Source organism: Meriones unguiculatus, chromosome 18, assembly GCF_030254825.1.
Source record: "Meriones unguiculatus strain TT.TT164.6M chromosome 18, Bangor_MerUng_6.1, whole genome shotgun sequence".
In the NCBI taxonomy this organism is placed as follows: Eukaryota; Metazoa; Chordata; class Mammalia; order Rodentia; family Muridae; genus Meriones; species Meriones unguiculatus.
This window is the reverse complement of record NC_083365.1, coordinates 12,247,640-12,319,496: the sequence shown is the minus strand read 5'-3', so window position 1 is coordinate 12,319,496 and position 71,857 is coordinate 12,247,640. Positions and strand designations below refer to the sequence as shown.

The 71,857-nt window shown below is 45.5% G+C and overlaps 1 protein-coding gene across 1 annotated transcript; it reads left to right on the top strand.

Annotated features, from left to right (window-relative positions):
• Positions 1-25,347: 25,347 nt before the first annotated feature.
• On the top strand, positions 25,348-63,871 carry Tgm3 (transglutaminase 3). The gene is made up of 13 exons (XM_060371396.1): positions 25,348-25,426; positions 37,453-37,626; positions 37,851-38,090; positions 38,699-38,817; positions 40,093-40,221; positions 43,782-43,959; positions 44,061-44,196; positions 51,564-51,667; positions 53,179-53,424; positions 56,990-57,298; positions 59,659-59,816; positions 62,707-62,840; positions 63,265-63,871. Exons 1-13 carry the CDS (start codon positions 25,420-25,422, stop codon positions 63,410-63,412), a joined length of 2,082 nt encoding a protein of 693 aa, XP_060227379.1. The 5' UTR covers positions 25,348-25,419; the 3' UTR covers positions 63,413-63,871.
• Positions 63,872-71,857: the final 7,986 nt, after the last annotated feature.

Here is a 71,857-nt window from a genome sequence, read left to right as displayed (position 1 = left end):
ATTTATAATCTTTTTTAATTTTTGCCTGTAATTCCATGTAAGTTCTTTTTTGTGGACCATTACCATGGGAACGGTTAATTTTGGAGGGTATATTTTGTGTTTGTCTTTCGTGCTATGTGCATTTGTGATGGGGCTCACACACCTGTAGTTAAGCCTTTGGTTGAAATTTTTATTCAAGTCACATTTCTTCTTTCTGTGGAAGTTAGAAAATAATAGGTTGAGGTGTAGTCTCCGGGCTGTTGGGCTGCTGTTGCTAGCAGCAGGCTCTCTCCCCAGGACTTCCCAGAGAGTAGGGGCCACAAAAGTCACCCACTTCTCAGCAGCAGTTCTTCTATGAAAATTGCATAGTTGTCAAATAAAAAAAAAAAAAAACAATAATCACTCGAGTGCCGATCATTTTGGGGAGTAAGGAGACACTGGTCGCACTTTGTGTACTAATACATTTGTTATTGTGGCAGAGGAAGACTAGTGATTTGTCTTGTGTTGAAAGAAGATAAAGAGCGTAAACGGAAAGGAACTGTAGCGGCTAATAAGGGGAGGGGAGGAAGATGAGGGGTTTTGCCTGCAGGAGACTGTCCCAAGAATGTGTTCACAGAGGGTCTCTACCTGCTAAGCTACCGATACAGCAGGGATCTTCGGGAAATGATGGCTTGCTTCTGCTTTGCCGTTTGTCCAGCGCTGGGCACCCAGCCCTGAGAAGAGAGGGTTTTTCTTAACACCTCCCTCTGCTAATTCTGTTGCTGCCCTGGGGATGGCTTTTTCCCATGCACTTAAACTGTTCATCGCTCTTGTGATAGCTTTTTATTTTTCAGACCTCCTTGGATTCTTCCCAGGAGACTAAGGCAGGATGTGCCGGGTGCCACCCATCATCTTGAAAAAGAAAACAGAATCTCTTCTGAGACCCAAGTAAGTGTCTTAACTGCGAGACCCTACCAAATCAAAAGACAGGTTACACGCTTGCAATATTCTATGGCATAAACATACCCATTCCCCAAGGATAGAATGTGGGCAAAGGAAGACAAGCAAACACAACCAAAATCCAGCAGAGCAAATTCTTCAGCTCCATGTTCCATATCTGGGACATGATGGAATTTTCCAGGCCCCAAAGGGCTTGGAGAGTCTCCAGTTCTGCTGCCTGCAGAACAGCCTCTTGAGCCAGCTCCTCTATATACATGCGGTTTTCATTGATAGACATCCCATTGCCCTGGCGTCTCCAACATCCTGGGGTCTCTATTGACTCTTGGGTTTTACCTTCCCAGATTCATGTAATAGCTCTTCGGGGCCTCACTGCAAGGATTTCAACCTACCACACACTGCCCAGCTGTGGCAGCTCTCGGGAGCCTTGGTGCCAAAATTCATGACCCCTCAATATTTTGTCTTTTATTCTTTTCTTCCTTGCTCTTTGTTTATTTATTTATCAGATTCTTCTCTCTCCCGAGTCCTCCCAGATCCTTCCCACCTCCTAATCCACCCAACTTCATGTTTCTTTTCTCTCTCAACCCCCACAAAGACAAAGAGGCAAAAACACCAAAACAAACAAACAAACAAAAGACAAGAAAGCACACAAGAAGCCATTTTGTGTTGGTTAGCTACTCCTGAGCATGAGGCCTGCACTGGAGTGTGATTGATCTATCCAATATGACTCCATTGCAGAAAACTGATTTTCACTCTCCTAGCAGGTAGCAAAACAAATACCTTCTTGGCTAAGAGACTTTGGGTCCCGTCTTAGTTAGGATTTTTATTGCTGTGATGAAACACCATGACCAAAAAGCAAATTGGGTAGGAAGTGTTTATTGGACTTCAACTTCCACACTACAGAAAAGAAAAGAAAAAAAGAAAGAAAAGAAAAAGAAATTGCTCTGTAGGCTTGCCTGTAGTCCAATCATATGGAGGGCATCTCTCAATAAAGGTTTCTTTCCCTCAGATGACTATAGTTTGTGTATAAGTGACGTAAATCTAGCCAGCACAATCTCACACCTCCTCCATGCTGGGATTTTGTTTGGCTTAAAGTTATGCAAATCTTATGCATAGTGCCATAGTCTCTGTGAGTTCATGTGTGCATCAGCATGCTGTGTCTGGAAGACGCTGTTTCCTTGGCAAGATCTATTGCCTCTTGCTCTTATGATCTTTCTGCCTCCTTTCCCACATAGGTCCTTGAGCCTTGAGGGGAGGGGTTTGAGAAAGTCCTCCCATTTAAGGTCTCTCACTGTCTGTGTATTGTCCAGTTGTAGGTCTCTGTTAATTTCTATCAAAGAAGCATCTTCAATGAGGATTGAACGATGCGCTAATCTATGAGTATATCAATGTCATTAAGAGTCTTTTTATTGCTATGTTCATTTCAAAAGAATAATAGTAGGTTTTCCCCTGGGCCTGTGGCCTATCTAGTCTCAGGTTCTTGGTCTCATTAACAGTGTCAGGTATGGATTCCATCTTATGAAGTGGGCCTTAAATCCAAATTTTAAAAAATGTTTGGTTATTTCCATAACATTTATTCCACCAATGTATTAGTATATCTTGCAGGCAGGTCACTGCTATACAGGGTTCATAGCTAGGTGAGACTGATGATAATTTTTCTCCTCTGGCAACATGTATAGCAATTTTCAGTACTATTAATGCTACTCAGGAGAGGTAAAGGTTCTCGTTGGGCACCAGCTCGATTTTCCACGTTTGATGACATAAGTGGTATCTTCAGCAACAAGCTCTTAGTCTCAGGTTGTGAAGGGTAACAGTCTTGGCGATAGTTTGTAATGTCTGAGGGAAACTACGGGACAACTTTGTCCAGTGATTTAACAAAATGTAAGCCATTTCTGGTACTGAGAGTTTTACTTGGTAGCATATAGTGTCAGGTTGGTCCATTACTCCCCACATACATGGTAACATGTCTAGAGTTCTAGGTTTATATTTCTAGAGTACGTACTTCTAGAGAAATAGGTCTTTGCCTTTTCAAGTGGTTCTTAGTGTTAGCTTCAAATAGGCCCACATCCATGCTTTCTCCAGCCATCCCGCTGATCATTTAATCTTTCTATTCTAGATTTCCCTTTATTCATCTATAACACTGTATTCTATTTCCCCTTCTTGGATGATCACTCCTTTTCCCATGTCTGTTAAGATCTATCTGATATCTGTGGATATTCTAAATGAAATAAACATTTTCTAAAGCTTATAAGAAAAAACATGCAACAATTATCTTTCTGGGTCTGGGTTATTTCACTTAAGATGACTTTGTCTAGATCCACCCATTTACCTGCAAATTTCATAGTTTTAGTTTTCTTAACAGCTGAATAATACTCCATTGTGTAAATGTACCACATTGTCATTATCCATTCACCTGCTGAAGAACACCTAGGCTGTTTCCAATTTCTGTCGATTATGACTAGGGTAGAATGAACACAGATGAACAAATATCTCTTGTAGTAAGATATGCCCAAGAGTGATTCTTGTGGTAAGATCTATTTTCAGTTTGTTGAGATAGTTCCACACTGATTTCCCTGGGGGCTCTCCCATTTTCACTCCCACCAGCACTGTTCCCTTTTCCCTGCATCCCCTCAAGCATTTGCTGTCATTTGTTTTACTAATCTTGGCTTCTGACTGGAGTAAGATGAAATAGCAAATCAGTTTTATTTTGTTGAGTGTGGCAGCTGTGAGGCCCTCGGTAGATACTCTGCTGCATCTTTTAGTCCTGAAGAACTTATATGCACAACATAGCCAAGCTCTGCTGCCAACTCAAGATGTAGCATGACCCATCACCAAAGCTTTCATAGCCTCTGTGTGACCAGGCAATTGTTTTTGAGCAGGGAAGACCTTCAGCAGCGTCCTAAGTTTATGCTTCTATTTTCCACATAGTGTATTTTGACATGACATGACCATTGTCCTCAGAGCAGAAGCAGTTACCTACACAAAATGGGGCCTGCCCATATCCTGTCGTTTTTACCATCCCTCCTCCAACAAACTTCAGGATTCTCTCTCACCTCTCTACCCCACTATATGTCCTTTATATCTATCTATCTATCTATCTATCTATCTATCTATCTATCTATCTATCTATTTTTGACTCATCAACTCTAATTTGCTGCTTGGGACCATATCACACCCATAAAAAAAACCGACTTTCACTCTTCTGGTAGCTCTCAGTTGCTAATAGCCCTTCAGCTAAGGGTAGGACTGAATTCACTGGCCCTCTAGTCCATTCGAATAATCCGTATGCCCATTTCTATGCTGATGCAATGTTTGTATTTGAGTTCCTTGAAACCTGTAGATTTCTTTTGGTTTCATAGCCGTTTTTGCAGTATTGATTCTTCAACTCCATGGGCGTGAGCATGTGCACATGCATGCTTCTCCATGTATGTGAGTGTGCAGCTATAGAAATGCCACCGTGTGCACACAGAGGTCACACTGTGGGACATCCACTGTATCCTCCAACTTTGTTGGAACAGTCTCTTCTCCGCTGCATTGTGTATTCCAGCTGAGCTGAGCTTTGTACTTCCCGGCGAGTCTCACATCTGCCTCTAATCTTTCCTTAGATGCTCTGGCATTGCAGACATGTGCCAGCACATCTGGGCCTTTTACATGGGTTCACAGGGGTTACCCAGATCCTCTGGCTTTCACTGCAAATGCTTTACCCCTTGAAAAAGTGAGCTAACAGCAATTAATTTTAATGATGTTATTAATCTAGTTTAGAAAAACTATTTCCATTTTGTTGTGCAATCATTATAAAGATTATTGAGATAGTTCCCCCCCCCCTTTTTTTTTTAAGTGTTCAGATTTTCAGATTAAAGGCTAGCCATAGCAACTCATACATGTTAGGACAGAAGGATTACAAGTGTGAGGACAGCCTGGGTCACAACAAGAGAACCTATTAAAAATCTATTGAGACTGACTTACGGCTCCCACCAATGTGGATCAACCACATTTCAAGTGTTTTGTTACTATGTAAGGCTCTTATCTATCACAGTGGCCAGAGAAGTCACTTCACATCAAGAGAGTAGAATCCATGTTAGGAATCTACTTTCCTGTAGGGCATGATAAGGACAAGAATAGTATATTTGAATTCATTCACTAAATATTTGTCGAGCACCTCCTTTGTGCCAAATGCTGTGGTCTATGCCCTGCAGCCAAATCACTTAGTAATTTGGAGCAAGCTACTTGCATTTTCAAGGCCTCAGACTTCCTGTTTTGCTTTTGAGAAAATGCAGGTATCCAGGAAGAAATGTGCACCAGCCAGAGGAAAGATTAAGGTATCCAGGAAGAAATGTGCACCAGCCAGAGGAAAAAGTACCTCAGGAAATGATTTGCCTAATGGAGAAGTCTTCAGAGGTCATTGAAACTAATCACGTCCATTGGCTTGGTAGGTGGAGCGCTCACAATCTCTTTATTATTAATGTCCAAACCACCCAACCTCATCCATGGAAGCAATGAGTTGTCCCGCTCACGGTGTCACTGAGACCTCGATTTCATCATAGTGTCACTGGCCATCCTGTTGGGAGGTTCGAAGGAAGAGCTAATAAAACAAGTCATACATTCCAAGGACTGCAAACACGCTCTGCAGCCATCACCCTTTATTAGTATATTTAACTGTGGGAAGATGTGTAGGCGTTGCAGGGGCGTTGTTGGGACTTCATACTGCCATTGGGCTTGGAAATACAGTCACCTTTGTTAGTTTATAGGAATCTGTGACTTAGGTATGACGGCAGCGTAAGGAGAAAAAAACGAAATAGATCTTTCTCCCCTAGAAGCCACGTGGCATTCACTTCTCCAGACAGGTAGGCTATCAGAGGAAATCAGCTCGCCAACTCTCTGCTGGGAAAATTATTCTACACAGATATTTAAGAGGGAGAAGGAATCAGAAAGTAGAGGTGTCAGAAACTTATTAACTAGATAATGATCAGAAAATCCACTTGGGTTGCTGGACAAACTGGTGTGGTAATTGTCACGCAGACAGACGACAAAGCAAGGCAATTGCTAATACAAGTTCAAGTGATGAGCACTGAAAAATAGCCCCTGACATTCCTCCATGGCCTTTATCTTAGCAAAGTGCTTTCACAGCATTGGCACTGCTTAACAGCTTGGCACGAGTGGTGGGCTGCTCGATTTACAGAAAATGTGTGGTAGGCTCCTCAATTTACAGAAAATGAGATGGTGAAAGTCCAGAACTGGGAAACTGCAAAGTCATTTCTAAACACCGTGATTTTTTTGCTTTTGTTCCTTTCCATATATTAATCTGTTGTTCAGATTAAAAACATAGTCCTGGATGCCTTTTCCAACTTAGGGAACCGGTGGAGCTTTGTGGAAGAGTGTGTGCAGAGAGGGCCTTGTCTGTCGAGCAGTATTCTAGATAATTCAAGAACAAAGAAAGCTGAGCCTTTATCCTTTTATATACTATTTTTTCTTATAGGCAAGATGAAAGAAAAGGACAAGGGGTGTTATTTTTTTTCTGTGGAGACAGTCATGTTTGCAGTAGGTTAGCTAGCAATAGTGCCAAAATGAAACGATGGCTGCACTTTTGAATTCGATCTGTTCCCAGAGCACAGTTCTCTTTCAACGCTGGGCATTAGCTGCAAAACAAAGAATCTCATGACTTGAGCCTTGAAACCATGTGGGAAAACAACTGGCGCCTATAACGCCAGCTGTTGATAAGCTTTGCCGTTCAGTAGATCAGGCATAGTCAACGCCTTTGTTGTGGATTTTCTTTTTATAATTAAAAATGCACTCGTTTCATTTTCATGTGTCTGAGCATCTCATCTGCACACATGTCTGTGCCTGGGTCCAAACCTGGGTCCTCCACAAGAGCAACAAGTGTTCTTAACTGTTGAGCCATCTCTCCAGCCCCTTTATTTATCTATTTTTATTCCACTGGTTTAATTGAGACATAATCTCATCATAAATTGAGGGTCATATGTTTTTCCAGTACTACTGGCCACAAAATGTCATCACTAAGAGACATTTTCCTGGGAGTGGACATAATGAATTTAATTTAAAAGGAAAAAGTATTCTAGATCACATCTACATGAAACACACCTTTGTTTTCATAGCACACTTAATAGTTTACCAAACCTTCCCACATATTGGCACAAAACAGATGCGCAGAACAATGGAGTTAGAACAGTGGACCCAGAACTAAACCCACACAGCTACAGTCACCTGTTTTTGACAAGCGTTAAAAAAAATACACTAGAAAAAAAAAAAAAAAAAAAAACAGCCTCATCAAAAAATGGTACTGGAAATACTCCATATCCATGTGTAGAAGAGTGAAGCTAGTCTCCTATCTCTCAGCTTGAACAAATATTCAAAATTAATCAAAGGTGCAAGGCTTGGGGGCTAGAGAGATGGCTCCACGGTTAAGGGCACTTGCTGCTTTTGCAGGAAACTCAGGTTTGATTCCCAGCGCCCAGTGGTGGTTCACAAATGTCTGTAATTGCAGTCCCGGGAGATCTGACGCCCTCCTCTGACCTCTGCAGGCACACAAGTGGAGCATAGACACACACACAAACAAAACTCTCACACACGTCAAAAGAAGAAAAAAAAGCGGGGGGGGGGAATGTATGTGGCCTGAAACTTTGAAACTTCTAGAGGAAAACACTTCAAGGTATAGGCATACGTGAGAGGTTTTTCAAAAGAACCCCAGTTCTTTTTCCGGTGGCACAGGAAACAACTCAAAAAAATTGACGAATGAGAACCCATGAAATTAATAAATGTCTGTACAATGAATGAAATAATCATCAGAGTGATGTAGAAGCTTACAGAATGGGAGAAAAATCTTTGCCAACTGAATATCAGGTAAGGGTTGATATCTTGAATATATAAAAGACTAAAAAAATGGACATTATTTTTTCCCCAGTCAACGATGGGCTAATGAACTGAATAAACAGTTCTCAAAAGAAAACACACAGATGGCCAGTAAATGTTCGGAAAGAGTTCAGCAACTCTTAACCATCAGGGAAATGCAAGTTGAAATTGCTTTGGTAGGTAGAGGAAGCTCAGTGGTTAAGAGTTATATCTAATGGTTCTGTCATCCCAGAAGACTGGAATTCCATTCCCAGCACCCATGTCAGCAGCTCACAATTTCCTAACTCTAATCCTAGAGGAAATCTAGCACGTTTGGCCTCTGCATACCACCATACACAGAAACACACACATATATATATAACTAAATATAAAATGAATCCACTGATACTCCAATCAAGGACCATGCATGGAGATAACCTAGAACCACTGCACAGATGTAGCCCATGGCATCTCAGTGTCCAAGTAGGTTCCCTAGTAATGGGAACAGGGACTGTCTCTGACATGAACTCAGTGGCTTGCTCCCTGAGTGGGGAGCAGTCTTACCAGGCCACAGAGGAAGACAATGCAGCCAGTCCTGATGAGACCTGATAGGCTAGGGTCAGAGGGAAGGGGGGAAGACCTCCTCTATCAGTGGACTTAGGGAGGGGCATGGGAGGAGAAGAGGGAGGGAGAATGGGATTGGGAGGGGACAAGGGAAGATGCTACAGCTGGGATACAAAGTGAATAAACTGTAATTAATAAAAATAAATAAATAAAATTTAAAAACTGTTTTGAGATTCTATTTTACCCTAGTCAGAATGGCTAGCATCAAGAAAACAATTGCTGCTGGCAGTTTGGAGAAAGTAAAACCCTGCTGTGGATGTAAATTCGTGTAGCCACCATTGAAATCAATACTGAAAACATTTCTCCCAAAATAGAAATAAAACAGCCACATAAATCACTGATACCATTTCTGAGTATATACCCAAAGGGCTAAGCCTAGCATTCCAGAAAGATCCTTTGTTTATTGTTGCATCATTCACAATAGCTAAGATATAGAACCAGCCTAGATGAATGGATAAATAAAATGTCCATAAACACAAATTTTATTCAGCTGTAAGAAAAAGGAAACAGCAGCCTTTGCAAGAAAATGGCTGGAATTAAATATCCTGTGCTAAGCAAAAGAAGCCAGACTCTGGACATATGCAGAACCTGTATAACCTCTCTCTCTCTCTCACTGTGTCTGTGTGTCTGTGTGATGAAAGCAGTAGTGGACAATGAGAAGAGAAGAAGCAGTCTTAAAGGAGGTGAGGGTAATGCAATCTATGTGACATGGAAGCAGAGAAGTGCTGTGGGAGGGAGGGACCAGCAAAGGAGTGATAGGTGGTTAGAGAAGGGAAGGAGGGAAGCAGGGAGGGATGGAGAAAACAGCATGAATATGTCACATGAGCCCATTGCTTGCTATACTAACTTAAAACATTCTTTAAAAAAAAAAAAAGCCTTTCCACAGATGTACAAATACAGATCTTGCACACAGTACTTTGTGCGTCGGCAGCAATCAAATATCTGTTGAGTGAGTAAACAAATCAATCTCCATTTACAGATAATAAAACCAAGGCCCAAAGTGGATTCATGGTTTGTGAGAGAACCAGGACTGAGATTTGTATCTTCTGAATTCAAGCCTTATCATTATTCTATTTAATCTTTCCTTTGAGAAATAAATACACTCTATGGAACGTAACAAGGGAAACAGTCACACTTTTCCTGTATAGTTTTTCATGGAATAGAGACTTGAGAGTTATCTAAGGTCTCTCGAGCCATTCCTAATCACTGCCATGGCTACAAGTTAAATAATTATTCACTCACCCTGGAAAAGCCATAAAAATATCAAATTAGCATCGGCTTCCACAGTAGCCCAAGGCAGAGCGAAAATTGTTCAGGAACAGTAGCCAACTTTCCAATTATCTCATCAAGAAATCAAAGCACAGGAGCTAATCCATGAGCCACCAATCACAAACGTAAAATAATAAGCCTTGGTGAAGAGAGTAGAAAAATAAACATGCGGGAAATCCCCCAAGCAGCACCTGGTTGGTATTAATGTCTTTCCCAGATGGAAGAGCCAGATGGCTCCACAGAGAGAGTTTATTTATTCTCCAGGAGTTTCAGTATTGAAGACAGAAATAAGAAGTGGCTTCATTTTGTATGCTAATTTGATTTTTTTAGATCATAATATGCTTACATCATTTCCCTTTTCCCTTTCTTCCTTCCAAACCCTCCCATGTACCCCTCCTGGCTCTCTTTCAATGCATGGCTTCAAAAGTGTTTATTATCAAACCCCACGGGAGGGATGGATGGATGGTGGAGTTAATAGTAAGGGAAAGGATGTGACCACCATAAATGCAGAAGTATTTGGAGAGGTGTTCCATTGTTTTCTTTCGGGAAGGATTTGGGTACTAATGGGTGGTCTCTACCAGAAGGCCAAGGAAATGTTATCAGGAATTTCCCAGGACTCAACTCTCCAGATTGAAGAAGAGCTTAAGATGACAGCGCTGTCCAACATCTCTAAAATACTGCTCTCCTGCTGCCGCCGCATCATTCATCCTGCATCCGTCTTCAGGGCTAGCAAGCCCACCATCCTGTGACACATCATTTCCTTTCTCAGAGTTCCGCAAAGTGTTGCTTTATGCTAAGCCTGGACCTTAGACCTCATTCCAGCCAAGGCTAAATCTTCTTCAGTACAACAGGCCATCAATGACTAATCAGAATGCTTCTGTTCAGGGAGAAGATAGTTACAGCTTTGGAAAACCACCTGTGTTTCCAGACCTTTCCTGGCCACACGAGAGGCTTGAAGGATGGTCTGCGGGGATGCTCTTATCTGAAGTGCCACTTCCTCTGGAACCACTCCTTTAAAGGTTACTGTCAGGGAGCAGGGCAGAATGGAAGGACTGCCAAGGCCTGTGCTAGATTGTCAAGCTCACTGGTGGCACCATTTCAATACCATATTGTCACTTACCGTTACAGGCCTAGTTCTATCCTGTAACCTTAGGACCAGCAACGGAAGAAATTCCCCCACCCCTGAGAAGCCTTCAGAGGTTTCTCCCCTTCTTCCTCTCAGGCTAAATAGCAGACCCACCAAGCCACCCCTCCCTTTTAAATTTTTTTTTAAGTTAGGCAAACTCAAAGTTTATTCAAAGCAAACAATCTTACCAGAGTTTAAAAGAAAAATCCTAGGGAAGGCAAGCTGAAAATCCCAACATTGTCTAGAGGAGGAGAATGAAGAAGAAGAAAAGGGCAGAAAAGTGTGCTTGTTTAAGTGAGCATGGAGATCAGCTACATGGCAAACACACAGCCATCTGGTAGGGAGTCAAGCTTTAGAGAAAGATTGAAAGAAGCTCAAAGTACCAGAAAAAGCATACCTACGCTCTCTCCAGCATCTGAAAGAAAGAGACAAAAAGACAAAAGAGTTAATACCTTTCTGAGTCAACACTCAGACATGCAAAGAGACATTGCAGAACATTATGGCGGCTAATGGAACTATCCCATCAAGCCACTCTTGTCCCAACATGTTAGCTGTACTGTGTGCTTTCAGAGCAGCAAGTCCCACCCATCTGAGACCTCGAATATTGAACATAATTTCAGAAAACATATGGCCAGACTGTGGACATGACGAGAGGGGGTGGGGTGAGAAGCATCTGTAGATTGACAGTGGTTTGACCTTTGATTAGATGGTCTCTCCCATGGAACACCCAAAGAAATTTAGAGGCAAAAGAAAGCTCAAATTCAATTTCTTCCTTCTTAGAGCAAGTAAACAGATGTGTAACACAGAAGAGACCGACCCAAGGGCTCACAGTTACATATATGTGGAAGGATTCTGACTTTCCACTTTGAGGGACTTTGGCGTCACACTGAACATCAGCTGTGGGCTAGCAAGTATAGCAGGCACACCAACCAGGCTGGATCTCTAAGACCAGGAGACCACAGCAACCCTGTTCCTCCAGTGTTGCTTGCTCATTTACAGCCCGGGTTTGGATTGCTGACTCACCAAGATCTCTTCCTGCTGACATTCTGTGACAGTTCTGGGGTTAGACACTCCAGGAATCACCCTCTCCCTCCCCCTCCTGTTGCAGAAGGGTTTCATTCAGTATCAGCAGAAGTCAAAGGAATGTACACGTGTGCCAATTGCTTCTTTTACCATCGTAAGAGAAAGAACTTTGAGGATGGGATTGGAACCAGACAATGGCTTGCTATTTGTGATGGGTGAATTAGTAACACAGGTATCTCAGATTCCCAAAAGGCATGCTGGCATATTGCAAAGGCTGGAAAACTTCTACCCACTCATCCTCACAGAGGGCTTCCCTAACCTCAGGCCATGGCTTTGTCAATCCCAGCTTCACGGTGCTGTGAGGTGGTTATCATGTCTCATTCACCCCAGGGCCTGGCATGTGGTATTCACCTTCTTCTTGCTCCTTAATGATCAACAAACAGCATTGTTTATGGAAACAGGCAGAACAGAAATGAGACTACGATGTGCTCAAACAGCTTTGGATCACCTCGTTAGTTGATATGCCTCTGCTTCCTTTTTATAGTTAAAGGGATGTGAAGGATGAGTGTTTTCCAAACTGTTCTCTCTCTCTCTCTATCTCTCTCTCTCTCTCTGTGTGTGTGTTGTTTCACATATAAACAATCTCCTTAGGTGATGTGAATCATGAGACATCCCACAGCTCCCTTTAGAGACTTACATGGACTTTATAATTCTAAAGACTCAGGATTCCTGCAGTGGACAGACACATCTGGTTTCATTTCGCCAACTTCCTCCAACAGTATTTGGCCTTCTCCTCTTCAGATGTAGAAAACTGGTGTTCTAGAGTGTACATTTTTTAAAAAAACTAAATTAGATAATCCTGAAATGCTTTTATAAACCATTTTCTCTCACCCAGGGGTAATGAAGACTGTGGTGGGGAACAGTGTAGACTTAGAGTTAGATGGACCTGGGTTCAAATCTTCACTCTTCTTTAATAGCTGGGTGGCTTTGCACAAGTCCCTTAAAATGCCTTTCCAGGATTTCCTTATTTGTAAGGTGGGCCTGGTGATGCCTACCTGCTGGGATTTCAAGCCATTGACTGGTGTTAAATAACATAACAGGCTTCTTTAACTGTACCCATAACAGTGGTTGACACACTCCAGGCCCACAGTAAACCTCATTTACTCTGCTCGTTACTCATATACTCTTCTCCACCCTTCCCTACCTCTGATGCTTTAGACCCAGCTGCCATCAGGGGAGAGTATAGCAGAGAGGTGAGCCAAGGTCAGGTCCTCACATGAGCCTTTGATGTTCTCTTGGTTTCATGGACCAGGTGCTTGGGAGAGAGGTGAAGGGGCCAGAGGGCAGGAGGCAGAGAATCCTGTTTCTGTTTATCACTCAAGTGAATCATCTGTGCTAGGCAACTAGGCGCTGTTGGGGCTTAAGAGAAGTTGCAAGAATGCTTTCCATTTGTTCCAGAATGAATGCCCACAACCTGTTACTGTGATAGCAAACTGATTCTCAAGGCCCCACGTAAGGCAGAGCCTTGTGTTTGCCCAGGCGCTAAGCAAACATCCAGGAGGGGCTGGATTAGAGCTCTGAACGTGGGATTAAGGCTTCTAAAGCAACTGTGGCCGGGTCACAGCCTAGTGGGAGATCTCTGGAAACAAAGCCACTCCTTGACAAGCACACATCAGAGCACCAGTGTGGCCAGTGTGGTGGTAGGCATGGCTCTGTCGTGAGGAGGGAAGTGAGGAAGTCTGCAAGGGAGGGAGGGACGGGTGTTGGAACTCAGCTCTTTGTGAGTACTGAACATGGCTTTTCAGCCTGATCTATCTTTTGTATGCCTCCTCTCCTACTTCCTCCCCACTGTAGGGCAAACTGAAATAAAAGAGCACAGGTAGGAGGACATAGTGGTTTTGAGTATTCCTGTCTTTACTGCCTTTGTATTCCTGGGAAATTATTTAATCTCTCCTAGAAACTCCGTTTCTTCCTGTGTGAGATGACAATAAAAATCCCTACCTTGGAGAATAGTTGCAAGGATTGAGAGAAATCAGTGCCGATGGGTCCGAGGTTGTGACACACTGAACTCTTACATGGGAATGCATACTTTTCCATCCCAAACTTGTTTATTTTCACAGGCCTTAGCGAGTACCTGACACAGCAAACTCTCTTATGTCATTAATTGGCACATGTTTAAAGTGGATGTGCAATTTGAAAAAAATTAAAAGTGTATTAAAGGAAAAATACTTAATAAATAAGAGCACAGCAGGAGTGTGCATTAGGGGGTGCTCAGGAATCCACAGGAAGGCAGGTGGGGGCTGGCACATGGCAGAAGGTCATATCCTGTGCTGTGCTTTCTTCCCTACCCAGAAAAGGGGGAGAAGCTGGAGAGAAAACAGAAGTGCTTACATTTTTCACTGTGCAGGTCCTTGTCCTTCTGGCTAAAGCTCTTAGAAGCATAGATACTCTCCCTTGGCCTCCACTTCCTGTGGCTGGGAAGCCGTAGGTCCTGGCTCCCTGTTAGGATGTTCTTGCGCTGAGCCCTTCTGCTTTCATGGGAGTGTTATAGGCACTAACAGCTCCAACTAAATGCTATCCTCCATGGCCAACATGTCTTCTGGAGAGTTTCGGGTGGTAAATGCTCCTCACAGGAAAAACAAGGGAGGCAAAGGGAGAGCTAGACAGAACAAGAGAAGGGGAGAGAAAAAGAGTAAAAGAACAGTAGAGAGAGGTGGGTCTAGGGACAGCAGGGTCAGATTAGAGCTCAGCCCAGTGTGAACTATTGCATTTGCTAAGACTCCCCCCCCCTTCTCTCTCTCTTTCCTGTCCACCCCTACCCTACCCCACGGAGGAATGGCTATCCAGTGACTTTCCCAAGATGTCTGTCATTGGTCCCATTCTTTGTTTTCTGTTGAAGGGCTTCCCAGCCCTAGAAGGACCACGTAGGTCACCTTTAAAATGAATTTACCTGTGAGAGCAAAACTACATGAACAGCCACGGGCTAAAGAACTCTAAAATGCCAGGCCCTGTTAGGTGAAGGCCTAGCCCTCGAGTGACACAGAGCAATGAACAATGGAGGAGAGCCTGCAGCCTGGAGTGCAAAGGGAGAACAGGACAGGACATGACTGAAAAGCACAGCTCTTGCTCTTCCCACCACGGTTAGCAGATGTCCTTAGATCCTCAGATAAATGTGTTTTGTTCTCATTTGCTTTATGACCTTAGAAGACATTTCAGGCTATTTCATGGTAGTTGCGCTGGGAACCTGGTGAGTTTTCCACTTTCTCGTTGCCATGGTCACTCCTCAGGCTGTGTTTTTCATTCTCGGGGCTTTCTTCTCCTGGTGTTATCGTTTGAAAAGACAATGCATGTATGATAGACACACTCTGACCGCCAGGTCTACACCCCATCGTAGACCCATTCAAACTAGGACCCTAATTTTGCGATGGTCATGCATGGTTTTCATAGAAGAAACCCAGCAAGACAACTCTCTTTCCCAGCCCCTCACATCTGGGGGGGGGGGGGGGAGCGGCAGCACTCAGCTGCAGCAGAGCTGTCATTTCACCAGAAGTGGCTGAGGCATCCTTCAAGGATAGTTCGTTACATAACCAGCTGCCGTTGCTCTTTGCCCTTCTGCCTTCCTGCCAGAAACACAGGTGTCACCCAGAGGTACACTATCAATGAGCTCGAGGCCAGGTAAAGCCAGATGGAACTGGAAGCAATCCTTAAAACCATGGACCAGCCCTGGATGGCCTGTCTAAACTTCTCATTTAGATAGAAGAAAGATAAAACCACTTGTGTGATTAAGTCCCATTTGGGGCACTCTGTGACATGCAGCCAAATAAAATTCCCTAAGTACTCTGGGCACGGTAGCACATACCTACCTCTTGGGAAGCTGACGCAGGCAGATCAAAAGTCCCACTCCAGCTTGGTCCACATAGTGAGACTGCCTCAAGTAGCTGAGAATCAGCAGTCTATCTCGGGTAGAGAATTTGCCTAGCATGTGCAGAGTCCCGGGCTCAAAATGAGTACCACAAACACAAACAACGAAATCAGCGGCTATAGTTTCCTTCATCATCAGGTTCCTAGTCCTCTCCCCAGAGAAAACCACAGCTAACATCTTTTAAGTCATTCCAGGCATCATCAATCTGTATACAAGGATAACTACATAAATGTCTATTTTTCTCAAGGCTCTAATTTAAATGTAGAATCTGAAAGCTTAGGAGTGGGCTGGGAATACGGAATACATCAGGATCATCTTGATCAGAGACACTCACAGAATCAGGCATGGGGAGAGGTAGCCGTGTTTATTGACGATCACTGTGTCTAATGAGAGATGTTGCTGATGGGTTTCTAGAAGATGAGGTAACGTAATGGCTGAGGGAAAGGTTGACACCTCCCCATGTGAACCAAACCCTGCATCTCCCAAGGTCTCCAAGTGTGTTAGAGACAAGTCTTGACTAGACCCCAAATCCTTAGATAGCTAATGCAAGGCTTCTGTTTTACCCAAATGTTGAGGACACAGAATCTGAGCCAGGGAACATACCGGGAAAGTCAAGAGAAAACGAGTTCTGGGGACTTGCTGTAAGAAGAGAGGAGATTATTTATTACAAGTTGTAACTGACTTAAATTAATATTCTGTTTCCTCTCTTGGTCCCTCAGCAAAGGCCTCACAAATATTTCGAGCAGCAAGCCTTATTTGTATTTTCTAGACATTTTTATGTCAGAGAGGTGAACAAAGCTATCTCTTCAAGTATCTCCCGACTTCCTGTTATCCAGGCTGTCTTCCGGTAGACAGGTTGCAGCCTCCCCGACATATCACTTCTCTGGTTTAAAGTTATCGGCATCCTGCTCTGAGGATCCGTGTTGTGGCTGATAAGCCTCGGCCCTTTAAATTTTATGAGCCTCTTATTTTATGGCTCTCTTTACTGATGTACAAAACTAGGATCTGTATGTGGTGCCTGGGAATCCCCAGGTCGCTCCTGAGAAGTAAGGGACTTTTAGTACTGGATTAACCTGATGAAGACCAACACTCCCAGTTCGGAGCAGCCAGCAGACAGTGGATTTCCCAACCATATATTAAGTACTGTCTGGGGAATCGGCTCAGCACAAGAGAACTTGTCTAGCAAGGCAAGTACAGTTCCTAGCACCGAATTCACTCCTGAAACTCCTTTAATCCTTTAAAGAAATTAATAACAAGTACTGTGGAAGATAATAGGTCCCACCATGACATTTGCATACACACACAATGTGCTTTAGTCATATTTCTTTTTGCCCTCTCGGTCTCCCTTCCAGCCCTCTGCCCTTCCTCCCAAGTAGCTCCCCTTCTACTCGCATGTTGCTTTTTCTTTAAATCCACATTCTGAGTATGAGAAAAATTATGCTGTGTTTGTCTTTTGGACTCTGGCTTATTTCACTTAGCATGTCTTTTTCATTCATTCTCTTGCAAATAACATACTCTCGTTCTTAATTATGGCTAACTAAAACTCATACATATGACATTCGTGGCTTTACCCATTCATCTAGAAACGGGCCAGTAGGCTGCTTCTGCGACTTGGCTGCTCTGAACAGCCAAGTGACACAGTGGGCAGGTGGCTCTACTTTGGACCAACTTCGATTTCTTCAGGTGTGCACCCCTAAGGGTGGCACAGCTGAGGAATCGGCTTTTAGTTACGTCATCCTGCACGTGGTGAGATCAAATGAGAACAGACACCGTGCCCTATGCACTATGGTGCCTTGTTTCAGAAGCTGCCAAAAATTCAATATTGCGGAGAGTTGGTCGGGACAGTGGCTGATAGAAGAGCTGATCGCGTGCCGCAGACCCCGTTCATATGTCCTTTCGTGGATGCCCTCGGGCTTCTTCCTACCCTTCAGCCAATGAGACTGCTCTTCCTTCCACTTTCTCTTATCTTATATCTTTGTCATAGTGGAATGTCCTCTTCCTCGTGAATCTTTACAACATTTAGTAAGCAAATTATACTGATCCCTTTTGCATATTTGTGTTTTATGCGTTCTGCTTCCCTCTCCCTTATCATATCATCATTTTAAAAGGCAGGACCCTACTTCATTAACTCTTCCTCAGAAAAATGATACTCTTCTCCTGTGTACATAATTTATGCATTCTTATTGCAGACACTACAAAACAACCAGGAATGTAAAATATTTGTATTTTGTTACACAAAGTCTACTCTCTATTTGCTAAAGATATATCAAAATTGGATCACTCCAAATCCATGGTCACACAGACTGTCTTAGTTAAACTCAGTGGGTTACAGAACAAGGCAAGGAGACACAATGCAGGGAAGTGGATTGGAGGAAGGAGAGGTGGGAAGGTTGGGGTTGGAGCAATCAGACTGCTTTATATACATGGATGAAGTTGCAAAGAATAATTGTTTTAAATGTGTCTTATACCATACTCTGCATAAGAAGGTGTTGAGGGAGTTTCTGAAAATCAGGAAGTGACTAAAATGGCATGGCAGAGTTCTCACAGTTGGAAGCCCCAGGTGCTCTGGCCTTAGTGTTTGTGACTGACGTGAAAGGAGATCATCAAAGGAAACAGCCCCTGCTTTCTCTTTGGCTCTGCACTTCAGGTCACCATTCTCTGATCTTAGGTGGATCGTTTATCTGTAGGCTTTGGTCCTTTATCAAAAAAAACAAAAAAAAGAAAAGAGTAGCTTGATGGCCTCTGATCTGTTTTCCTCCTGAACATAATTGGGCGAGCTGTCCTTTGCCATTATCATTTCAGGTGTTCTCTTTAGCTACAGCACGCCCTCCAGGTGTGATAGCAGGAACCACACGGGGGAGGGGGGTTCAGTTTCTTTTCTGTGTTTGGTTTACCTACCCGTGCTCAAAAATGGCCAAGACAATTTGGCAAGGAAGCTGATCTTTCCAGCTATCAGCACGTTGAGACCCATACACTTTTAGCTCTAAGAACTTAGGGTGACCACTGGGGCTAAAAGTGGTGCCAAGCCTTTCAGCCTTCCCTACTGATTCCAGGCACCGTGTGTTCCACATAAAGCCACATGCAGCCAGCAGAGTGCAGACTCATGCCTTCTGGCATGGCTGCCTCTCCTTGATCGTCTCCTTCGTGGCTTGTCTGAAATGCATCCTTGTTAATGAGCTGATCTCACTTATCTCCATGATCAGCATCTCTCTCACTCTTTCTGCAAATTCCCTACAGGTGACACACACACCTTTTGACTATTACTTTATCAGCTTCAAAATTTTCTGTTGCTTCTTGTCTGACTTCTCAAGTACGGACATCACTCAGAATTCACTGTGCCACCTGCAGCAGACGAAGACATGTGCACAGACACGAGTTAGAAGGGATTAGCAGATACCCACTCTTCCTACAAGGCTTTCTTTAATTGTGTTTTGGCAGAAGTGAAAATTGGGACACAAACATTGACGTTGATGTTTTTGGCATCAGATCCCAAGATCTGATCAGCCCTGCATTGTTAACACTGTCATCGAGATCAGTAACATTAGCTCCCGGGATGGAAGACCCGGGGGTGGGGGGGGAGCCTTTCTAAGATTGAGGCTTTAATGAACAGAAGGACTGGGGTCAGGCGGATCCTGGTGGGTCCACATTACCTTATGAAGGCAGTTAGCTTCTGTAAGCGAAGTTTCTTAGATGTGAAATGGGATTAGTCATTCCCAGGAACCTTGGAAGTTAATAAATATGGAACTCTTAGTACAGAACCTGACATCAGGAATAGTGATGTGTGTGTGTATGTATGTGTGTGTGTGTGTGTGTGTGTGTGTGTGTGTATGTATGTATGTATGTGTGTGTATGTATGTATGTATGTGTGTGTATGTATGTATGTATGTGTGTGTATGTATGTATGTGTGTATGTATGTATGTGCGTGTGTGTATGTATGTATGTATGTGTGTGTATGTATGTATGTATGTGTGTGTATGTATGTATGTATGTGTGTGTGTATGTATGTGTGTATGTGTATGTATGTATGTGTGTATGTATGTATGTATGTATGTGTGTGTGTATGTATGTATGTGTGTATGTATGTATGTATGTGCGTGTGTGTGTATGTATGTATGTGTGTGTACGTGTGTGTGTGTGTGTATGTATGTGTGTGTGTGTATGTATGTATAGCACTCTCCTCCTGAAATGTCTTGTTACCACGAATTCCCCCACAAATGGCACTAACAGATTTAAAGCACGTATTCTTGGGTACCTGACGCGACACAGGGCGTCTCTGAAGGAGGAGAGCAAGGCCGTGAACCTTGACGTTTACAAGGGCTGTGGTGTAAGTCATCTGGTCCCACAGCACAGTTTGAAGGTGGGGAGAATAGCAGAAAGAGGCAGAATTAGTGTGGACATATTCTAGAAGGCCTAGATGCCAAACTACGAGATTCAGACACTAGGCCACAGAGGCTCAGAAGGGTCATAGTGCGATTTACATGGATCGCGTGTAAGGGAATGTGGTTGTTACTGGATAAAGGAGAAAAGCATCCTCCTTTGAGGTCTTCGTGAGCAGCTGAGGAGTGGCGGGGAGCACGCAGGCCTGAGGTGGAAGCTCTAAGGAGACAGAGCTCAGTACATCCGCGGGTGGGCTTTCCGCCCCTTTCAGTGCCCGTTGACTCTGATTTGTCAGTAGCAGCAGCATATCCTACACTCTGGGAGAACAAGACAGAGTGGACAGCAGCCCTCAGGGAGCTAGCTCCTAATGGATGTCCAGCCAGCCCTGGAGCCACTCCGGGAACTGCCCACATAAGCTGCTCTGAAAGATGTGAGACCCAGAATTAGAGTTGTCAAGAGATTTACTGCAGGGCGGGGCAGGGTGCTGGGGGACCATCGGGGTGGGACAGTTTCTCTTGGTTTTGTTCGTCAATGGTCAATCTTAAAAGGACACAGTGAGAATCCACACACTCCACGTGTTTTAAGGAAGAAAGGTTTATGCTGTGTGTGATGACCTGAGCTCTCAGCCTTCCTATAAATCTCATCTCAGTTGAGTAGGGTAGACGGCTAAAAGAAAGGTTAAATCCACTGGCTTCGTGTGATATCCATAGTTCAGATATGTGCTATGTGATAACATAACTTTGACTGTCAAGTGTCACCAGGAAAACTTTAATCTGTGTCTGTCTCAGCTGCTGATGTTATAGGATTCCCATCAATGAGTGGGGACACCGAAGTTTCTTCAGGAAAACCGCTTTTAATTGCAGATTCAGCCAGACTTCGTTTGACAGACCAAGCCCCAAATACAGTCAGACAGCCTTATAGATTACTGCTTCCTTGCCTCCCGTACATGGTAATATATGATTTCACCGGCTATTTTAAACTCTAGGGTGGGATTCTAATTTGAGGAGGAGGAAGGAGGAGGCTGCAGGAGAGATGGGGTGGGGTGTCACACTCACTTGAGATCACAGATCTTTTTGTGCTTCCGTTTCGCTGATTTTCTTTTCCTTGGTTTTCAGGACCCCCCCGCCATGCTGACACGGTGGCCAAACAAGTGCAGATCCTGGTGGCAGCCACAGAGGCTGTCACGAGAGTCACTCTTCTACATGTTCCTCTGTTCTTTCTCATCCTGGGGAGAGAAGCACGTCAGAGAAGCACGTCACCCCATCTTATCCCCAAGACTGGCAGATAGCCACTCTTTATGCACTGAGCGTTCACACATGTGCATCTGGGACCAGCAACCTGCACATGCAAAGGGGCTACAGGTGACAATGGCACCCTCCATCCCAGGAGCAACCCCCAGCAGAGAAGCAGCCAGACTCTGTGTCAAAGGGACTTGAAAGCACAGGTGGCGACTAGTAATAATCTACTCCTGAATTTTTTCTTTTAAATAAATTATTTTTTATTTTCTTAATTTCCTTTTTAAATTTTTTATAAATGTATACTATATTTACATCATTCTACCCCTTTCCTCTCCTCCCATGTCCTCATCCCATGCTCCCTCTCAAATTCAAGTATTTACGTACAGACACACACAGAGCACTAAATAAACTCAGCAAATTAAATTTATATGTTTATTTAGTGTGTGTTTGTGTGTGTGTGTGTGTGTGTGTGTGTGTAGGTTTGACCACCTGGTGTTTGGTAATCAATTAGGGGACACAACGCCTGGGAAAAACTAATTCTCCTTCCCATCAGTCATACATTGCCGATAGCTCTTCTTCTGGGGGTGAGGCCCTCCAAATGTGTCAGCACATTAACTGGTGTCTGTTGTTCAGTAATATGCAGCCATATTACTGAAATGCCACTGGTCCAGCTCCTCTGCCATTTATAAAGATACACAGCATATGTCTAGGTCTGCTGGCTGTTTAAGACTTTCTGTCCACTGTGATACTCCCTGAGCCTTAGGTGTGGGGCTGATGTTGAAGACGAATCTGGGCTGAACAACTTCTCAGAGTCTGTGCTTTTGGGGTTGTGAAATCTTCAGCACCCTAAATCCCTTAATTAGAGGGAGAAAAAAGGCAAATGATCAATGGGCTTCTCTCTTTAAAAGCCTCCATTTGCGTGTTCCGTCTTACCTAGTGTCTGAGCTTCGGAGTGTGGCCAAGCAGGAATTTCATCCTGTGTATAGCTGGCTGACTCAACTAGGAATTGAAAATCATTTAGCTGAAATTGTGACACAGCTAGCAATTATAGTTTGCCTGCAGGTTGGGGCTGTGGCAGTGGCCATGATGCAATCCTCCAACAGCTAGCATTAGGTTCAGGCAGACTCCCTATTGTACCTGGCTACTGGTGAGTTAACAGGCTGCAGGCTAGCCTGGCTGGACAGCAGTGAAGGGGACAAGAGAAACTGGCCCAAACAATGTCTCAAGGAATAATCCTAGTGACTAAAGAGTGGTTCTGGGTTTTCCTGAAGCTTGGCAACATTTGTGGTCAGACCACAGAGATCGTTGTGAAAGCACTCAGCCAAGGCCACACAGCAGGCAAGCTCTACAGCCTGGATTTGCATCTTGGTCTTCTGAGTCCAATGTCTTTATTCATCTACCACACTGGGGTAAAGGCTGGTCCGTGGGAAGACCACATGACCAGGCATCAGACTAGACACTTATGGGTCCCCTTGCAAAACTTGTGACATTCAGAACCGTGCAATTCTCTAAGGATAATAATAATTCCAATAAGCTCAGCACTGACTTCGTGCACTGGGCTGTGCCAGAGGACGTGCTAATTAAGCTCTTTATGACTCCTTTAATTCTCACAACAGTTGTGCCTCGGTTTTACAGACAAGGAAATGGAAGCTCTGAGTGGGGAAGTGACTTGACAAAACCAGAATGTGGACCCAGGTCTGCATGGCCTTAGGCTCTTCCCCAAGGGCAATGCCACCTGCTTGTCATCTCTGCAGGTTACTTTGTCATATTATTCAAAGGAATGCCCAGGGTCCAATTCCCCTTGGCTCCCAAGCCAACAAAAATACTAGTACTAATGAGTAAATTCTTCCTTCTCTAGTACCACACTCACGAGTATGTGAGGTGCTCCACATTCGTTCATCACATTGGGTCACACAGCAACTTGCAGGGCTCCTGGCAGGATGGATCCTACATAACTAAGGCCTTCCTCAGTGTCACAGCTGGTGGTACAGCAGGGGCCAAAACCACCCTCAAATCCCCACATGGGATTCAGGGCTCTGTGCCAGAGACCTCTGAAGCCTCTGCTGTCTTCTTGGCTAACTACTTGGAGTACGTGCCGAGCTACTTCTCCAAAAGCCATCAGAGCCTGAAAAAGGCCAGGCTCCCTTGTCATGTAGGCTCAGAGACTGAGCAAAGCAGATATGGAGTCGCTTAAATGTGGGTCGCAGTCCTACAGTTGCACAGCCTTGAACTCCTCTGCTTGTCCCCCCTGTACTATAGCAACAACAATAGAACGTTTGTAGGATATGTATGTGAAGGCAGAAAAGGGTAATTTCACCACGTGAAGGCTTTGGCCAGTGTGTGGCCACAGGAACCACTACAAGGATGGTACTAGTTATCACTCTTTTAGTGATTGCTTGATTCATTCACTCATTCACGTATTCAAACAGGGGCCAGTGAGATTGCTCAGTAGACAAGAGTGCTTGGCATGCCACCCTGGCATCCAGACTTAGATCCCTGGAACTCACATGAAAGTCTGGGCATCCTAGGGAGGATGGGAGAGAGAGACAAGAGAATTGCCCAGAACCTTGACAGCCAGCTACCCTAGAGTAGCAGCGTGGCAGAAACAAGAAAGGCCCTGCCTCAACAAGGCAGAAGGAGAGAACAGACTCCCAAAGTTGTTTTTTTTTCCATCTCCACATATGCACTGTAACATAATGAATCCACACGTGCGTTGCATCTCTCTTTCTCTGTCTCTCTTTCTCACACACTAATAAAGATATTTTCAAATTCTTATTCAAACAGCTATGTGCTTTCACCATGTGGCAAGCATCATCTAGGTTTTGAGGAGAAAATTAGTGACATACAGCCTCTGCCTCCAAGGAGCTCAGTCTAGGGGTGGAGACATATTAAGCAGATGGATAGTTGCAGTGCAGTGTATCTTAAACCCTCAATGCTTAATTAATTAATGAATTTATTTATTTATTTATTTATTTATTTATTTGCATTGCTAGAAATTAAATCAGATCCCTCCCCTATCACTGTGCTTCATCCCCACCCCTTTTCCAAGCTAACCTATAACTTGTAATCCTCCCGCCTCAGCTTCTCAAGAACTGTGATTACAGCTGTGCCCCCTCACAGCTACATCTGGAGGTGACTGTGAGCCACTTGATGTGGGTGATGAGAACAAAACTCTGGTCCTCTGGAGGAGTAGCAAAGGCTCTTAACAACCAAGCCACCTCACCAGCACTTAGTCTCCTTTTAAAAACTGACATATGAGCTGGGGCCAAAAAACAGGCCAATGACTCCTCCTACAGTCCTGGAGAGAGCTGGTGGCTGAACTGGAAAGGCGGTGGCTATTTCTGGTGCTTCATGAAAAAAAGACAGTGGTCCCCCTAACCTGCATTCTAACACCATCTGATTTCAAAAGACTTTTGTTTTAGCCCATGGTCAGACACTGGAATAGTCATGTTGAATTAATCCTCCGTCCTTGTGAGGTGGGAGTGTAGACACCATTATCCTCAAATCTAAGCCAAGCTTCCAAGCATCAAATTTTGAGGGATGACCCAGGACCTAACCCAGCACCGGAACTGAGGGCTTTCAGCCCCCAAAAGTACTTTCTGTTACACCCAACCTTGAGCACATGAGCTGTGGCGTGTGGAGGCAGTCAGCCCTAATAATACATGTGCACAGCGAGAAAGGATGCTGCTACGTTGTAGACATTTTCTTATCCCAGAAGCCTTTCTGGCATCAGCCCGGGACAAGTTTCCTAAGCACTGGGGTCCGGAAGTCACTTACCTTTGTAAATAAAATAAGAAATCCTAAGAGCAAAGCATTCAACTTTCTTTCATCTCCTTTCTTCTCTCCGAGCCAGTCTTGCATAAGCGTGATGACCTTCCATTGGGTGACGGGTATGTTGTAAGTGAAACGTTTACAGGCACTGCAGGAATGACCTGGTGCCTCGCCCACCTCATTAGAATTCTAATTGGGGTGTGTAGGAGAGGCTTCTATAAATGGTAAGGCGATCCTTGGCGCCTGTCTCCCCGCACCGTCTCTGTCATTCCCAGAGGAGCCCCAGGAAAGGCAGAAGAAGGCGAACATGAGTGGTGAGTGTGGTGTCTCTCCAGCAGGTCCTTGTGGGAAACCCATACTTCCCTCCGGGTCTGGCAGAGCAGCCAGTTGAGAGAGCTGTCTGTCTTGGGGACTCTGAAAGCTAGGCGCCAGCATTTTAGGGTTATGTTCAGAGGTGACTTTATTCTAGAGTGCCTGCTGGGTTCATCTAACATATTTCAGTGGCGGAACATGGCCAGAATGGATGGAGTGTTGGGAAGGACGTTCAACACAGCTGAAAGTAGCAATCCCTTCGAGGACAGGCTTTGGCTTATTGGTACTGCTTTCACACGTTTGTTGCTACCTATGAAGCCAATCCAGCTAGCACTCTGCATTTCTCAGTACACGCCTGCCAGCTGTCAGTAGCAGAGAGAGGAAAGCAAATTTCACAGTGATACAGGGGCAGGAGAGACACACACACGTGGAAGCTGAGTGTTGAGAAACCATCACCTAGCACGCTCCTAAATAAACGACAGGGCCTGTCACGCTGGCAGGCTCCCCAGCTTGACTTGCTGTGCGGAAGCCCAGGAGCAGACATGGCAAATGTACCTCAAGATCCTGGCTATCCCTACCAACAGCACCGGGGAAGGCAGGCGACTGAAAAGGAACAAGAAGTGCAGGTTTTTTGACTCTCGAGGATTTGGGCCCTGTTAATTACTGCCTATCGTGGTGCTCGGCCCTGGACCTTGACAGCAGCAATGCCAAACCCAAACAAGGCATGAGTCAAATCTGTAAAATAGGGTGAATGGTGGTTAGGAGCACAGAGTACCAACCCAGAGGTGGATATGGCCATGTGAGAAAATCTCAAGATGAGGACTGGACAGAGAATGTTTTTTTTTTTTGGTTTTTTTTTTAACCACCCATCATTCCCTCTCATGAATACAGGCATGGCTGAGATGCTAGTAAATGTCACCAAAAGGGAATGGTGATGTCATCTAGTACACTGACCTTCTGCCAGAAAGAGAGTGAGCCCTGGGAACAGGTAGAGCCTCGTTAAGGTCAAAAAGCAAGTTGGTAGCAAAAATAAAAATAAAAATAAAATAAAAAAAGAACCAAACCGCCAGCACCATGGTGCTTTTCCACTCCGCTGTGTCCAGACCTGAGCTTGTATGGGTTCCCAGCAGGCGAGCGGCCAGAACTTTTTCTGGAACCAGGACTTCAGTTGCTTTCTTGCAGGGAACTGTCAGGAATTCCTCCTGGGTTCCTGACTTCTTTGTCTACATCTACAATCTCCCAAGGGTCTTTCCACATCCTTATTTCAGTTACTTGGACCAGAGAAATATCTATGCTCTCTGAAAAGCAGGTCATCTCTCTGGGCTCCATATCTTGAGACCCCAGCCCCCGCACAAAAAAAGTTTTTGCATTAAAGACCAGCTACCTCCCCCCTGCCCTAGCTCAATGGCCCCCTCACCTTGCTCAGCACCTGCTACCCACTCCTCAGAGGCCGAGCCCGCTTGCCGTTTGGGCTGCTCTAACTGTACTTAGGATCGTATTCAGGAGCAGGGCTGGTGAATGGATTGGCTTTCAGCCCTGTGCCTTCTAGTGGCCTTAGACTCCTTACCCTGTCAGTCTGTTTCCTTACCTCTATAGCGGATTGTACTTGCCTAGGGGAGTGTTTAACACAACTTATTCACACTTGGGATTTTGTTTAGTGAGCCTGTTTCCTACTTCCCGTGGGATCTTAAGAAAACCTTTTGAGAAGGTGCCAAAGGAGAGCAGAAGGAGGAGAATTGGTACGATCAAGATACATTGTTTCCATGTATGGAAGGGCCAAAGAATAAATAGAGGATACTCTGATTTTAAAAAGACAAAATCCCATCTACGGCCATATCACCCTGAACGCACCTGATCTCGTCTGATCTCAGAAGCTAAAAAGACAAAACCCCTGAGATGAAATCCATCCTCTACACCCAGGTGATTTCCAGAGCAGCCCTTCTGTTAAGTTCCTCCCTAGCACACGTCACTCCTCATCTCCCTTTCACCTGTTTCAAGGTATCCTTGAGTCCATGCACGCTTCATGTTCACCTCCAATGGTTTCCCTACGTGACCTCTACCCTGCAGGGCTGTGATGTGACCATGGGGCAGCCAGTCTCCTCCCCGGGGCCAGCGTGCCAGGCTGGGGTGTGTGCTGGAGTTTGGAAAGTCTTTCTGGATCAGTCAGGGGGAAAGGGAACTGGGCTGTGTCTCCTGGCTGAGAGATGGCTTCCGAAGGAAACGGCACTACCTCTGCTGAGCCTTCCTCCCTTGGGAGAAGTTGGTAGCAGCTTCTCCCCTGCCTCCCCCGGGGAGCAGCTGCACAACTCATTAGTGTGAAGGAGCTTTGACAAGTATGAAATGATGCATAGGCCTAAGGTAACTATTCTCAGCCCTGGCTATACATTTAGAATCCTCAGGAAAGCTGCTTTTTAAATGCCAGAGATGCTCCGAATCTGGGGATCCTGGTTTGATTGGTTTGGGAAACTCTTGGATCGGGACATCACTCTCCTGTGTGTAGAAGCTTGAAGCCCCTGTCAGGAGAAGTTTCGTGTAATCTCTTTGGAAAGGAAGCATGGGGAGTCTTTCGCCTCTTACCTGTCAGCATGATGCCTGGGCATGGAGTTGGCTGCGGTTAGTGCCTTCTCTCTGCCAGCCTCCGCGGCACCAGGGTGGTTGGCTGCAGCTAGCAGATTGGAGTCAGATTTTTGTCAAGTAAAATTGGATTCCAGCTTAGGCCTAGGTTCTGTCTGAGCTTGTGATGTTGGAGAAATGAGTCCGCCCAGCTGAACTTATAAGTCCTCCATCTGTAAACTGCCAGGCAAGTGCAGTGCTCAGTGCCTGGCAGAGAGTGAGAGCACGCCAGCCTTCCCAACCCTGTGTTGTTTTGCTGTGACAGGTGAAGTACTCAGACACATGTGTTCTCCAACCTTTAGGGGTAACCTGAGAAGAGGTGGGTGTTGAGGTCTCACTGCTCCCTTTGGACTGTTGAGGCACCCACAATTCAGATATTGAGGTCCTTACCCAAGGCCTCTCAGCCTGTCTAGGGTTTCTTTTCACCCCAGGAAACTTTACCAGATCCTTCCTCTGCCTACTGACAGATCCTGGCCTTGGGTGCCAGGAAATGTGGCTACGCGCGCTGTACCTGGCTTGGGGGGGGGGGGGGGATGCTCAAAGCAATTGACACAGGCTGGAAAGGGAGAAAGGAGAATGTGTCTGGCAGTGAGTCCAGGAGCCAGGGAGTGGCTGCCCAGGGCTGGGAGCCTGAGGGAGTGGCGCTGGGAGTGACTCAGTGACTCGGCTATGAGACCTGGCTTCTAGGCCTAGCTCTGCTTCTAAACCACTCTGTGATTTCAGTGGATCACTTCTGCTATTTTGGGGTGGAGTTTGGAGGATCTGGATTGTCTGAAGTATAATATGGGAATTATATTGAATTATATCACTATTTATCAAGATGTCCATTGCAATCCTTTTCAGATTGTGGACATCAGGTTAGTAGACTGTGATCTGCATATTTTGCGAGGTGATGGAATTGAGAAAATATCAAAGTATATTATGGTACTCAGTTACAGATCAATGTAAAAGAACACTACAATGTCTTTCTTGGTGAAGTTGCTATCCTGAAATCCAGGCAGCTAAGTGACCTTTAGAATTTCCTTTAGTTGGGACTGCAGAGCTGTCTCAGTGGGGGTTTAGAGCACTTGTTCCTGCAGAGGACCCAGGTTCAGTTCCTAACACTCCTGTGTTATCTCAGCCATGCATAACTCCAGTTCCAAGGCATCTGATGACCTCTTCCGGCCTCTGAGGGCACCCGGTATGCACATAGTTCACTGACATCCATGCAAGTAAATCACTTCCACACATAAAACAATACATAAAATATCATTTTATTAGCATTAATTAACTTCAGAAGTCTATAGGATAAGAATGCACCTTTGTCTAAAGAAGATGTTATAAGGAGCAGAGTCCAGACAAGTGTGTGCGGGAGCCCAGCCCCCTAAGCGTCAGTCCCGCCATGCTGGCACCCTGCCGGCTCCTTTTTCAGCCCAACACTTACCAGCCACGGCATCCCAACTGTCTGCTGCCAGCAATTCCTTTATAGAGCAGGGCTGATAAGGGTCTGTTTGGCTGATAGTAATCTCCTTTCACAGCCTGGCATCTTCTCATGCTGTCCTGCCAGACGTGAGCCACAGAAGAGATGGGCAAGGGATATAACCACGGGGTCATAGGATTGGGTTTACTTGTAAATGATCGTGAGCCCCCATAAAACGGCGACTTGGAAAAATAAACAATAGAGAAGTTCATTTCCTCGTGAGAGAGCTGAATGTAGGTGTATCTGGGAGGGGAAGGGAAAGCATAACTCTCAGAGCAGAGGCTCTAGCCAGCCTCACACCTCACTTTCACACATGGCCCCGTGTAATCTGAGATGGCCATTGTAGTTCAATCACATCCTTCTACAGGATGGAAGAAGGGGGAGGAAAAATAGGCCAAGCACATCTGCCAACTGCTGTTAAAGAGGTTCCTTGGGTGGGTATGAAGGTAATGACGAGGTGATGTCATCTCAGCATGGGGAGGCTGAGGCAGGAGGATCAAAAGTTCAGGCAAGCTTGGGCACGTTCAAAGTGGTATAGACGTAGAATGGGGTCATCCATTCAAGGCCCTCCTGGGTTATATAGTGAGACTGTGTCAGAACCAAAAGTCCTCTTTAAAAGAATTGAAGACAGAACTTCAAAGAAATGCTTGCTTCATTAAAGCACCTTTCGCAACAGCCAAAATGTAGAAACAAACCGTGTCCATCCACTGAGTAGAAGATACACAAAATGTGGTTTATTCGTGTAATGGAATATGGTTCAGCCGTAAGAGAAGCTGTCCATACACTCTGCAGTATGAATGAGCCTTGAAAACATGGTAAAAAATGCAAGAAGGCAGACCTAAAGACCGCCCCATGCTGTGTGATTCAGTTTATATCAGATGTCCGGAACAGACAAAACCCTAGCAGTGGGAAACAGACCAGCAGTCAGAAGACAGGAGGGAGTAAGGAGTGACGATTATGGGCAGGAAGCATCTTTTGGAAACTAGATAGAGTTCACGGGACAAACATACAAATATAATAAAACCCACTGAAGTGTACCTTGAAACGTTCAAGATGTCAGTTTATTTCCTATATGCATATTTCTGCAATTTAAATGAGACTCATTGGAATGTCCAGCCTACAAGTCACTGGTCAGACATGAGTCATGTGCACCCAGCTTCAGCTAAGGGAACCTGTGAGACGCACAGCCTGTTAAAATGGGACTTTTGTTAGGAAGAGGGAGCAAGCGTACATTGGGATAGAATTTAGCAGCCTCTCCGTTAGGAATGCTGGTGACACTGATATTTGGGGTGCAGGTGAGAAATGTCTTTAGCCTGACACCAGAGCAGTAAGTCAGCCCAGTGCGAAATTGTGAGGTGGCCTGGAGTGAGACAGCTGGGGAATTGGCTTGGAGGCAGCTGCTTTTCCAGGTCTCCCCATCTTCATGCTTAGAAAGCTTATAAGTTTTCTTGGGATTCTTTTCCCTCTTTTTTCCCCCAGTGGTAGGACTCAAACCCAGAGCTTTGTGCAGTCTAGCCTAGTGCCTTGAAGCAAAGCTATCCCACCAACCCTTCTTTTTCCTGCTGATGATTTTTAAGTGTGTGACGTGATTTCAGGCCAGTAAGATTCTCTCTTCGTCTCTTTCTTTCACCCAAACTGCCATAGAAAACAGCTCAGACTAAAACATAGTCATGTGCCTTCAACATGAAGAGACTCTGTGAGGGCTGACACCTTCGCCCCTTTCCTTCCTATTCTTCTGGCAAAGCAGAAGAGGGGTGCTCTATCAGAGCAATGAGATGGGCATAGCCGGGCCCTCCTGGCCCCCCACAAATGTGAGTCCCTGATTTAGAGGTTCATGGGAGGGACAAGGTCAGAGATAGGCAGCTGGTGGGAGGATGCTTTTTGAACACACAGCCTTCCTGTGCAGCTCTCCTTGGGACAGCAAGGCAGACCACTCTGTTCATTCCCTGTCCTTCACTGTCCCTGAAGATTGCCCTCTGAGACCATGTTTCTTCCCCTGTGAACACTGTCCCTGTTGGTTAGGATTCAATGTCAGGGTAGACCGTGCAGCCTGGGGACCCCTCACCACCCACCTACGCGACCTTCTGGATTCTGAATCTTACGTGGGACCTATTCCCAAGAGAAGAACTCGGGACACAGTGTCAGAGTAGAGTCGGTAATATCTGGTGAAAAGGAAACACTGCTCCCTTCCAGTCTGCTTACAGCGCTTCTGGTTACCAAATGGGGGAAGCTTCCACACCAGCCAATTCTCTCACAGCATTAACTAGGTGTCCTATGGCTGAACTCAGTCTTGACACTGGAGTTAGCACAAACTCTATGGGATAAGCGCTCAGTTTCACAGGGCTGTGTTAACCCCGTGGATTTGAGAAGAAAGACCACCTACCCAAATTATAGCCAAATTAAAGCAAGTTCTATTTGTGTACGCATCAGAGCCAAACTTGTGGCTGTCTCCCCCTAGGGTGGGGTTTATGAGACCAGCCCCAGGCCTATTTCTCAAACCCCTTTTATAGAGCAAAACCAAAAGGTAGGGGAAAGCATGGCTACAGAAGCGAGACCAGACAACCAGGATTTTACAAAGCAGTTAAGGAGAGAGATCTTCCTGGAGCGTTTGTTACAGAACATTTCATGGTTACAGGGTGGTGTGCAGCCCAGCTCTGAGGGACAGAGACTTAAGTTTTACAGTAAATAAAACTTTAACCTGACTACAGACTCCTAGGAACAAAGTAAGGTGGGGCTGGTTTCTCAGCTTCCTAGTACCTTGCTTTGACCAACCAGCTACAAAATTGGGAGGGAGTTGTCCACTCAAGATGAAAGATATGCTAGAGTATCTCGTAGAACTCGGGAAAACAAGGCATTCACTAGACTATCAGTTTCTTATCAAAGGTCAGGCCAGTTAGATGGAGAGACACGAAGGGCAAAGGAAGTCCTCACCCTCCTAGCATCTCTGATATTCTCCAGCACAGAAGCTCTTCAAGCTCTCTTTTCCGATTTTATGAAGGCTTCATGACATAGGCATTCTTGATTGATTACAGAGTTAGTTAATGATTAATGATGACCATAGTCATTGATGATCATGTCACTTTCTCCTTTCTGAAGAGCAGGGTCATGATACTGAACTCTCCAGCCCTCTGACCACATGGTTGGTTTCCCAGGCAATCAGCCACTATCCTGAGGCTGTTGGAAGCACCCAATCACCAGTTATCATTAGTTCAAAAAGACACTCACCCTTTCCAAGATTCCTAATGTTTTAGGAGACTTATGCCAGGAAAAGGCAGAGACCAAATGTACATTTCTGATTCTGTCACACAGTGTAGTCCCTGTTCTGCTGATTTCTGGGTACCGGGTGGGAGGCCTTGTCTCCTGAGCTTGTTTTCAATTGTCAAAGTTCATGGATGGCACACATAATGGAGTCTCTGTGTGGTCAACCAATGAGGCACCGCATGCTGGGGACAAATGTGAGTCAGCCTTTCCTTCTTCCTACAGCTCAGGGAAGCCTTGCATATCTCACAAAACTACTCATGACTCTCGTGTCTGTGTATCTACCGTAACCCACTCAAGAATGGGGTAACTATGACCAAGGCTTCCCCTCATCTTGGCTCTTTCATCTGTAAGGCAGGTGACTCCGAATGCAGCTCACAGCGTTAATGGGCTAAGCCAGGTAAAGACCTGGGGTGCTGGTAAGCACATCAAAGCCCAGTAAACTTCAGCTAATGCTCTAGTCATCATCACGATGACCGCACTGCACCTGACCTGTGTGCGGCATCCCTGGTAGGAAGGACCAGGTCCTTACAGCCCCGGCACCCTGAAGTTCAGTCTCGTCTTGAGCATTCCTTCAGAGCACAGCCCATGGTCTCTACACTGAATGAGGAAGACACAGCTGCAGCAGAGAGCACAAATGTTAGGAGAGCGAAGAAGGGTAGACCTGTTGGAGGGGAAACAGATGCCAACCATAAATGTGGATCTCTCCACCCTTCTAGCCTTCCCTGTTCTCAACAGAGAGCCATCTGGGGTACACCTTCTGCTCCCAAACAGCTCATGGTCTAGCAGAGTGAGCTTTACCTCCTGGCATGCATCATTTTGGGGATGAAGAAATCCAGGGAGGCTCGGGACTTCTGAAATTGCATGTCGCACTAAGCCCTTCTTTTCTTTTCTTTCCTTTTCTTTTCTTTTCTTTTCTTTTCTTTTCTTTTCTTTTCTTTTCTTTCCTTTCCTTTCCTTTCCTTTTCTTTTCTTTCCTTTCCTTTCCTTTTCTTTTCTTTTCTTTTCCTTTCCTTTCTCTTCTCTTACTTTTTCTTTTATTTTCCTTTCCTTCCCTTTCTTTTCTTTCCTCCTTCCTTTCTTCTTTTTCCCCCCTTATTTATTTGTATTTGCTTTCTTTTGTGTTTGTTGAGGCAGGATTTCTCTATGTAGCAGCCTCTGGCTTTCCTAGAACTCACTTTGTAGACCAGGCTGGTCTTGAACTCAGAGATTCACCCACCTCAGCCTCCTGAGTGCTGAGATCAAAGGCATGTGCCACCATCCAGCAAAGCCCCTCTTTTCTTTGAAACAAGACAAAAAGCAAATCTCTACCACTTCTCAGCATCTGGGATGCTCAGAAGGTAGTGAGCAAAATCATAGAAGACAGGGTTTTTGAAAATGGGTGACCATTGCCCTAGACAGACCTAGTCCCTAGTCCCTAGCTGTATACAGCTCTGTACATCTGCCAGGCAGTGTCCTAGGTCTGAGCTGTCTCAATCTGAGACTATGTACAGTGATGTCCCCTAAGTTGTATAAAAATGCTTTAACTTATTCTTTCAATAAATGTTTGTGGAGTGAGTGAATGAATGCATGAATGAATAGGAAATTTATGAATGAAAAAAATATTTAGTACCCTGATCCAGTGGCAGGATCACATTGTGATTCTCCAAAAGCAGTGTTTGGCTCACCATCCCAGAGAAAGAGCTCATTTGTCTGAAGTTGCTATGGTAGAAGCTCCTGTCTCAGACCCCCCATTTTCTCCTTCAGGACAGGACCCCTGCTCTAGACAGGCAATTATACCTCACTTCCTAGAGCCTGTGGAGCCTTTTTGTCTGGAATGCAGAATGTCCTTTGGTATCCAATGAAGCTCTCCCCTCCCAAGGTCTATGTGAATTGCCATACTTAGGAGGCATGGTGTGGTGATTTATATGTGTACATCATGTGTTGTTAAATTCTGGTTGAACATTTCCATCTCCTCAAATACTTTTCATTTCTAACAATCACAGGACTCCTTACTCCTATCTGGCTGTAACTTGGTGCCCACTGGTCAGCGCTTCCCCAGCTCTCTGTCCATTCGTAGCCTCCAGTCTCTGGCCAGCACCATTCTTCCCTCAACTTCTATGAAATCAGCCTTTCCGTGTTCCACAAGTGAACGAACCACATTGTACTCTGTGCCTTGCTTCTCACACTTAACATAATGTCCTCTAGCTCTACCCACGCTTGTCCCAGAAAATGAGACTTCATTTTTCTATGTCTGAGTAACATTTCACTGTCTATGTAGATACCACATTTCTTTATCCATTCATGAACAGACTTGTGCTTAGGAATGTTTAAAATAAGCTAGTCTGGATTACACAGCAAGATCCTGACTCCTCCCCACCGAAAGCTAAAATAAACATGGAAGTAGAGATTTCCTTCTAGTTATTCCATTTCTCTGATACATACTGATGGTGTGGTTGCTCAATCATAGGGCAGTTCAACTTTTAATTTGTCTTGAAGGACCTCCATACTGTTTTCTGTAATGGCTGCAGTGTAATAATTTTCATTTTTACCAACAGTGTATAAGGGTTTCTTTTTTATTATCTCATATCATTTCTTATCTTTTGTATTTTGGGTAGTATTGATTCCCACTGGGATAATATTTTACAGTAATATTTCACTGTGATTTTGACTTGCATTTCCTGGTGATTAGATATGCTGAGTACCACTTTTTTTCTTTTTCTGCTTTCTTTTAAGGCCAAATCTTTTCAGTAAAGCCTTTCTGATCTCTACAGACTCTGATCTCTACACACACACACACACACACACACACACATATACACAGATATATGTGTGTGTGCACACACACAAACACACACACTTTTCTCTTGTTTCCACTTCCTGTGTACCTTTAGTTGAAAGAAAATAGATTCTTCCCATACCATCATTCCCCATAGTTTTCTCTTGTCTTATCTGTGGAAAAAGACCTTTCTTTTTCAAACTACATTTCCCATGTTTCTCTTCCCAAAGTGTCTAACAGTGCTTTACAAATAATAGGTTTCTCACACACGCACAAACAACACACTTTGAATATCCTACAATTACCTTGTTATATAGACTACATTTTGAGCTGTATTCAAAACAGGTTTTGGTTATCTATCTATCTTTGTTTTATGTGTGTGGCTGTTTTGCCTGCATACATGTCTGTGCATGACCTGTGTGCTCAGTGGCCTGCAGAAGCCAGATAAAGGTATAAGGTCCCCTGAATTGGAGCTACATACAGTTCTTAGCCCCCAGTGGATTCTGGGTCCCTAACTGGGTCCTCTGGAAGAAAAGCCAATGCTCTTAATTATTGAGCCATCTCTCCAGGCCCCAAGACAGTTATTTTTTGATGTTAGCTTTTCTTTGTTCATTTACATATTACTTCATTCCCTGTGTGTCTGATCAGTCAAGTGGTATGTTAGGCATCAAAATATAAAGATCAAGAAAGTGTATCCTCACAGACAGTCTGTCAAGCCATACAAATTGGAATGATTTCTGACCCCGGGACATGTCATCATATGTTCATCAAAACTCTACTTCATCATGAAAACAAAGGCCAGTTTGGTCTGCAGAGGAATGAGTGGTGTAACATCCCAGCCATAACTCAAAAGAGTAAGACTTCTCAGCAAGTTTGTTTGAGCTAAATATCTTATATATCACGTTATGTCTCATAAGCCTCATGTAGTTTCACTCCATTGCTTCCACGATCATCTGAGGAGAAGGGGAGGAGGATGTGTTCTGGGAGATTCGTCCTTGGAAGCACTTTTCCTAGAGAGCACTTACAAGTCATTGCTGCTAACATCCCCCCACCTCCAAGCCTGTCAATGCTGCTTAGGGGCATGCTTGGTCTCTCTAGCACCCAAGGATTTAGTGAATACAGAGATAAAGCTAGAATATACAGAAGTAAGCACTGGTAAAATGCATTTGGGTGTTAGAGAAATCGCCTCCTCTCAGATCTGTTGGAGCTCTGAGGAGATCGCTCTTTTCTTTCCCTCCCCCCCCCCCCACCGTGTGTGTCCTGGAGTGCACTGTTTGCGAGTGTGTTTGGGAATGTCTTGTCTACGGTTATCCGGGCGCCTTTCACAGTCCCCCCCACCACATTTCCCAAGGAAGGTCTTTCCCTGAATCTGGAGCTTGCTGTTTCGTCTACATTGCCTCGTGAGCAAGCCCTGGATTCCCGCCTGTTTCCAGCCCTGGTCCTGGGGCTACAGGTGCAGACCACCACACCCAACTGTTAATGTAGGGCTTAGGACCTGAACCTAGGTCCTCTCACTTTCACAGCGAGTACTTTACCACCAAACTGTCTCCCCAGTCTCTCCTGGCACGGTTCTTCTCGCCAGTTGAGTGATATTTCCCTGAGTGTTCAGCCTACTTACACCTCAAGGCCTAATAACACGTCATCAGGTGCAAGGAGAGACTCGGGCAGAGGCAATAGTGTATGCCTTGGCTTGGCCGTCTGGAAGGCAGGACATTTATGTGATCTTGGGTCACGTGAGTTGAAGTATTTGAGTACAGAAAGGCTGAATGGGATCAAGTGATGACCATTCTGCCATGCAGAATCAAAGCTTTTGTGTCTTCACGGGATTGCTTCTAGACCTTCAGCTCTACCTTGCCCCCTTTCTCTTGGATGCCCTTTTGGCCTGCTGCACGCTTCTCCCCTTCCCAACAAGGCTTCAGCTTCTACTCTCTGTCTCACAGCTTTAGAGATCCAAAATGTCAACTGGCAGATGTCTGTGAACCGGAGGGCACACCACACAGACAAGTTCTCCAGCCAGGACTTCATCGTGCGGAGAGGATACCCCTGGGAGATGGTATTAGTCTGCAACCGACGTCTTGAGTCTGGAGAAGATCTGAATTTCATCGCCTCCACAGGTACTCACTCTGCCCCCTCCACACACGAGTCCTGAGTTGCCCATTGGGCTCTGGGCTACTGTTGGAAATCAGAATGAAAATACATTTGTGTTATCCAATGGTCTTAGGTGGCCATGACCCACAGGTTGAGAGCCACTGGCCTAGAGAAACTTTCAGTAGCATCAAGGCCTGCTTTCTCTCTGAAGCACCCCTTTGTTGGCTTCACTTTTCTCTCTCTTTGACAGGCCCCCAGCCCTCAGAGTCAGCCAGGACAAAGGCTGTTTTTTCGGTCTCCGAGAGAAGTACCAGCGGCTGGAGCGCAGCGCTCAAGGCCAACAATGACAACAGTCTGGTCATCGCTCTTGCCAGTCCTGCCAATGCCCCCATTGGGTGGTACACACTGAATCTGGAGCTCTCCTCCAGGGGCAGGGTCGCCTCTCTGAGGCTCGGCACGTTCGTACTGCTCTTCAACCCGTGGCTGGAAGGTATTCCCACACGGCCCTGACAGAGCAGCGAGTGTGGAAGGGAAAGATGGTTAGGGTGGGCTCCCTGTGGACTGCCTAGATCTGACTGGTGAAAGTTAGTGGGCTGTGGAAGGAGCAGAAAAGCTGCTGCTCAGAAGCTCTGCACTCACCAGCTGTGCGAATCTTAGCTCATCCTCCAATTCTTCCCCGTTAAGTGCACATCATACTGTTATTTTCTGGGGCTTCTGTGGGGATTGTGGGGACTTTATACACTGTAAAGAATGACAAATTGTAAGAGGCAGTGACTACGGTAAAATTCTACCATGTGGCAGTACCCCTTTATCTGAAGGAGCAAATATCTCAGCCTTGGGTCCAGTATTTAGACTCTCAGGCCAGCCTCGCTGCTCTTTCAAGCCTGAGTGCCCACAGTGAGAGCTGGAAGCCTGATAGCCCAAGACTTCTTCATAGAGATTGGGGGATAGACCCAAAGTGACTCTTGCTCTAACCCCAACACCAGTTTTCAGGAGTGGGGAGAGAACTGATTTCATTGGTTCACTAAGTTATCTTTGTTTGTTTGTTTGTTTGTTTGTTTTTCTGTGTGTGTGTGTCTGTGTATATGTGTGTAATAGCGGATGATGTCTTTATGAGTAACCACGCCGAAAGACAAGAGTATGTTGAAGAAGATTCTGGCATCATCTACGTGGGCAGCACAAATCGAATTGGCATGGTTGGCTGGAATTTTGGACAGGTAAAAAGACCATAAGAAAGCTGGCGTTACCTCCCTAATGCCCAATATGCTCAGGGCTTATAGCAGAGTTTGCCTGTTTTTCTGCTCTTCTATCTGTTTATTCATTTGGAACACATTCGTTGATTGCCTACTCTGTTCTGAGCCCTAAGCTGAACGCCAATGATATAGATGAATAAATTTCCTGCTCCAAAGGAGTCACAATCTAGTAGGCTAGGTGGACTCATTACTGAATTGATGGGGTGAAATATTTCTGATGCCATGACACACAAATAAGAAAAAGGCACAGCAAGGAATCCCAGGACAATAATGTAGCTCCCTCTTTCCATCTCACACAAAAAATGTGATAAAGCTCCATCATTGTGCATATTTGGCCTTTCACAGACAATAGCCTTTGTTTTACATTACCATCTGAGTCCAGAGAGTTCCCACAGTTTCTCAACTTAGAAAATGTTTAGGAACGCCTTTTCGCTTTTTATTTTCCAGGTGATAAGTAAAGGCATCAGAATGAAGTACCTTGGGTAGCCAGGGTACCTACACACAGAGAAGTGGGTGGGCAGGTTCCTGTTGGCCCATGTCAGGTTCCACTATGCAGCTAACTATAGCAATTTCCTAAGTTGAGTCTGTGTGTTGACTGCATTAAAAAAAAAAAAAAAAGATGAGGATAAAAGCATATGATACACCGAGGGGTGGGAGCAGGGCTATTTTTGGTGGGATGCTTTGTGAAAGCCTTTCTTAAGAAGGCGCTTTTGAGCCTGGAGAGGTAGCTATCTTGCAGAAGAAGGTTTCACGAAGAAGGAGAAACAAATGCAAAGATGTATGGCAACAAGAGCTAGTATGTGGAACAGCTCACGTGTGCCTGATTTTGTAAAAACGAGCTTTACATATGTGTTCGGCCACACATTTTATTTTTATACCTAGCTTTCCAAGAATCTAAACACCATGCTCAAGATCACCGTCAGAGTCACAAAGGAACTTTGAGATGAGTTTGGCTTGATCGGTCTTTAGGCAGATTGAGAAGCCAAAGCTAGAAAGGCCAACTTGTTCCCAAGTCCACGGCGAGCTGTGGGTCAACTGGGCCATGCTGTCTCCTGTGGGCGTTAGTGGAGTGGGTGGGTAAAGGCTGGCTGCAGTGGCTGCTCCTTAAGAGCTCTTAGCTCTGAAGGCCACAAAGTGAAAGAGATCCTGTGGTCCTCGCCATTATGCTCCTTGTTCCCTTAATTAGCCAACACAATGGGTCATTTCTTTCATCTTAACATGTGGTCCCATTATAAACAGTATGAAGAAGACATTCTGAGCATCAGCCTCTCCATTTTGGATAGGAGTCTCAACTTCCGTCGTGATCCTGTTACTGACGTGGCCCGCAGAAATGATCCCAAATATGTTGGTCGGGTGCTGAGTGCCATGGTAAGTAATAGGAAGGGAGAGTAAGCAATCCTTGCTATTATTCTCCTGATGTAATTATCATCTCTGAGGTTTACTGCCTCTGTCTGCTAACCTAGACCTAGTCCTGGAAGCTTCTAGCCTCTGTACAATCTAATCTAAGCCTACACTGTTTTCAGACTTACTGCTGAATAAGCTCACCCTTTCTAGTTCTTTCTGAACTCTGGCTGGCAGGTTCAACTCAGATGCTCTGGCCCAAACCCCTCTCCAAATGGACTGGATTCAAAATGGCTTCTCTCAGCTTCTGACTGAATAGCTCCTCTTGGCCTCAAACTAACTCTAGCAATTTATTCTAATTGTCTGGCTCCTTTTCATTCTCTGGCTCATTCTGTCTTTACTTACATCTAGCTTCTTTTCTCTGTAAAACTGTCTCTGTAAAAATCTCCTAGTAAAACTGCCTCTGAATTCCACAACTGAGCTGCCATGAACTCAACCCCACTGCACTGCCTCTCAGCTCATTGACTCAACTGAACTGCCTGAACAGAACTGACTAGAACTCAGAGGTCTGCATGCCTCTGACTCCTGAGTACTGAGAAAAGGCGTGGGCCACCACACCTGGACCTATGTTTTTCTTTGCCTGAAATTTGCTTTATACCAGGTTGGTCTTGAACTCAGAGATCTATTTGCTTCTGTCTCCTGGCATTAAAGGTGTGACTGTATTCAAGCAGGGTCACACAGACCTGGAAGGTCTTTGGATATGATCTCTTGCCAGAACAGCCATATTATGAATTAAAGTTCCACTACAGCTTATCGTGCTGCCATGTGATTGTGTATCAGATCCACGTACTCCATGTCTCCTCTGAGCCATGCCAAGCGCGTTTGGTAGCTATGGCCTTGCCCATCTTGCCAATAGAGAATATGGAACTCCTGTCAGCTACCGGCTTGCCTAACATGGGGTAGTGACTGAGCAGCAAAGGCACAACTAAGCCCAAGCATGCTGGTTTCAAAGCTCTTTTGAGTCTCATGGCTTGAGATGACATGAGAACATACCTGTTAGGTGTTCACCAGGGATGAGATGAGAGGGGGGGATGAAAAGTGAGGCCTCTGCTTCACCACGAGGCCTCCAAGGAAGGGAAGTACGTGCCCAGTGAGACTGGGATGTGGGCCTCCTTGGCAGCATGGAATGCTCAAGTGCATGACGGGGGAGAACAGATTGTCCCACTCATTTTCTAGACAGAGAAGGAAGCCTGAGGAGCTACTGTGATGGGTTCACAGTGTGCAGCTGTGAGTCAAACAAGGCCTTGAACCGTCTGGTCAGGCAGGGCCTCTCCTACCACAGTACACACACACACACACACACACACACACACTACAATCTTGGAGGAAGCCACAGCTCTGCACTCACTATGTACAGAATGTCTCCATCAAAAAGGATTTAAAAATTTAAAGGTCCCTGGATGTGGTGACACTCGGGAGCCTGAGGAAGCCAGAGGATCATGAGTTCCTAGTCAGTCTGGGCTTCACAGTGGGACCCTGTGTCCAGTGAAGACTAAGAATCAAAGTGAGTTTTTCCACTGTAGCTTTCTTGAACTAAATAATCATCCAGAAACATCTTTAGCGTCTTTCTATGCTGGCCCATGGTTTATTATCTTGGACCACTCCCAAGCTGCCCAGTTTCTTTGTTAGAAATCTGAACAGGTGGCATGCTGATGACTTAATTTAATTAGGGAGAGCTTCTCCAAAGAACAGGATCTGGAAGGGAGCCTTGCAGGAAAGAAGTGAGGTGGACCCAAAGAGATTTAGGACCTTCAGATCCATGAGGCCTAGAGTAGCCAGGAGGGAGACTGGAGTGAAGGGGGACTGGGCTGAATCTTGCAAAGCAAGTCACTTGGATAAGGGGTAGTCAATGGAGGCAGAGGTCAAGTAAAACTTGGAGTTCAGGCCTACTTAAGAAGCCAGTTTTCCTACCAGCAAAGAGAGTAGGTGAGTCCAGCCTTGAAGCCAGCTGGCTCCAGCAGCTGCTGACTCACTCTCAGCCTGGGGCCAACCCACACTATCTCAGAGCCGATTTCCTCAGACATGCCTCCCCGCCACTCTCTCCAGACCCTCCTGTTGGGCTGGGCCAGGCCAGGAGCTAATTACGGTTTATGCAGAGCTTTGAAGTACTAGGCTTTCAGCCAGCAATGACCTTACCCCAAGCACCCTTGACCCGGGAGCCCAGGAGCTGCAGAGCCTCCCGATTCTAGGAGATCCCAGCTTGCACGCCAGCACTGGAAATGATGGGGAAGGAAGCTCCCCTCTGGGCTGGGATCTTTCTCCGAGGTCAGCATATTCCTGTGTCTGCTGTCCAGTTTCACAAGCCTTGGAACACTTACGTGTGCTCCAAAGAGAAGGGGCAGACCTGACCAGTTGAGGACTCTGTGAGGTCCCAGTCTAGGCCTTCACTGTGCGGGGGGGGGGGGGGGGGGGAATAAACAGCAGGGTTTAGTGGGCTCTGGAAGCTGGATGGCTCGAGGTGTACCCTTCATGTGTCTACTTTTCACTTTCCCTGTATTGGAAGGTGAAGGATCAGGGAGACAAACTGACTCCCAAGATCACCCAGGAGACAGGTGACAGGAAGCGCTGATGGGCCAGTGTGTGAAGGCGAGTGTGGGTACATGCAGTGCTGGGGACTGCTGCATACACGCTAGGAACCCAGCTGCACACACGCTAGGCAAGTGCCCAACTACTGAGCTCCAGCCATCCCCAGCTCTCTTTTATAAGTTTTGTTATGGAGAAATCCGGGCCTATACAAAAGTAGAGAGAAATTTCCAAGTCCTTAGGGACCCGCCATCAGCTCTAACAACTCTATGGAAGGCGGATCTCACTTCACCTCAGACCCCTGCTCCACAGACGACTTGATGAACTCAGTATTGACTCCTTTGATACCATTTCCTCTGTAAGTACTTCCTGTATGGCTCCAAGAGAAACGGCAAAATAGAACTCAGGCCTCCTGAGTCCTTACCCAGTGTTCCATCAATGCTGTATCACATTTGTGTTCCTCACTCTAGAATCATACTTAAGTTGGATGAACAAATGAACAAACGGATGAATGAATAAGAAGGAAGAAATGTTAATTATTCCATCTTTATTTTTTTCTGAGAACTTATATGTTAAAGTTGTAAAGTAATTTTTGGAAGACAAGCGCACACACACACACACACACACTTCAAACCATAAACACACCATCCTCTTTCACCCCCAACTCCCCACCAAGCAGACAACCATTGTCTTCTGCAAATAGGACTTCCAGGCCCTGTCTTGCCTCTGACAAACTGTGGAGTCTCCTACTTCCGCACCATCCCGCAGCTCAGAACTGATGTGATTCAGGAGCCATCAAACGTGGCCCGTTAAACAAAGTACCTCTAACCTCATAAAACCCTCACTCCCTCTAAAGTGATTTGTTGCAGTTTTCATTACAGAAAAGTGAACTCAAGGCCCCATGGCTTCCTCATCTTCTGCCTTGTGTTCTGAATTCTGTAAGTCGCTCTTGTAGGCAGGACATGGCATTGGTTCACTCGGGATGTGGGGGTGTTTCTGCACAGATCAATGGCAATGATGACAACGGTGTTATTTCTGGGAACTGGAGTGGCAATTATTCAGGCGGTGTGGACCCAAGGACGTGGAATGGCAGCGTGGAGATCCTCAAGCAATGGAAAAAGTCTGGCTTCAGGCCAGTCCAGTTTGGCCAGTGTTGGGTCTTTGCTGGTACCCTCAACACAGGTAACTTGGGTGTGGTGTGCCTTTTATGGGTCGGTGGTCAGTAATGCGGCATGTTCATCTCTGCCACATCTGGCATTCTCATACTGACTTTGGCTTTGCAGTGCTGCGGTGCCTGGGGGTTCCCTCTCGGGTGATCACCAACTTCAACTCAGCCCACGACACAGATCGAAACCTCAGTGTGGATGTGTACTATGATGCCATGGGGAATCCCCTGGAGAAGGGCAGCGACAGTGTGTGGTAAGTGATGAGCCGTTTCCCCGGGCATGGAGCATCAAGTCTGAGAGATGCCCACCTTCCCCTGGAACCCAGCTCCACACTGAATTAGAAGGGAAGTAGCAAGAGAGCTGGGGCGTAGTTCAGAGCAGAAATGCTGCTGCTGCTGATATTCATGTACCTTGAAGAACCTGCAGTTCAGCCCTTGGAAGGGTCTGATGGCAGTGAAAAGCGGGGCCAGGACTGCCAGCAGACCACTCTGGCTTTATAGTATCTGTTAGACCTGGCCCCAGTTGAGAAGTTAAAAATTAAAGCTACTGATTTAAAGAAAGAAAGAAAGAAATAGGGAAAGAAAGAAAGAAAGAAAGAAAGAAAGAAAGAAAGAAAGAAAGAAAGAAAGGAAGGAAGGAAGGAAGGAAGGAAGGAAAAAAGAAAGAAAGAAAGAAAGAAAGGAAGGAAGGAAGGAAGGAAAAAAGAAAGAAAGAAAGAAAGGAAGGAAGGAAAAAAGAAAGAAAGAAAGAAAGAAAGGAAGGAAGGAAGGAAGGAAGGAAAAAAGAAAGAAAGAAAGAAAGAAGGAAAGAAAGAAAGAAAGAAAGAAAGAAAGAAAGAAAGAAAGAAAGAAAGAAATGCAAATTAATCTTAACTCAAGCAACCCATATGACTTAAGAATTTTTTTTCCTTTGGGAGGGGTCTCTCTCTCTCTCTCTCTCTCTCTCTCTCTCTCTCTGTGTGTGTGTGTGTGTGTGTGTGTGTGTGTCAGAGAGCAGTCTGTGGCCCAAAACAACTTCAAACTCAAGATCTTTCCACCTCAGCTTGTGAGTGCTGGGGTTGCAAGTTACCAGGTCCAGCGTATTTTCTTAAACAAGACAAACAAAAAAAAGCAATACATTTTCTCATAGCTTATTCATGTGTGTGTATATATTATGCATGTTAGTTGACAGAATGAAAACATTTGTTCTGGGATGTAGGAGAAAATTTTAAAAATTATGCATTTATGCTTCATATATTTCTAACCCTAAATATGCTATAGTCACATGTAGCCATATGCACACAGATATATGTAATCTAAAATAGATGCCAGCTTGAAGCAAGTTAAATAAAACTTAAAATAAAAAGATATGTACTTAGAGTAATGTGTTTACAATATAAGCATATTATTACAACCATGTAAGCTTATACCATATGATGGGTTATTATCAATTGAAAATGGTGTCGATATCCATATATCTGCATAGATACGTGTGGGTCTCCCTATATAAGGAGCCACACACATACTCAATAATCCATTGCTTGAGTCAGTTTCAAATGACACATATGCTCACAAAAGTATCTGCAGGACTGGATGAACTTTATAGCAGATATCATTTTGTCCATCTTTGAGATTGCTTATATAGCATGCTATTTATTACTTCCAGAATAAGAAGGTCCAACTTTTTTGATTTGTGTTTAGTCTGACAGAATAGAATGAAATAAAAAGTGCAGAAACTTGTTAGCACAAATAAACAACCCTGTGCCAACAACTGAATTGACAGAGGTGTGGTCTCTCCAGGATAGTGGACATGCATTGTATGTTCATCTACATACGTGGCCTGGGGAGGTTTTCCAGGGACTGATTAGGACATTTTCCTTTCTTGGTAGATATATAGCTTTTTCTCTAGTGACATCAATACTTATGACAAGAGTTTTTTTCTCCAGCTTCCCACAAATGAATGTTTTTCCTTCTTCCCAGTTTTTGTTTGTTGGGTCTGAACACCCCCCCATGGTCAGTCCTGATCACTGGGGCTGTCCCTCTAGAGGAGACAGCTCGCTAAACAAGGGCAGCCTGGCTGATCTTTTGCTTTAGTCCGTCTCTGATGACCTAGCACTCCGGGAGCTGCAAGGAGACCACACAACTTGAGAGTCAGTCCCTCTGCTGAAAGCATTCACAGCAGGGCTGGGAACAAGGGGCAGGGCGTTAGGAATGGCTCCTGAGCATGATGTATGATGTCCAGACGAGTGATTCAGATTAAGCCCTGTTGGAATCCAAGGAAGGAATCCTCCAGAGAAGCTTCAACAAAACAGAAATGGGGGTGGGGTGGGGCTTTTACATTGAGCTTGTTTTCTTGGCCACTTATTCCAAACATGATCACCTTTAGGACAAGCAAAGCCTGGGGGAGACAGACCTGGGTGACTCCATTGTCATTCTGTTGGCTTTAAGGGAAGATTCCAGATCTAGAATCAGACTGTGCCTGTAGGGCCCGTCACCCTTGCTCTCCTAACTTCTTTCGTGGGCCCCTTCTCAGACAGCAATGGGAACGATATCCAATCCCCACCCCACTCCCTGGAAGCTGTGTTCAGAGAACCAGGCCTGGATGGTTAGGACAGGGAATCCCGAGCCCTGTTTCCCAGCTCTACCGACATACTGTGGACCTCTGCAAGCCACCTCGTCCTCCTGCTCCCGTTTCTCCACCAGTGAGGCACAAGAGTGGGTCTAGGATCAGTTATCATTCAAGCCTCTTACTGGGTCTTTAGTCTCAACCATATTCTTATCCTCAGACCCTGAATTTGGAATGAGATCTGGCTGCTCTCTCCAGAGACCCACAGGTCAATTACACCCAAGGAGAGCAGAACTACTATTCTTTTATAACAAACATGCCTTAATTTCTGGCAGAAAATCTTGGGTCTAAAGCTTTATGTCATCAATGTTGGAAGCTTTAGATTTAAACTCCCATCCGTATGAGCCCATTTGCAGAAGGTAGCAATCAATTTGAGTTAGGCATCAGAAAGCCGTTGGCAATGCTAAAGCAGCTGACTCATGGCTGCGTGCCACCTAGTGTCCTCCATGCTGACATTCCCACTTCCCAGATCAGGAGAGAGGTATTGTTAGGTTGTCTATTTTCAGGCCCAACTTACAGGTGAAGGACTGAGGAACTGAGAGGTTGAATAATACCATCCCCCCAATAATTTCTCCTTAATGAGGAAGTAGATTTGGAGGGAGATTGAACTCAGGGAGATTTAAAGCCAAGCACCAGAGAATGCTGTTGCTGCCTATTCCCCTGACTAAAGCCTGAGAAATCTGGCAGCTCCTATCTGGATGTTTTGCAGAAGAGGTCGGCAGGCCACCATGATGTGGAAGATGGGTTCTGGTTAGGTTGGATTCTGTCTAACCCGCTGGGATGGAGAAGCTAGCTGGGTTCCTTGGCTCACATTAAACAGTAAATGACATTTCCTGAAAAGACCGAACATGTCTCGGGGCGCCACAAAGAAAAACGGCTTTCCCAAAGTCACACTGCGAATTGTGACTGAGCTACAGTTGGGATATAATGAATGGGTTTCTGTTAACACGGAGAACATCAGGACTAGGGGCAATCTGAGGGAGGATCCTGGACATCTTACAGACGAGGGAAGAGAAGCCCACCAAGAATTACAACCAGACCTCTCTATGAGTCCCACATTCCCAGACTCAACCGCCTGTGAACTGAAAATGTGCTTAGGCCTATCATGATTTTGTCTGTCTGAACACGACAGACCTCTGCTTTCCATTATTCATTCATATATGATAAATGATATCATACAACACTCAAATCCCTTGTGAGCACTGCAGTTTGCTTTCCTGAGGGGATCCTGGAACCAGCCCCTGGTGGGCCTGTAACTTGTCTAAAGATGAGCGGCTAGAGACAGACCTCTCCGACTGCAATCTGCTTAATCACTTTTTGTTGTTTTTATTGTATGGGTTTTTCGTACTTAATTTCCCGCCTATGAACCGAAGGGCTGGGTTAGGAACCCTCTGGAATTTCTTCCAGGGCTTTCTTTTAATCACACCCACAGCCTCCAAAGAGTACACCTTTTCTTCAGGCCATTTCATTGATGCTGATTGATGCTGGGTTTGGCCTAAGAGGCTAAGCTTTCTTGTCTATCCAGAGTCCTCGGGATAACTTCATGTTGGGGAGGGGCGTGTTATTGTTGTTGTTGTTGTTGTTTTGCTATTTTTAACCCAGGTTCCTGCTGAGCCACTGTGAAGGGAAGGACTCTGGAGATGGCTCAAGCAGCATCAGTCAAATTATTAGAAAAAGTAGCCCAAGGTTTCTTGATGACTCTAGCTTGTTCTTTCTCTACCTCTCCCTCTCCCTCTGAATTTCTGTAACCACACACAGGACCCTACCTGTAGGTTTTGCAGAACTCCAAAGTAGGGGGAAGGTGGGTTCTGCCCTGCCTAGGGCATAGAGTATTCAAAGAAGAGCTATTGGCCCCCATTCTTCTTCATTGGCCCATCCCGTCTTCCTGCACAGATCTCTGCCTTCCGATTCCTGCCCCTCCTAACCCTTCACCACCTGATCTGCATGGAGGTCACGAAGGCTGCCACAGTGGCCTTGTCCCCAGCCAGAGCAGTTCCAATCAGCGAGCTTGACCTAGCCTTTGCACTGAGATACTGGGTGCCCAAAGTCAGAAGCAGGGACTGTACTAGAGTAGTTTATAACTGCACACAGACAGCAGCGGTTATGGAGTCAAACAGAACCCCTGGGTGATGTGCAAGGCTCAGAGGCAGCACAAGGCTCTGCTCTGCAAACTCCCCAGATCTGGGAAGATGTCTTCGTGAGACAGTACCTGAGTCTGTGTTTGGAGTTTACCTGCAGAGGAAAGTGAGGTCCGAGACCACTTTCTAGACAGAATCCCCTAGGAACTCAGAAGTGACAGAGCTCAAGACAAGCTCTAGAGTAATGGCTTGTAGACTTCCAGGCTTGCATTCCAGTTAGTGCAGGTGAGGAGCTGGAAGGAGCAGGCTTCTGAGGCAGGCGTGTCTGTCTTTTCCGGAGCTTTTTTCTCTCATTACAGGAATTCTCAAAACATAAGAGAAGTTTTAACATTTGATAGTTTCCTATCCATTCCTTAGTGCGTTTTAAAAATTCATTATAGAATTAAGATAATATATTTTTCAAAGTTCAAGAACGAGCTAGACCATGTGATAGATGCATCCCATTACTTTTCATATTTGGAAGCCAGCCACTTCATGCTTTCAGTCATAGGATTTGCTTGTTTTTCAGTATGGGGACTGAGCCTAGAGTTTTTAAATTTTTTTATATTTATTCTTTGTTTAAACTCATGTGTGTTTGTGTGTGTTTGTAGTGGGTGCAGATGTGTGCCGCAGTGAGCATGCGGTAGTCAGAGGACAATCTGTGGGAGCCAGATCTCTCTTTTCATCATGTGGCTTCCAGGAATATTGCAAAGCAAACACCTTAATCCACCAGCCCCCAGCCCAGAGTCCAGGGTCTCGCCCATGCAAGGCAAGCCCTCTACCAGAGCTACAACCCCAGTTCAGTTAATCATATACTTTTGAGTAAATAGTATATCATAAGCATACGCTCCTTGCCATCAGAGCCTTCAAAAGGCGAGATTATTTTAAGTGTAGTATCAATCATGTGTTTAAGCTGTTAACATGTCCTGCTGACACGACATTCATTTCCCTTTCCCTCCTTACACTTGAAATCAAGTTTACTCAGTGTCAGTGTGAGGATAACTTTTCTCGCTGCCACAGTTTAAGAATCATAAAAAAGGGGATGGTGATTATTTCCATTTTATAGAGTCAATGGCTAAAGGAGCAGGACTTTGCATCAATGGCAGAGGGCTTGCCTAGCATACACAAGGTGCTGGGTTTGACCCCTACCATCACGCACAAAAGAAGAGAGTAACTGCACGGAAGGCAGTTAGAATACTTAACTTTCCATGTTTGCATTATTTTTGCTATTGCCATTTTTGTAGCATACATAATTTTCTAAACATGTGTTTCTTTTCCTTAACTCCTCTACCAATTGTACTTTTATTATTACTACATGTGTGTGTAGTAATTTGTGTGTGTGTGGGTTTGTTTTGTCTTTGAGATGTGTGTCACTATGTAACCCAGTCTGGCCTGGAGTTCACATCCTCCTGCTTTGGCATCCAGGATGACCAGCGTCAAACACGGAGTTTTTGTTTCATTTTCCCCTTCATGCTGTATTTGAGATAACCTCTCTGTGTTAAATACTAGCTCCACTTTGCTTGTTATCTATTTTACAGCTGGATGGTGTTTTATTTACCGCTGTGCAACAATTTATCCGGTCATCCCTTTACTGGTGAAATTTTTCTTGCAGCATTCTTGCTCTCACAAGCAATGCTGAAGTGAGCACCTTAACCTGAACAGCTGTGCATATTCATGAGCACACGCGCGCGCATACACACACACACACACACACACACAAACTGGAGAAATCCCTCATGGAGGAAGTACAGGTTTAGTGAGTATGCAAATTTTTAGAGATTTTTTTTTCCTACTCTTTGTCAAATTGCCCTCTGCAAAGGCCATCCTGATTTAAATCCTTCCCGGTAGTATGCAGTAACACTTGCTTTCTTGCCTGAAAGTAAACAAGGCCGGCAGCCTAGACTTTAATCTCTGCTAGCCAAGCAGGTGGGATCTGCAAGGCTGTCACGGTTTCTCTTTGTCATTTTAATCTTTTAATAGCGTCGAGGTTAAAATGAGTGTCATCCGTTCAGTCATCGTTTATAGTGCTTATGAAAACTGTTCGTCGCTCTTTATTGGCATGTTTTTCTTTTCTTTTGCTTTTATTAATTTGTAGGTATTTTATAATCTTAATATGGTATGTTTCTGTCTGGCGTATGTACTGTACCTATTTTCTACTTTACTGTTTCTTCTTCATCATTTTTTTTTCCAGACTAGATAAGTCAAGTGATGCACAGATCTCTCTTCAAGTGTGTTCATCATTCCTCTGTTGTAGCGATTCTCCTAGCAAACTCACCCATTGAGTTATTCAATTTCAGATATCGGGGAGGCTGCAGTGGAAAGGTTCCACTCTGTCCTTCCAGAATATTCTTATTTATCTCTTTTTGTTCTCTGCGAATACATTTTCCTTTATGTCACTGATTCTGGTTAGAGGTGCTGCCTGGCAACTCCAGCAAGTGGCTGTCTTTTCTCTTTAGGCTAAATTAATGTATGCTGAGTTACTTGGCTTATACCCAAGGTGTGCTAAGTGGCTGTAGTCTTAACTGTCTACTAGCAAACTCCTTCGTGACTGCAAACTGCCTGAGTAGAGTTGGAGCTGCTCAGTTCTCTCATTTTTGCTGGCCTACATGATCTGCCTCATGCGTGCATGGCTCAAGGGTCACCCAGACACGTGAGCAGTTTCTAGATGAAGTTACGTTTCTTTCCCTGATTCTTACTCTTCAGAGCAGGGCCCCCACTCACCCCAGCTCTGTCTCTGAGCCTCAGGTTCCAGGCGTGGGAGGACTTCAGGGAGATGATGCCCACCGGAACTAGCGGAGTCCCCGGCTCAGGGAGCATCTTCAGGAGGGTCTGGGAGCTCTGTTGGTTGGTCGGAGGCATGGTGTTGCTGCTCACTGGTTATGCGGCCTTCTGTCTGCAGGAATTTCCATGTCTGGAATGAAGGCTGGTTCGTGCGGCCTGACCTAGGCCCTTCATACAATGGATGGCAGGTGCTGGACGCCACCCCCCAGGAGAGGAGCCAAGGTAATCGTGCTGGAGCTACTCTGAGCTCAACTCTCTTATTTATGGAAGGAAGTAACCCAAAGCCCTCCTTAGCACAATGCCCAGTGGGTTAAAACTTTCTATTTTCTAAATAGGGTTCTCCTTATTTTGTGTTGTTGATGCTGCTGTTTAAATGGATCCTCCCTCTGCAGCCCCTCTGGCTGCTGCTACCACAGATCAAGCAAGGGGGATGGGGGGGAGAATACCCTCCAGTCCTGTTACTCTGCCTGTAACAGGCCCAAGGCAGTGGAAGGGGCTGCTTCCAGCCTCTCCTGTGTGCCTTCTGAGAGGCTAGTCTCCCTGTAGCTGGCTGCCTTGCCGCTTGCTCAGGACCCATGTGGTAGCTTTTGTCTTTACCTCCTTCTCTCCCATTAAAGGTAGATCCTGGACTCTCTGGGGTTTTTCTTCTTCTGCCTCTAACCTCTAGAGAAGCCTGTCTTGTCTGTTACCTTTACTTTGAGTTTCTTTCAAACAATAAAAAAATGTATAAATTAATATATATTTATACAAAATAATACATGGTATAATTGAAACAATCTGAGTAACTCAGATAATTATAAAAACACATAAAATAAAAAGCCACTTACTGTCACCCTCATACCCTTACCTCACCCAGTAACACCTGACCTTCCTAACAGAACCACGGTGTATTGTAAATTTGAGGCTAGAAAGGAACCTTTTGGATATTTTCTAGCCACTATTTTTTTTTAAACCTTTTCAGTGCAACTCAGGAGTGGTTACAAAATCAAGTTAATAAATTATGACCATGTCAAGAAGTGAAAACAGAACAGAAAGGAGAACAGAAAGGAGAATAAAGTAAAATATCAGGACTAATAAGACTATTGACCTGTTAAGTGTTTCATGTATGCAAGATATCAAATTTACTACTTGTGATTTATGATTTAAAAAAAAAATCTGAGTCACTCTCCTCCATGTATAAAATGTCATGTGTGCATCTTTTTGTTTGGCAAACATGTGGACTAATACACATACATATGTATGTAATATGTAATGTATATATGTATATAGTGTGTTTCTATATATGTCTGTCTTTGTCTAACCAAATAATCTACCTGAGTTGAATACTGGAGGATAAAAATGAAGGTTGGGGTTAGGAACTCAGAAGAGCAAGGGATCCCAAGCACTCGATATTGAAGAAAGACTTCTAGAAATAAGAGGTCAATGTGCCTCTGGGCTAGCATGAGTTCATAGGTGGAAGGCAGCACTTCACAGCAAGACCAGGCTGACATCAGGGGGTCAGCCCGGGTGAGACGCATACAATTGAGCCAATCTTAAGTGAAGTTGGACCAGGGACTTGGTACAGAGTGATGGTGACAATGGCAATGGTCTGTATGCCAGACCAATGGGTCACAGTCAGGGCTCAAGTCTGGCAAAGGACTGACGTGTTGGTGCAAGGCAGATCCTAGGCAGGCTGGAGTGGGTGGGCTTAGCCGTGGCTTGCATGCATCCAGACTCTGCCTCTTGGCCATCAGGTGTGTTCCAGTGCGGCCCTGCTTCAGTCAATGGGATCCGAGAGGGTGACGTGGACCGGAACTTTGACATGGTCTTTATCTTCGCGGAGGTCAATGCTGATCGCATCACCTGGATCTATAATACGAGGAATGGCAACAAGAAGCAGAACTCTTTGGACACTCACTCCATTGGCAAATACATCAGCACCAAGGCGGTGGGAAGCAACTCACGTTTGGATGTCACAGACAAGTACAAGCATCCAGAAGGTAGGACTGGTGCTGACAGAGTGATGCCACGTGAGGCTTGGTGATGGATGGACGGCTCTGAGAGTGCAGCGAAAAAAGCCTTTACTTGACACCCCTCCATCTCAGCTAGTTCTGCACAAATGGGAGGATGTCTCTCTACCATTAAGTGCTCAACCGTTGTCTTCATTGGGGCAGAGGCATCAAGGACAGCTACAACACCTGAGGAGGTTAGCTTTAGAGCCCAGACAGCTGTAAGCCCAGCCCACCTTCAGGTGTGTCCCTTTCTCAATTGTACGACTGAGCATATGTCACTATGACTGAACATCACAGGGAGAGGCATGGTCCTCAAGGGCTTTGGGACACGTTTCTCTCTCAGTCCACTTCAAAAATATAGACAGAAAATGCCATCTCAACAACAAAAAAGTAGACAAAGAAAATCATGGATATGGGTTTGTGTCATCTACATTCATAGCCCTCATCCCCTAAGCAGCCCAGAGGTCTGAGGAGACTAATGCCATGGTCCCTGAAATCTCCATTATCTGTATTACTGCTGGCCTTCTACAGTCGCCTTGGAAGGCCATCTGCTGTGAAGTCCCTTCTAGATTTGTCACTAAGAAGTTGCTTTGGGAACCAGCAGGACAGCCATGATGACCAAAGCTCTCCATTTGAAGGTGTAGCTCAACTTTAGAAATGGCCCCGAATAATTTATCAGTTGCTTTAGCAGGCTAATGTCTGACAGCTGCTGGCTGTTGGTGTTAACCAGTGTCCACAGGAGGACACTGGCTCCAGGAGGCGGAGTCTGGCTCCAAGGCCAGCGGCATCCACTCTAGGCACCGCTAGATGGGTATTTTGCAGGTTGCCCTCAGTCAGTAAACACTGTTGAGATTCTCTAAAAGAGAAATACATGTGTTTGAGGGTAGTAGAGCACTGGAAAGAGAACACACATGCCACAGTCAACTATCTGTATAGTCAAAGGGACCGGCGTAAGGAGAATGTTTTTAGAGACGGAAATGAGGAAGACTGACTATATCAGATGTTCTAAGACAGCAGTTTTTGGCCACAGTGGCTAAAGACTGAGGTGGTGTTGGTGCAAGGTTGGGCAGAGAACTGCCGGGCAGATATCCTGTGGTTCTTCTGTTGCTGGGTTGTAGAAGCTCATGGTTCTGGCAGTCTTTTGCCAAAGCAAATTATGAGGCATTGATGCAGAACAGCTCTTCCTTTGTAACCTCCCGGCTTCATTTAGCTGTTTATTTTTGTTATGATTGACACAAGTGATTGTATTTTGATTCTGATAACTTCCACAAGTTCTGCCCTAATGCCTATTCCAGGTCCCCTGGAGATGAAACAGCAGATGGTGCCATAGGAGAGGCAGGTGGTGCCAGACTGGTATTTTCTTTTATTCTTTTAAGATTTATTTATTTATTATGTATGCAGTGTTCTGTCTGCATGTACACCTGCAGGCCAGAAAAAGGCACCAGATCTCATTATAGATGGTTGTGAGCCACCATGTCTGGGAATTGAACTCAGGACCTCTGAAGAGAAGCCAGTGCTCTTAACCTCTGAGCTATCGCTCCAGCCCCCGACTGGTATTTTTAACATCACGGTGTAAGGGAACAGGAACCAAACAAGCCAGGACAGAAGGTGACTGTCACTCCTACCTATCACTTATAACAGGCTTCGTAGGCTCTCTGATTTTCTTGTCCCCTTGCCAATAAAACAGGAATAGCAGTGTCTCTCTTGGGTTGGACTTCAATACAAAAAATGTACAGTACAGTGCTTGGCACACAGTAAGCACTTAATGACTAGGATGGTGATCTTTGTCCATTTGGAAAGCTGTACCCTCCCTAGAATTATGGCTTCCCACAGACTATTTAGTTAGGTACTGCTTACCTGGCTGTGAGAGCCTGGACTTTCTCTGTTACTCTCACACTTTGAGCCTGCTTCTCTAGAGTCCTCTACCTGCTAAGCAATGGAGAGGGGCCCGGCAGGAAGCTCTTTACAGGACCTCTGGCAGTGCCTGTATCATGCATGACAGAAGAATGGAGCAGCTGTCTAATGTCACCCAGATTTTTTTGCCCAATGATGCCACTTGGTCTCAGAGGGCCCCAGGCAAGAAAAGCTCATAAAATAGGTTGCTAAGCATTTACACAATAGCAAAACTGTAGTGGAAAACAGCAACAGGAAGCAGTCTTGAGTAAGCTCAGCAGGTGACCTATATAGGCCCCGAACCTCCTTGTGCAAATGCCTGCTTCAAGGACCCAGGCAGAGAGGCTCGGTCTCAGCACAGCCTTCAGCCGTGGGTGTGGACTGGCAACCCAGCTAGAGAATGGAAGGGCATCCAGAGGAACCAGGCCTTCCGGGAGCTCTCCAGTCGGGTAATCTGGCCACCTTCTGCAGCAGGATGGGTACAGGGGCGGATCCTTGGACCGAGCTCCAGATCCCTGGAGATGAGTGTCTTTCTTTCTTCATCCAAATCCCAGAGTAGTCCAAACCAGTAGTTTCTCTTAGATATGTGAGTCCCTGCCAGGAAATTAACATAATTCATGGAAAGGACTCACTAACTTGTCGAGTACTTATCTTAAGCCTTCTGGTTTACCTTGAATTTTTCACAAGTTGGTAGGGGAACGCGTACGGGCCACAAATGCCAACATGGCCACTCTTTTATGTTCTTGGGAGGCCAGGACCTTCTGCTGTATGGTGCAGGTGTCTTCAGGTCAAGGCAAAGAGCTTTGTCAGCCTGGGCTAGGAGTTACTTGCTCTGTTCTCAGTGTGCCACGGCCTTGATAGTGTCACCACTATCTTTGCACGCTGCTTCTACCGTCATAGTCAGCAGCACCTATTGAATCAGGAAATGCACTCTCTTATATTAGCCCTTGCTTTTTCGAGACTCTAATTTTTTCAGTAATTTGAACTTGTCATAACTCGGAGCCTTTTTTGCCACAGGAAGTTCCTGTTGGCTTGCACAGACAAAAGTGTCACTTGCTGACTCTCAAAGTGCCTTTAGACGCAAGGCAAGGGGACATGGGGAGGCGTTCTGGAGTTCTTTCTCACAGCTTCGGCTTTGCTTACGGAGTCCTTCTAACTCTTCTCAATTCAGTTTTGCCTTTTGTTTCTAAATTATTGGTTTATTCTTCAAGTCTCACAAAGGACCTTTCATCCAGAGAGAGGGAAAAGAAGTGGGAAAGAGATCAAAGGAAGAAAGGAAGAGAGGGAGGAAAGGAAAGAAAAAGAAGGAATAGAGGGAGGGATGAAGGGAGGTAAAAAACGAAAGAAATGTAATTTAAAACAAAGAAATGATGAAGTAATAATGTTTGCATAGAGCTAGCCTTCCCTGTGGCTTCCTAACAGTGTGGGCTTGAATTGGAAAAGGACCAGAGACCAGCTTATCTGGAAGCCTTATTCTAAGAAGGGTTAGTGGAGACCTGACAAAAATCAGACACTCGCCTGGAGCAACTCGGCACAGAGAAGTAGTGTCAATGTTAGTTCTAGGTCACTTTCCAGGCAGGTCATTCTGTTCGCTGTCTGAATTCCAGCCACATCCCTGAGGAATCCTTGTTCTGTTTTTGTTTCTCTCACCAACACACAGGTTCCAGGGAGGAAAGAGAAGTGCACCAAAAGGCTTTGAGCAAACTCAAGCCTAATGCAACTTTCGACCCAACGTCTGCGAGGGATTTGGCAGGGGAGGAAGGGGAGCCCAGCATTTCTGGTAGGTTCAAGGTCACTGGTGTCCTGGCAGTTGGAAAAGAAGTCAGTATGGCCCTGATTCTCAAAAACCTGACCGGAGACAGGAAGACAGTGTCAGTGAACATGACCGCCTGGACCATCGTCTACAATGGTACCCTTGTTCATGAAGTATGGAAGGACTCTGCCACAATATCCTTGGATCCTGAAGAAGGTAACTTATCCTGTGGTTGGTTGGGTTCAATAAATCTAAGGAGCTTATCACCAAAGGGCTCTTGCTGGGCTTTTGATGAGTCAGCTGACTATGGGCAGAGAAGTGAATGGCTTCCATGGGTAAGCCTTAGTCCCAGTGCTCTGGAAATTGCTGTCCTATGAGCAAGGCCAGTCACTGTGGTGCTAACTACATATTTATCACGCCCTAGCAAGGGAAGAAGGGAGGCTTTGCCAGCTCATAGCCACGGCACAAGGCCCTGTACAGGTTTGTGCCACCCTGCATGACTTCCAGAGTGAATGTAACCTCATCTGACCTTCTAAAAGGGATGGATTTCAAGACCTATGTTATGGAGGCACACATAAGGCTTCAGATACATATGGCTTACTTGTGCCACAGTGAAGGGCCAGTGATGAGGTCTTGGATCTTTGTTTCCTGGTTTTGTTGCTGCTACCCTGCCCTCATCCCCTGAACCTTGCTGTAGGTTTGGCCATGCGTGGTCTGCAATAGGTCCTAGGGTCTTAAATCCTCACCCCACGTTGCCCACAGCTTTCAAGGTCTGAGTGCAGTCTCTGGACTCCCGATGACAGTGACAGGTTTTCTTGGAGATCTAAGCATTTGGGAGGTTTGGTGACTTGTTACTCCAGGGCAGCCCAGGTGGGAAGGGAACAAGGCGGAGTAGAGGGAGGTTGATTCTGTGGGATTAGAATGTAGGTGTGCCTCACATTGGCAAAATCTTTGAGCTGTTATGAAAAGTTTAGGCTGACAAAGCAGATTAACAAGGGTGGGGTGGCCATTTGCTTCACCTCAAGAATTAATGGAAACTGATTAATTATACAGCCTGCCCTGAAAGAATTCCAAGAGAAATTGAGCTGTGTTGCCTCTTCTGAAAAGCAGCATCTCTTCACAGCTTGTCTTCCAACAGAAATTTCAATCTCAGAAGCAACTTCTGCTATTTAAAAAATAAATAAAAGAAGCTTTTTTTGTGGGAGAAGACCTGGGGAAGGAGCCCAGGGTCTCCTGAATGCTAGACAAAACATCTACCAAAAGTGCATCTCTAGCCCAGGACACTCTGTTTCTGTAGGCCAAAACATATTCCATATGAAGGGGGAAACAATTTTAATCCTCCATAATAAACAACAGAGTGGATGGAAAGCAGAGAGGAGGCAGGTGAAGTGGTCCTGGAATCCTGATGCTCAGGGACTTTCTGAGTAAGCCTGGATGTGTCTCCTTCCCTCCATGAGCCTCAGAGTCAGACTACTGGGAAGGTTGGATCTTCTGATTCAAGGATGCCTTCTCCATGCTGGGGACAGTCTAGCCAATCCCCTCAGCAGTGAAAGCAGAAGGGACTTTCTTCTAGTTTTCTTAGCCTCGGCTACCAAGCACAACTGTGTGGAGGAGGACAGTGCCCAAGACCATCTGAAGAGAGAGGAATCCCTTGACCTGCAGGGTTGGGAGATGTTTATAGAGTGAAAGCTCGCGATAAGAGTATGAGTTTAGCATGTACAGGCCCTGGATCCTGTCCCCAGGGCCACAGGAAGAGTCTTTAAAGCCTAGAGAGAAGCCAGAAGAGAAGGTTCCTTTGAGGGAAAATCCACAGGTCAAGGTGTGTTAGAAATGTGCCCGATCTGTGTATAGAATAAAGAGAAAGTGTGGGGTGTTTGTTTAGTTGTTTTCAAGGAGAGGTGCCTTTTGCACAGTTGGGGCAGGGCCATGTTGAAGGTCTGAACTTTATTCGTAAGGCGGCAAGAAGAAACCATGGAAGGCTTTTCTTGTGAAGCAAAAGAGGGGTATCATGATCTAGAAAACCTTGCGTGGTCTCTAAAGCTTTGCCTGCCTAGCGTGTGAGCAGCTTTGAGGCAGGAGAGCCCAAAGGGAGGGAGGAAGTGGATGGCACTGCCACCCGAGAATGGCAGCTCATTAGATGACTGGAGGAATTGAAGCGTTTATTTGGTCCATGCCTTGGCCTCCCTTCCTAGTCATTACTGTGTTGTCACCCTTACTGTCCCTGCCATTAGGCAATAAGTTACCATCCTTTTCTTTCCCTGTCCCTGACAAGGAAGCTCACTCTGACATTTCCCAGCATTGGGAGGGGCAGATGCATCAGCCCTTCAAGTCCCTCTTTTTTGGATTCTGCTTGCTGACTTGCCTCCTGGCACCTCCTCAACCCCTATTCTGCACACACACACATGCCAAACCAAAGCCAAGAAACACACATACACGAAGCCCACAAGACCTGAGTACTGAAGGCTTTGAAAGCAATAGACTACCTACTGCCAGCTCAGCCCCCCTCAACTCAGTTCTAAAGATGATCTCAGATCATCTTCGCACCCATCCCACCCACGCCCTGCTTCTCCTTTCAGAAAGACAGCAGCCTGTGAAGATTGCATACTCTCAGTATGATAGGTACCTGAAGGCAGACAACATGATCCGGGTCACAGCCATCTGCAAGGTGGCGGATGAGGCTGAGGTGGTGGTGGAGCGGGATGTCATCCTGGACAACCCTACTCTGACCCTGGAGGTAAGAGGATGGGACGGGTTGCCCCCCTCAGACCCTTGTCCTAGGAACCCCACTAGCCACCAGGCAGTGAGTAGAAAAGGCAGGGTTTTCCCTAGGGATGTACACAAGAGCCTAGTGGATTGGGTCACCCTTCGTCTAATTTATCTATTTACAGTGCTTGCCTCTTCCCGCACAATCCCACTTCTTATTTTCTGAGTCCTCATGGTATAGGATCCAGGTAATTGTGTCAACCCTGGTCCCACCTCTCCATAGCTCCTAGGGTTCCTTATGTCCAAACAGGGGTGTAGGGTGCCCACTCTGAACAGGACCCCATTTCCCCATGCAGCTATGGTCCAGCTATGCCTCAGAATGGGGGTGATCTGACCTCAGGTGATCTGACAGCCATTGGAGGACAGTAGTTCCAGTCTTGGGCCTTGCATCTAAAGAGACTTGGCTCTGTATCTGGGCTCCTTTGGCTAAGTCTGTTCCCCCAGCTGTCAGGGGAATGAGAAGATGCTTGTCTCTCAGGGTGGGTCTTCACAGATTAGGCCTGGTCACCAGTTAGGCGCCCTCAGAACATTCTAAACATTTGTTAGAATGTTAAAAGCATACCTTCATATAACAAATTGTTCCCTTGTCTGGTAGCCAATGCCAGTAGAACAGGTGTTAATCTTGTTCTGGGGTCACCTTACCACATATACCTCAAAAAACAGGAACAACACCTCCATGAGTGGCTGTGGCTGGTGGCTTGGGCTGCCCTTCCCCCCTTCCCAGAGGGAAGCTCCTGCATGGTGGGGCCTCCCTTCATTTCTCAGAAGCTCTCTCTGTCCCTCTCAGCTGAGTGTTCTCTCCAACTCCCAAAGCTGGGCAACAATACTGGGCGGTGACCAGCTCAGCTATAAAGACACTTTGTCCTAAAAGGATGAGCATTTAAATTAAGTTAATTTTCCTAATTTTACTCCCTAATCCTCAAACATCCTTACATCTTTTATTCATATTCAATTTCACTCGACATTTCTTTTGGATTTCCGTATGATGTCTAATTTGTCTTTAAAGGCATGGTAACATTTTTTTTCACTGATGCAGTCAAGAAGTAGGCCATACTGAGTTTCCTTGAGTCTTTCTAAGATACACCCAATTTTCCTTCTTTCAAACGTCCTCCCCTCTTGCTGAGCTTCTAGAAAACAGAGATATTTTTATCCACCAAATAAGTCAGTGTGTGGCTCACTCAGCACAGTGTCAGAGTTTTAGACTCATGATGAAGAAAATGCATAAAAAAATATTCTGGGTAAAATTTTTCTTGTGTCATCTAACACTGATTGGTAATTAACATAGATTAACATGGGGGCCTTAGACCATGGGATCAAAACTAAAATCTGAATATTTTCCAAAGGGGTGAGAACCTTCGAGTTCATGACCAGCGTTTCTCATCCAGTCTGGATATATTTGTAGACCTTAGTTAATATGTAACCATAAAAAAACAGATACTTAAAAATACAAGTTTGTGTGTTTTATAAATTTGGTTAATAAACAACAATAAAGATAAAGATATAGATGTATAAATTTAATGTCTACAGTAAGACTGTGGCACTGTCTCTACAGCACTGTCATATCCTGATAGCACAAAACTGTGCTTTTCTCTTCAAATTATTTCATATACTTCGAGTTCTAAGAAAGAGATGACATTATTCATGATATTTAATATTTCACTTATTTACAGTATACTGTTCCATATTACAGTGTCTGTCAAAAACTAGCCTAGGCTTTGGGACCAGGTAGGCCCTTCTGCTTCCCAGCGTGTGATTTCCCCGAGCTGCCAAATCAGTCTGAACTTGGCCTTTGACACTGTGCAATGGTAGCCATGAGCACTAATGACAAGAAAAACAAAGACAAACAAACAAACTCAACAACTTCCATCAGTTCTCAAAGGAAGACAATAAAATCTGCCAGTCAGGCAATTTCAACATGTTTCCAAAACACTCTCTTCCTTTCCATGACATCATTTTTTCCTTGCTAGATGGTGAGAGATTATTAATTATCCCTCCTTACCAGCTATGTCTGCCCAGATCATGGCTGATGCTTAGCAGGCAGATAACAGCCTTAACCTTTTGGGGTGAGCAGTTTGTGTTGCTTTTGTGCACCCAAATCCCACCAACTTCTTCTATGACCCCAGCTTGGTCAGTGCTGGAGTCCTCTGAGACCACAGAGTGGCACAAAGGAATTCTCTGGGCTCCCAAAGTTGAGAAGGAAATCAGTAGCCTGGGTGTCGCCACAGAAAAACGGCCTGTTTGGCCCAGTGCTTGTGGCCGAGCCCAGAAGGGACCATGGCTATGAGTCTGCATGTGGACAACCTCAGGAGTCTTTGCTCTGTCCTCCCGTGACAGCTCCCAGGAATGGCTTCAATGGGGAAAAAGAAAAGGTGGCTAGAGAAATGGCAGTCAAAAGCATGTACTGCTCTTACAGAGAACCCATGTTTGCTTCCCAACACCATACCAGATGGTTCCATGGATCTGAGGTCCTTTTCTAACCTCCTGAGTGTGTGTGCATACAGACATACATACAGGCAGACACATACACACACAGTGATTTTTTAAGAAAAAACAAAAACAAAACATAAGCAGGGGCCTCAAGAAAACTAACTGGCATTGGTTCTCTCCCCAAAAGTAGCTGCCGTCTATTCTGGAAACGCCGAGCTTTATGCTTCAGTCACAGAGAACAGCACAGGTCTCTCTCTAAGCCCAGGTTTCCCATATATACTGTGGGAAGAGTAGTGACGTCTTGGTACCCCACATGGAGGTTAGGAGGCCGTCTGACCCTTAGGACTAAAAGAAATGGCCTGCTCTCATACATCCTAGACAATGTTTCTTTGTCCCTCCGCCATTTTGTCTTGACCCCTGAACCCTCCCCTCAGGTGCTGGACCGGGCGCGGGTGCAGAAACCCGTGAACGTGCAGATGCTCTTCTCCAACCCCCTGGACGAGCCGGTGAGGGACTGCGTGCTGATGGTGGAGGGCAGCGGCCTTCTGCGTGGCAACCTCAAAATCGAGTGAGTCCCGGGCCCAAGCAGCTTCGTGGCGTGGCCAAGAGTGGGATAGGGGGGCCTGCCCAGAGCCTTTAGGTAGGACAGGCAGAGAACCTTCTGGACTCAGATCTTCATTCTTTGCGGAGCTTGGTACGCGAGAATCTGTGCCTTCATTTTGTTCGGGATGCATGAAGCTTGAAGTCCTAATTGCCAGTGCTAAGATCTGATCTTTAGGGCTTAGCATATTTGGGAGCTGTAAGATTACCTGTTCCCTCCACAGCAGGATGTCACTGAAGGGAACCAGCTCACCTAAGAGGCAGCTGGGAAAGCTGAAGAAATGGTAGCATTGTTTGACACCACTAGAACAGAACTTGGAGCCCTAGACGGCCCATATAGCCTGAACCCTCTGGATTTCACATCGACACTAACCTCTGTCCTTCCCCGTCAGTGTGCCAGCCCTGCGCCCCAAGGAGAAGTCCCGGATCCGATTTGAGATTCGGCCCACCCGGAGTGGCACCAAGCAGCTGGTCGCCGACTTCTCCTGCAATAAATTCCCTGCAATCAAGGCCATGCTGACCATTGATGTGGTCGAGTGAAGGACCAGTGGCACTCCCACAAACTTGGGGGACAAGACAGTGCTCTCCTGTGGAGTGAAACTGCTGCCCATTCCGTCCGACCTGAGAAGCGACCCGTGACCCCCAAGGCTGCCGGACTTGGACTTCCAGCAAGCTTCCTACCTAACCCCCTTCACCTCAAGCTAGGCCAGGTCCCCCTGGTCTAAGACTTGATCATTTTTGCACATGTTTGCTTCCCTTGGAGATGCTTGTTCTGTGAACCCTTGGCCCTGCTGATCTTTTACACCCGTCAGTGCTGCAGACAGAGCAGCGCCTACCCTAGGAACTCGACTCATATTGGGAAGAAGCCAGCCTGGACTGTTTGCTGATCCCCCACCTGAAGTTGGGACATTCTGTTCCTCCCTCAGCCTCCATGGAAGGCAGGGAGCGGTCAGTCACATACCAAAGCACTCACATCCTTACAGTCAAAATAAACATTAAGCAACACCAAGTCCATCAGACTGCTCTGCCTTGGGTGGTGAAGGAGGAGAGCGGCTGGGGTCCCCTCCTCTAGAGAGGGGCCAGATTCAGGGAGGCCTCGCTCACAGTGTACCAATGTCCATAGGAAATGTGTTTGCTCTTTGTGGCTTCCAGGGCAAAAACAGGGAAACACTGCAAGCCAGCTCAGGAAAACTTCCTAATTTAATGCCCCAAATGAAATGAGGCTGCTTTGAAAGAGAGCTCTAACCCAGTGGTTCTCAACCTGTGGGTCAGGACACCCGTGGGGGGTTGAGTGACCCTTTCACAAGGGTCCCCTAAGACCATCAAAAAAACACAGATGTTTACATTACGATTCATAACAGCAGCAGATTACAGTTATGAAGTGGCAACAAAAATAATTTTATGGTTGGGGGTCACCACACATGAGGAACTGTATTAAAGGGTCTCAGCATTGGGAAGGTTGAGAACCGCTGCTCTTTTAGGACCTTTGTATATGTGTTCGGGAGGGAAAGAAGTTCAAAGCAAGCACTTTCAGAAACCTTAAGGCAGAGCAGGACCCGCTCACGCTGGGCTCTTCCCTGCTGTGTTAGTTCATTTTCTGTTGCTCTAACCAAATACCTGAGGCTGGACCATATCCAAAGAAGGGGGTTATTCCACTCACAGTTTAGAGTGCCCAAAGTCCACACAGCTCTGATAGGGACTTCATGGCAGATGGTGGACGTATGTACAAGGAGAAAGAGTCACATAGCAAGAGAGGGAGTTAGAGAGGGTGGCAGGGCCGGGTCCTCTGTGTCACAGCAATTCACTTCCATACTTCAGGGTCTTATAAAATCTGGTCATCCCTCCTGAAAGCAGCAGTAACCCTAATGGCGGCCCAGTTTCCCTTTCCCAAAGCTCTCCATCACCTTTTAACTTTAGCCACACTGAGGACTTGGCTTGTGGTCCATGAGCCTCCAAACCACATCAGAACTGCAGTGTTCCCCGGAGCCAGCCTCTTCTCCCTGCAGCCAGGAGAGTCTGGACTTGTCAGCCAGCCACAGCACTATTGCCCTTACACAGACTCAGATGCTTCCTCAGCACGCGCCCATTGAAATAGCCCCAGCAACTAAGTGCATACCTGCACTGCCAGCTCTTGGGAAGTCGTAGCAGAAGGATCATGAGTTCAAAACCAGCCCAGGCTATGTAGTGAGACCCTATCTCAAACAACAAAAATAATCTCAAGCAGTCCCCATAGTTCTCCTGTCACTGTGCTGACGAATTCCAGTCAGGCCATTCTGTTTTATTTTTCCAAATTTCAGGAACCAGTCTATTCTAAACAGAAACTGCTACTTTACATCCTGGTTCAAAGCCAGCTCCCTTTATATTCAGCTCGGGGGGGCCCCCCTCAGGCCTGCAAAGGAAAAGTCATCCTCACCTTTCTCCCTTTCCTTCCTGTGATCTTGCAGGGTTATAGTAGGGAGGGAGGAAAATGACTAAGGTCCCCTTTTGCTAGCACTGATGTCACATGGCCATGAACCCCATTTGTGAGCTGGTGCTGACGTGCAGCCTATCAACCATGGCACACTCCCTAACATGGGCAGCACGACTTTGGCCTGGGAGGCGCACATGCTGCCTCTAACTTTCCCTAGAAGAGTACAGAGATGCGTCTATGATGGCTTCATCCCAGCTCCGCTGGTCCATGGGACTCTCCTCTCCTTGCCCACCCAAGCATGCATCCGCAAGCATGCTCAGCCACTCTTTCCCCCTTTCACCTGTCAAGCTGCTCCCCACACCCCGCTTTCCCTGGGGAGACCAGCACCTGAGTCTGTATATACACTTGATCGCCATGCCAAACTTTCCCTAGAACTCCCACCTCGCCCTGCCTCTGGTGCTCGAGGGCAGCTGAGCCCCAAGTCTCTGCTGCAGAGCAGGTCCACAACTGTGGAAGACAGATTATATCTCTGTTTGCAAACTTGCCTCTTTCTCACTCAGTGACTCGTGAGGCCCGCCCTCTACCTTGAGTTAGGGATAAGGATATTCATTCTGCCTCAGAGACTCTGCCTCAGCTTCCGGTGAGGGAAGTCAAAATAGACTCATCACTGCTCTGGCCTCTGATAGAAAAATCCAGAGATTTTCATCACCTCCCGCATGAGGAGGCTTGTCTAAGTTGATCCCTCAAGTGCGGGGTGATCTATGTTTTTCAATTACTCACTTTAAGCAGGCTCCATATGGTCAAGGGTTCGGCAATAGCAAAGCCAACACCAGTGTGATAGTTGCCTTTGGCTTCCCACCCTCAAGGAGATTCTTAAGGCAGAGCATTAACAAAAATCCATGCCAAGGGTCTATCCAACCCAAGCGCAGGCGTCTTGGTAAATAAATCTAATAAACTTTTCACCCTTCTTTGGTTCTGAACAATTTTAAAAACACAACAGGCTGGAGGGATGGATGGCGACCAAGAGTAATTGCTGCTTTTCTACCTGGCTTTGATATCTAGTCACCACATGACAGCTCACAATCATCTGTAGTTCCAGTTCCAGGCGATTTGATGACCTCTTCTGGTCTCCACAGGCACCAGGCACAGACATGTGGTGCACAGACAGACATACAGGCAAAACATCCATACGCATTTTTAAAAATTAAGAAAACAGTATGACAGTTGACGTTTAAAATTATACATTTTCATGCCTGCTCATGTCCCACCGACTAGAACCTAGTAAGATGGTCATGCTTAACTACCAGATCAGCTAGGAAGTGTGGCCATTCATTAGCTAGGTGGACTTTCACTGAACTAATATATATAGGTTCTATCACTGTGGCAAAATAGGTAAGCACTAGCCTCCATGACATGGGCAATGTGAGACAAGGGCATTCAGGAAACCCAGGGAAGCCAAGGGCATGGGGAGAAAACAATCCATCATATCTAACTGTTCTTTCCAAATTACCCATCAGGCAAGTCTCCACCCCCCATCCCTGGATTGTCCCTTGTAAAGAAGGACAGACTGCCGATTCCTTAAATCTCTCTGCTCTTCCCAAATTTTCCATTGCCAAAAACTACCTTGTAGAACCCCAGCCATGCTCTTTGGAAAACATTCTTCTCTCTAACCTTTGAAAGTGTGGAAGTACCTGATTTTAGCTAATAAAGAAGAAAAACGAGAATCCTTTGAGGCTGAAACTAAAAAAATTATCATTTAGGTGTTGTACCTTTTTAAAACTATTTTTTTTTTTACATTTCTTAAGCTCCTCTTTCTCCCTGCTCCACCCCAATCCCTCCCAACACCCCAATATCAGGTAGGAGAGAAAGGAAGTTGGTGGGAGATGGGGCAGAGTTCTCTTTACTACTTCCTGCTGGTTAGGGTCATTGGGTTCCTTGAGGGCAAATCCAATCTTTGTTTCAGGAGATCTCCAACTATTCATCCAACTGCATCAACAGCGACCAGGAGCAGCAGGGGGAAGCACCAGCAGCCTTGTTCTTTCTCAGGGCCCCCTTTCTCTCTCTGGCCTCTGGCATTTATTCCCTCTCCAGAGTCCTCAGAATTAAACCATCTGCAGCTGGCAAAGAGGCCCTCTCAGCCCACATGAGGCGAATAGTCTGCTGTTGTGGACCATCTGAATCAGTTCCACACCCCACACCTGGGACCCAAACAAAAACATGTTTACACATCATAAACCAAAACCTCCACAACAATTAGGCCCTTGAGACTATAATTAGACGTACATGAAAGTTATCAGAGGTGACCGCTAATGAAAAGAGTGGCAGGTACAGAGGATGTCCCTGAAGACTGTCGTGCACGCCTGATACATGTGAACGGTGACACAGAAGGAAGAAACACCAGGGAGGGACAGGGTATAGCTGTAAGAAAACCTTAGCCAGCCCCATGGGAAGCTGCATGCAGCGAGTTCCCACAGAAACGTTCCCACAGGACAGACTGGCTATGCTTGTTCATGACTAGGGCTGTCCTGCAAGGCCATAGCCTCAGCTCAAATGTTGAGGCATGTCCCAGAGTCTTGGGCCCTGCATTCTTGGGTCAGCAAGATTTTATTGAGAAAACATATGAGGCAGCCCACCTCCACATCTGCCATGTGGAAGCTGAGGGTGATTCTGACTTTTGTGATGTCCTCTAGAGGAGGCGGGAGACCTCTGCCTGTCTCAGCCAGCCAAAGGGACACAGAAGACAGGCTAGGCAGAGAGTATGTGTTCCAGGACACACCATCCCCAGAACACCTCTGAGAAGAACAATGAGAACTCTTTGGACTACTTATTTTAAGTTGTCACTCTTACCACACCTCACCTTGACATCTGAAGAGATGAGGTAACTCAGCATCCAATTTATCACTGCCTTTTAGGATCTTTGACATTGGATCTGCTAATCCAAAACTATCAACCTCCAGAGTTATGTTTAAGTGAGACAATGCACATTCTTATTTCGTTAAGACACTTTAAGTTGAACATTTCTAGTTAAGTTTCCTAACCAATTTTCTTTTATTGCTATTCTTGAGCTGCTCCCATGTGCCAGACATCGTTCTGAGAGTTAGGCATACAAAGATGAGGGATCCCAGCCCCTGACATCGATGAGCACATCCCTCAGAGAATGATGCAGAACCCAAACATTGTGACAATGAAGATAATTAATTATAGGAAAATAGAGCAGAAAAAAGGAAATGGCTGGGAGGAAGCAGTAACACCCATACAGACAGTAAGGAGTGCCACGACAGATTTAAACCCAACGCATTAATAAGCACATTAAATATGAGAGGCAGAAACACCTCAATTAAAAGATAAACACTGTATGAAGCCAGAGAGAGGGCTCAGTGCTTAAGAGCACTTGTTGCTCTTCTTGAGAACCCAGATTACATTCCCAGCTCCCACATGGTGGCTCAGACCATCTGTGCCTCCAGGTTCAGAGGATCTGATGCCCTTTTCCTATAGAGCATGGGACTCTACATGATGTACAGACACACATGCAGGCAAAATATTCACACATTAGATTTTAAATGAATATAATTTAAATATCTTTCAAAGGTAGCTACTGCCAAATTGGACTTAAAAAGCAAAATTCAACTACATGTTACTACAAAAAGTGAACCTGAACTATAAAGTTGATATGAATTAAATGTAAAAGGATAGAAAACTATGTATTATGCAAATAGCAACCGAAAGAAATCCAGAATGGTTATGCAAATATGCAAAATAGACAAAAATATCACCAGAGACAAAGAATGATATTTTCTAATGGCCAAAAAAATAAATAAATAAATGTATCAAGAAAAATCTAAATTCTAAATACATGAGGACATTAACATCCTTATCAAATACACCCGTCAAGCCGCCAAATGTATGAAAACTAAATGACAGTCTTCAGAATAGCAATGGATGGAAAGGAAATGTAAAAGAGAGCTCCTCTGCAGAATTTTAACCGCTCATCAGCATGTGTAGGATGCAGTAAAAAGCACGGTCAGGAGGAAATTTGTGGCACTATGTTTCTATGTAGATAGTCCCCAACTCCTATTTTCTTATACTCTATCATGGTGCAGAAGTAATTCATACTCAATAAAAATCATTTTCAGATTTTTAACTTTGATCTATTCCTAGAGTTGTGGTATATGGTACCATCCCTCAGAACACCAGGTAGCGTTGTGTGGCAGGGCTGGGAAGCTTGGTGGGTTGGGCATGTTACACACATTTCAGCTGATGTCATTTTTGTGGGTGGAACTATTTGATGTCTTATTATTAGCACATGTATCAGTATATATTCCTACATAATAAGGTTGCAGTGCATATTGGTTACTTTTCTGATTTTTGTGTAAAAACACCTGACAGAAGCACTTAAGAAAAGATGTTTATTTTGGCTTGCAGTTCGAGGGTCCACAGTCCACCATGGTGAAGAAGTCATGGCATCGGGAGCATGGAGGCTGGTGGCATGACATCCATAATCAGGAAACAGAAAGTGTGAGTGCTAGTGCTGGGTTCACATTCTCCTTCTGATTCTGTCTGAGGCCCTCAGCCAGGGACCCACATTTAGGACAGGTCTTCCCATTGTATCTAAATCAGCCCTCACGGGCCTGATCTGACAATTGCTTCCTTAGTGGTCTATGTTTGGAGCCAGACCAATCCAAGGCTTTCTCAGAGGCGCTGATGAACAAATGAAAGAAGGGAATGCCAGTTCCATGCCCTTGCCAAGGAGCAGTCCAGGCTGAGGCCAGGGCCAGGGCCAGGGTCTCAGAGTTAGGGTTTATTTCCCGAGAGCGCAGCTTTCTCCTCTGCAGGGCTGTGGTGATCTGTCCTAAGGCAATTATGTCTGTGGTATACTGTGTCCTGTCTGCCAACACTGATTGATTTAGCTTTCTTCTTGGCACATTTCCCCCTCAAAACAGTATACAAGATGTTATGCTTCTTAATAGTCTTCTTTGGCATTCCTCATCAGCATATGCAAAATCTTCTGACCCAAGCTTATCTATCTTTCTCATCTTCTCATCTCCTGGCCCTCCCGCTTAGGACCCTGTCACTGAAGAACAACCCACTGCTCCGGGTCAGTGCTAGGTCCTGTCACACTGACAATTAGTATAACAACTGAGCATTGCGAGTTTCACACATGCATGTGATGTATTGTGATCCTGTTCAACACCCTGATCCCTTCCTCCTCCCAACCAGCTCCCTTCTACTTTCATGATTGTTTGCTGTTGCTCACGATGACCAAACTCTCCTTGGAGCTGCAGATAGGAGAATGAGCGCCTCACCAGGTTTACCACCACAAAAATGAACCCATGAAATATGTTCTTCAGCCCCAGTGTCTCCTCTTGTGGTAAGCTATGCATGTAGCTGTTCCCCAAGCACACGCACACACAAGCACAAGCACACGAACATATAAAAAAAAAAGTGGCCAAAAAAGCAAATGAAATTATGAATAGATGAATGTGATGAAATGACTACTTGATAAGGCTGAAAAAATAAGATGTCATATCCAACTCTCTGCTAATCGTTGCTCCGAGTATTGCATAGATGTTTATTTAACACTCAAAACAATCCCTAAGGAAAGTGTTGCTCTTGTTTCAATTATACAGATGAAGGAGCTCACAGGAGTTTCTAGGTCTGAGGTTTCCCAGGTTAGACAAAGGGCAGAGCTAGGGTGCATCTGATCTGTGAGTTATGCCTAACTCCCTGCATATGGAGCCAGTGGTGCTTTCTGTTATAGGCTTACAAGGAATCATGGAGCTAAATAATGCAGAAACTCAAAGATGGAGCTGGGCGCCATTGTGGATGCCTCCTCTCAGCTGCCACACCATTGGCTTTCTTGTTTCTATGTGGAGGAAGTGTCACCACAGCAGAGGACATAGGTGTTGCTTTTCCCAGAATCCGTCTCTTCACCCCCACCCCCTGCTCTAACTCTAGGTCAAGTTTTCTACTATTCTAGGTCAATTCCTTTACAAACCAAAGCTGAACTTTTTGGCTATTTATTGGGTCCTTTTATCTACCACCTTTCTCCACCCTTAATCCACCCTTTCAACCCCCAACACCAGGTAACAGAGAAAGGAGACTAGAGGTGTGTCATTATCGTTAGACTACTTCCTTCGTGTATTTCTTTGGGGCAGGATTGATCTTTGCCGACAGGATATCCAATTTCTTCTTCTTGTCTGAGTACAACCACTTGACAAACGGCAACAAACCACAACCAACGACAACCAGCAACAGTAATAGCAGGAGGAAGAGGAGGAGCAGCCTCCTCATTTATATACCCTCTCAAGAGTCCCCAGAATTCCAAATGTCAGACACTTGCACAAACTATCTGCAGCTGGCAAAATCATGCCCCTGCTAGAGCATGAGGCAAATCATAGTCAGCTGCTGTGGACAGTCCCAAGCACCCCATACCCCACACCTTGGATTAAAACAAAACAAAACAAAACAAAACAAAACAAAAAACATATTCCCATTACGTTTCTGTGTTTTTAAAGAAACCAACATTCTCACTATAACAAACCTTGATTTCAGTTGCTTTGGGACACTTCTCTCAT

Bases quoted from the DNA above. Each gene is read 5' to 3' on its own strand.
- Tgm3 (XM_060371396.1), top strand. The intron at 38,091-38,698 runs GTATTCCCACAC...TGTGTGTAATAG, and splicing joins CTTCAACCCGTGGCTGGAAG to CGGATGATGTCTTTATGAGT. The intron at 38,818-40,092 runs GTAAAAAGACCA...CATTATAAACAG, and splicing joins TTGGCTGGAATTTTGGACAG to TATGAAGAAGACATTCTGAG.